The sequence below is a fragment of the Triturus cristatus genome, chromosome 4_2 (assembly GCF_964204655.1).
Source record: "Triturus cristatus chromosome 4_2, aTriCri1.1, whole genome shotgun sequence".
In the NCBI taxonomy this organism is placed as follows: Eukaryota; Metazoa; Chordata; class Amphibia; order Caudata; family Salamandridae; genus Triturus; species Triturus cristatus.
In genome coordinates, this window is record NC_140586.1 from 88,505,708 (window position 1) to 88,577,796 (window position 72,089).

Here is a 72,089-nt window from a genome sequence, read left to right on the forward strand (position 1 = left end):
TTTACCTGAGGTACAGTATTTGGGGCACAGAATTGAAAAGGGTAAAAGGAAGGTGTCTCCAGATCGCATTGATGCGATTTTGAGAATGCCAGTTCCCTCGACGCAGAGGGAAGTTAGAATGTTTTTGGGAATGGTGGGCTATTGCCGCCAGTGGATCCCAAACTTTTCCTTTGAAGCGAAGCCTTTGCAGCGGCTGACGCGAAAGGATGTAAGTGATCCGGTACCATGGGACGACGACTGTTTGAAATCATTTCTGAGGCTGAGAGAAGCCTTATGTAGCGCTCCTGCGTTGGGAATGCCGGATTATAACAAGGCATTTGCATTGTTCTGCTGCGAAAGAGAAGGTTGCGCATTAGCAGTGTTAACCCAGAATCATGGAGGTGTCCGTAGACCAGTTGCTTATTTCTCAGCTACTCTAGATCCAGTAGCTTCTGCGTTGCCCGGATGTCTCAGATCCGTTGCGGCAACAGGTGTCAGCATCGAGAGATGTGAGAGCATTGTGATGGGTCATCCACTTACTGTACATGTGCCACATTCTGTTGAATTGTTGATGACTAGGACTAAAACACAGCACCTCACGAATAATAGGCTGACTCGTTATGAGCAAGTTATTCTTGCAGCCGATAATGTGACATTGAAGAGGTGTGCTGTTTTAAATCCTGCTACACTGTTACCTGTTCTAAAAATAGATGATAATGAAGATTGTGAGGACCATGATTGTCTCGATGTGACTGAACTATGCACCAAACCGAGACCCGACATTGTCGATGAACCGCTCCCAGTGTCAGATGAGATTTTCTTTGTAGACGGTTCATGTTTAAGAGACAGTGTCGGTCGATTGAGAGCAGCGTTTGCTGTATGCACCATCACGGGTGTGGTTGAAGCCGCTTGTCTAGAAGGAGTACACTCCGCACAGGTGGCTGAGCTCATTGCTCTGACTCGTGCCTGTTTGGCAGCTGAGAAGATCCGTGTAACGATTTACACAGACAGCCAGTACGGGTTTGGTGTGGTTCATGATTTCGGACAGCTATGGTCCCAGAGAGGGTTTATGACGTCTTCAGGTTCTCCCATAAGAAATGGTGAACATGTGCGAAAACTGTTAAAAGCATTGCAAGGTCCTGACGAAATAGCCGTTGTTAAATGTGCAGCCCACACGAAGGGAAGCGACTTTGTCTCGTTGGGAAATAACTATGCAGACGAAGTAGCTCGATTTTGTGCAGAGCAGGGATGCAACTTTACTGAGATCCACATTGAGAAAACTGGGGAGGAGGTGGTGTACGGTCAGATGTTAGCAATGGCTGACACATGGGAGGAACTGAAGCAGCTTCAGGAAGGGGTCTCAGATCAGGAACGGGACAGCTGGATACGAGCTGGATGCGAGAAGGGAGATGTGGATATATGGGTTTCGAATGATGGACGAGCAGTGTTGCCGGAAAGTTTGTTGAATCCCATGGCGAGGTTGATACATGGTGCTGTACATCTTGGTAGGGATGCCATGATGAGAGTGTTTCGTCAGACTTGGTACAACCCGAAGTTTCGTGCAGTGGCTGAAACTGTGTGTCAGAGGTGTGTCACTTGCCAACAGATGAATGTAGGGAAAAGAACTGCTGTGACATTGAGCCACATAGGGAGGTCAGGGGGACCTTTCAATAGGATGCAGTTGGATTTTGTCGAAATGCCGAAGTGTAATGGGTTGAGGTACATATTAGTGATAGTATGTGTCTTTTCCAGGTGGGTGGAGGCATATCCTACACGCAGATGCGACACACTCACAGTAGCGAAACTATTATTGAGAGAACTCATTCCTAGGTACGGGTTCCCGACGTCCTTTGAATCGGACAGAGGAACTCATTTCCACAGCGAAGTTATGAAGTTGCTTTGTGCTGCTTTGAATATAGATCAGAAGTTACACTGTAGCTATAGACCAGAAGCTTCAGGGATAGTGGAGCAGGTGAATGGAACTCTAAAGGCTCGGATGGCGAAAGTGTGTTCGTCTACGTCTCTGAAATGGCCTGACGCATTACCTTTGGTCCTTATGAGCCTTCGAAGTGTGCCTGATAGAAGAACTGGGTTGTCACCCCATGAAATCCTCATGGGAAGAGCGATGCGTTTGCCTGCAATACCTGCCACTGCTCTGATAAATATCACTGATGATATGATCCTGGACTATTGTAAAGGCCTTGCTGACGTGGTCCGTTCTGTGTCTCAGCAGGTGCAGACAGCAACGGTTCCAGCTGCGAGTGACAGGTGCCACGACTTGGACCCAGGCGATTGGGTCCTAGTCCGAAAGCACGTGAGGAAGAGTTGTTTGGATGCTAGTTGGCGTGGCCCTTTCCAAGTAATCCTTGTTACGAACACTGCTGTCAAGTGCGGAGGGTTACCGAACTGGGTGCATGCTTCTCATACCCGCAGAGTTCCAGCACCCTTGGAAGATACAGCCCCTCTCGAGAACCAAGATCCCAGTGAGCCGACAGAATCGCCAGAGAGGGCCAGTCAAGCTGTAAGGGTTGCTGAAGCGGCTGATGGTGCACTGAATCGAGTTGGGGGAGGACGTGAAGGAAGCACTGACCCAGAAACCGGCGAAGGAGCGAGAGGTGCAGTGGGTAGTACAGAATCGAGTTCTGCCGGAGAAGAGGAAATCGGTGCACAGGGTATCGGAGAGAAGACTGGGGGTGCCACCGAAGCGGAAAGGGTTTGGCCCGCAAAGCAGAACCGGGTAAACCTGAGGTTGGCCCCAGACACCGACCTTGCACCAGTTTCGGAAGAACCGGAAGAAGAATCGGGAGACGAGGAAAATCCTCAAGGTGGTGTGAGAAGGTCCAAGAGAACTCGAGTGCCAAGTCGGAAGTACGCTTCCCCGGAGTGGGCATACCAAGTGACTGATGCCAGGGTTACCGAGCACGGGAAGGTTGAGGTCGATGACATTGGTCAACAGTGTCCCGCTCCAGAGGGTGGAAGTGTTGCTGAAAGTTCCGGGATTGGAGATCGAAGGGATTCTGACGATTCATATCCCAAGTCCGCCATTCCTGAGTGTCATTCGAGGTATGATCTTGGACAATTTGGAGTTCCCGACGTTCACGACTGTGCCAGATCCACAAGAACTGATTATTCTTAAGCTCGAAATATTGCAGGGAGTCCTGGAGCTGTTGGGACCGGCGCTTATGCTAGATTGATTTGAGAAAGGTTGTAAGCTAAGAAGAAGATTACCTAGAGCCGAGCGGAAGAAGAACAAATTTAGGGATTTTTCCGTTGTAGAACGAAGAAAGTTAGGGAGGGTTGCCTAAGTTCACGAAAGAGACATTAATGAGAAGGAGACTTATCCTTTCAGAGACTGCATTGGACATTGAGCATATTCCGAAGATGGCAGATCCTGTAAACCCACATCGTAGGGCTAAACTGATAATAGGCACATTGATCGGAGTTGTAGTAGTCACCATATTTGCGGTAGTGATCAGTTCCTACATGGTGGCTCACAGGCAAGAGGGGAAGGTTCGGGGAGCACCCACACCTATTACCCCAGGGCAGAGTGGTGTCAGTAATAGCGAACAGGAATTATCGGAGTTGAGAGATGTTCGCAGACTTCACATGGATTTGTCAAAGGGTGATTTTAAGCTTAACGCGTATGCAAGGTTGCTGTATGAGTATGTTGATGCGATGGATGTGAAGGATTGCTATGTGTGCATGCAGTTGCCTGCTTCAGTGGATGAGGGTATCAAGTATCATCATCTCCCATTGACTTATGGGATTTCTTGTAGCATATGGCTCAGTTTATTTTATGACAGGAGACAGTTCGAGTATTTCTTCTCAAATTTTGACACGGTACTTCCCGAGGTGCCAGCAATCAAGCATTTGAATAGATATGATCTGGATAAGAAAGAGGACAGACTCCTGAAATATTTTAGACCGACTGTGAAACTGGATACGGCACATGCTCACAGGAATAACCTGACATGTGCGTTATCAGAGATAGAGAAGAAATTCATAGACCAAGTAGAGGACAGGTATAGAAAGTTGACGGAGACACGACACACCGGAGATAGCCCAGTAGATTGGACGGACGAGGAGAGAGCTCACAGATCTAAGGGAAGTTATGGACCAATAGCATTGGATGAGGCACAGAGAGGGAATTTGTGTATTGCACGGCCTCAATCCAAGACGGAGAAGGTCGCAGTAGGACATAGCATTTGTTCTCAGACTTTTACAATGGAAGCTTATGCTAAGAATTTTATGCAAGGTCCAGTAGAAGTAATCCCGACAGTGTATTATGTTTGTGGGACGAATGCTTATGTCAGACTACCCGACAATTGGTATGGAGTATGCTATTTGGCTATCATATTCCCGAAGATTTATCACACAAGGGACTTGGAGTTGTTAGAGACGAAGCGACCGCCCAGGAAACGTAGGGCTACAAATGCCGGTGCAGTGATTGGGGACATATACGGAGCAATGATACCTAGTATGGGTGTGGTGTTGAATGATGTGAAGATCCGAAGGTTGGCGACTGTAGTTGATGAGTTGTCTATGAACACGGCGAGATCTTTGATATTGGTGGCTGGAGAGATGTTGTCGATCCGGAATATGGTTTTGCAGAATCGCCTTGCTTTAGATGTGTTGTTAGCAAAAGAAGGCGGAGTCTGCAAATTATTGAAAGTTCAGGAATGCTGCACGTATATTCCAGACAACTCGAAGGAGATAGGGAAGTACATAGACAACATAACGACTATTCACAAGGAGATTACGGATCTGACGGAGGTGAATGTGTGGGAGAAGATTGGATTAGGATTTGGAAGAGTGGGAACGTGGTTTGCGAATCTGGGAAGGGGATTTCTAGGTTCAGTGTTGAAACCAATCATTATTGCCGTGGTTTGTGTGATCTGTTTGTGGGGATGTGTGAAGGCATGGAAGTGGTATCAAGGAGGCAAGGTTGAAAGAGCTCTAAAGGCAAACGAGAGGAGGTTGGCAAGGCTCCAGGAGCAGCAATATGAGAGTCTTAAGAAACTGGAGGGAGTCCGACATGGAAATGTTATGACTAGCACGGTTTAAATCAGTTCTGAAGAAGGAAATGTAATGGTGTGATGACGGATGTCATCAAAGGGGGGAACTGATGTAGCGTTTAAAAGTTTGAGAATTGTAGGGGTGCGTTATATTCACTGTTAGTCGGCACCCGCATATAACCAAATGTGTACTCAGGGATTTCGTGTGCAATGTATTACAACTGTATAACCTATATCGATTTTAAGTAGAAGTGCTAGCTATGTACAAGCACATGGTAAACGTATTAGAGAAATGTATAGTGTTTAGCTACGGGAAATGCAATGTGGTGTTAGAAATGTGTACCCCAGACTTCGTGTCTGTAGTTTGTTTAGGTTGACCACACATGAAAGAAAGACGTAAATGTCAATACTGTGATTGAAACCTGCTTGTGTAACCGAAGTAGTGGCCAGAATTCGCATATATCGTTGAGGCGAAAGGCCTGGTATTTTCTTATGTTAGCCAAGGGCAATAGGCCAAAAAGGGATTTATTCCAGTAGAGGTTTTAGGCTGTAGTAAATTGCAACTTAAAAGATGTGAAGAATGTCTGCTTTGCATGATCTCACCCCAGGTGAAAGGACAGTTGCTCGTTAGTGAAGAAGCTCTTTGTTCGTAATTTGAATTATGTAGAGAAAGCCAGACATGGGAGTGTATTGGAATGTGCCAATCGTAACTCCTAGTGCGGATGGCGTCTGGGACTCAAGGCCAAGCGATGGACGATGGAACTGGACAGCGATCTGTGGAAAAGTACTGAAAGACGACCCCGGAAGGAGAGGAGGCGCAAAGGGCGTGTTCGGAGACTTGGGGTACTGTATTAGGGACAGCGCCCCGAGGGTGGAGGCAGAGCAGAGCGGGGCAGCCCAAAGCAGAGGACGGCTAGGCGAAGGCTAGAGGGGGCAACTTAGATCAAGCTCTCTAAGTGAAGACTTCTTATGAAGTTTCGCTCTGACACCTTTTATTCTGATGAGGGTCTCAAGGGATTGCTAAGTAGGGATGTCATCTAGTGCAGAGTAGGGACAGAGATGGTATGGTTCAGTGTCCCTAGTATCGACATTTGCTTGGTGGTTTTCTACCTCATGCTTTTAGAGATTGTACTTTTAGTTATTTTTAGCCGTATGCGGATTCTCCGTAGAGTAGCATTTGTTTTAGTGCCTATGTACTTGTTGTGCCTCGTGTTGAGGACTTTGTATCTCCAAATCTTTATGCTGATAATAAAAACCAGAGAGCCAAGAGATTAAGTTTCGAGTCCTTGATTATGGCAAATTGCAGACTGTAATTGTGATAACGGTAATTTTCCCTCCATGCTATTAGGCAAGTAAAAAGTTCCATCTGACCAGAGTGGGTTCCAGTAGATAATTGCGAGATACTAAAATAGGCCGGAGCACTTACCTGCTTTTTTCAAGCTGTTATTTGTTTTAATCAGTTGGTTTTGTTCCAATGGTTTTGTAGCAAATGATCTAATAATGCTTACAATGGCTGCATTAATACCATACAAGCACAATCCATGGAGCCGATGTCACCTGAGAAGTCCTATATTCCTGTCAGCAGGGCCGGACTGGCCGTAGCGGGCGTTTCCTCGGTGGGCCGCCATGATTTTTATAACCCGGGGCCAGCAATATCGGCCCCCTGTAACAAAATCGGCCGAAACCGGCCCTAACAAACAGCTCGGCCGCACTCCCCCCTCTCCCTCAGGGGAGCCGGCAGAGCAGTTTGCCAGGGCCGGTTTCGGATCCCAGTCCGGCCCTGCCTGTCAGGCATTTAAACCAATTTGAAGTGTTTGCTGAGCACCATCAGTGCCAAAAAGACAAGCAGCACTGACCATAGCAAGAAAGACCACTTACTCTCTTTTAAGGCAACTTCGCTCACACGTTTAACCCTTTCTGATCATAATATACTGTTTAACGAAGGTTTAGCATGACAACCGGCGGCATCATTGTGCAATATGTGCAGTGGGATTTCTTTTTTAATTTGTCCTTGGACCACTACAGTCTACTACAACCAAAGTGACTCAGTCCTACTGTTTGCTCCAGGGAGCAAGTTCACACCTCATTCACGCCTATCTAAATGCTAATTATTGGCTGGCCCAAGTGGGCGAGCAACATGCAGATTTAGCTTTCTGGGAGTTCAGTCAGGGCAATTGTAAAAATGCGTCCGTAATATTTTGAAAAAAAACAACTTCACACCTGAATTGGATTTTTAATAACTATCAACCTAGTTATTCAATTATTTTCTAGCTAGTCCCATTCCCGAGATACAGTAATAATATTTAACACTGCATCCCAGCGTTTTCCTGTAAAACAGCCCGCCTTGCTACAGTGAAAATAGCTTTGAGGTGCTAGCCACAACAAGGACATATTGAACATTAAACGTGAACACGTCCTACTCTTAAATACAATGCACCCTGCTTTATGGACAGTTAGGTCCACTTAGGTGTGACCTATCAAAATTTAAAGGGACAGTTTATGTTTGTCAAAAGGGGTTATCTTGACAGGCCAAATTTGCAGTTAAAATCTGCACAGCCAGGCTACCGGTGGCCGGACTGCAGTCATGTTTATATGTCACTGCAGTGGCACAATGGGTGATACAGAACACTTGTGTCATTTTACTTACAGGACATGAGTACACCTAGTATCATAATCTAGAGACATATAGGTAAGTTAAATATGCCAATCAGGTGTATACCAATTCTATCAAGTTGAAAGGAGGAGCACAAGTACTTTACCCGTGGATAGCAGGGGTAAAGTGCACACAGTTCTATAACCAGCAGAAATAGGGTTCAGCAAAAGGCAAAAAAATAATAACATCCCGGATGGCCCTGAAGAAAGGAAAGTTTTCCCACACAACTTATTTTCAGTAATATTGCATTACGCTTGTTACCCAAAATTCTTAAAATTCCGCTATGCTGTTCACAGCAAAAGCTTAGCAGTCGCTTGCATTCTGATTGTTTGGATTATTTTCATGTACACAAGCTGTTTGGTGCTTTTGTTTTCTCACATTTTTTGTGTGAAATGAGTCCTCTTGTCTAAAATGAACATGTGGGCACACGTTGTACTAAAATATAGCACCAAATGCCTGTTTTGCATTTTGCATAATTACTTGTAATTTTATTTCATATAATTTTCCACAAATTTGACATAATTAATCAAATGCAAATTATACTAATTTCACACACCCCTATTTATGTAACATACACATGAAACTCTCAGCAGAACTATAAGTTGCCCGTGGTATCGGAGGGACCGGATAGGCTGAGGATACTCAGATGGCAGCCATTAAACCATTCCATGTCAAAATAGGTTTCTAATCAGCCTCTTTCACTAAGAACAATAGAAGATCATTTAATAAAACCAAACACAGACACCACTGGCTTCCTTCTCTTTGATTGCCAGTCTTGACCCTCAACATCTAATAATGTAAAGATTTTACATTTAACCAACAACCAGGTGGAACGTCTCACAACCTGAAACTCTGCGCTTCACCTCAAACACCTCCCAACACTTTGTTGAAACAACCACAGACACCAACAACTACAAATTGCTCCATCTAAGCAAGGGGAGAAAACCCTACAAATAAAGATGGCTGCTAAAACACTGGTCCTATCGAGTCTGTAGTGTGGGTTGTTCACAGCTATAATTGTAAGGGCAGAAAACTGTTTGTTCCAGCGGTGGCCACGTAAAGCGCGATGAACGCCCATACACACAGTTTGTTGTCCTCCCTAAAAATTCATGCAAATCTAGTAATATAAAAAGCAAGAGTAACAGCCCTTTCATGCTGGGAAAGTGTGTGTTGCATCCTATGTTTCATGGAGACGCCGGGAAAAGGGTTTTCCACGCTGTAATGATTTTGCCTTGCCCAGCATCCAGAGCATTCTACTGCATGGTTCTGCCTGGATCCCATGGTACTGACACCATTCCTTTCAGATTTTATCATATTTATAGAGACATCCCCTGGCTATGTTGATTGGTCTTTCCAGACTCAAACCACCGTTGATCCCTCTCCTCCAACCCTCCAGGGGCAGAGGCTTTGTTTCTTTCCACACCTTGGCGATATCCCTTTTGGCTACTGTCACTCTGAGCCATAGCAGGGACCTATTGTATCTATTACATTCGACATAGGTAGTAATTTGTAGTGAGGCGAGTTTAGGTTATCTAGTGAGACTCCAGCCCCGTACTACCTCTCTTAGATATCCAAGGACCAATTCACAAATTCCAAACAATGTGCAAGAGATCTCCCCATTAGGATGAGCACTGGGGATACAGTTGTGAGGTGGTCACACACATTTTCCACAGTCTGTCTCTCATGTAATACACTCTGTGTAGGTACTTCAGCTGTATCGTCCAGAATTGTGATGCTATCCCAGGGCTTCATTGTCAGTGATGGAGCCTATGCCGCGTGCCCACACTTTCCACAAGATGTGGAAGGAATCCAATGTGTTAACTAAGAAATTTGTGGATGGCAGGGATTTTGTGGTCTGTCCGTGCCTCAAGAATGACATTTTTCTGCCAAGGGACTATAATGAGGATGCTCCGCTAATTCGGAAGTATAAGACGTGAGGTGTGCCGGAGTTGCAGGTATCTATAAAACTGGGTACAGTGAAGATCATACTCTTCCTATAAATCTGAGAAATAGGTAAGCGCTGTCCCCATCAGGAGGTAGCCCAATTAAGAAATGCCAATGACATCCCAGAGATTGAAGCCCTGCAACTTTGTGACCTTCCGGAGCCAGGCCCCACACCACGATAGTGTTTCCCGCATCAGGCGCAGAGTCCACCCCAGGACCCCAAGAGTCTCACGCCGAATTTGAAACAATTTTAATGGAAGGAGGAAGGGTTATGGGAGGAGGACCTCCATATAGCAGGTGCGAAATCTGTCTCCTGCATTGTTCATAGTTCAGAGACATGTGCGGGATCGTCAAGGTTATCGAACCACCACTCATTAAAGACAACTAGGTTGTAGGTTCTGCAGTGAGAGACAATGTCTGGTGTCTATCTCTCCCTCAAAGGTTGACCCACATATTTCTGGGGGGCCAAAGATTCCACAAGAACCTCCTCAGGAGAGCATTAAGTTGGGCAAAGAACACACGAGGGACATGGAACGGGAAATTCTGTAGCCGATACAGGAATGGTGTTAAAGCAACCATTTGAAAGATCGCCAGATGTTCTGGGAAAGACAGTGGGAACACAAATCATACCCCAGCATCAGGAGACAACTGCTCCAATTGTGGTTGCAGGTTACAATCCTGTGCCAGCAGTAGGTTCCTCGTCACATTTACTCCCAGGTACTTCAACCCCAAGTGGAGCGCCAGGATGCCCTCGGCCCATGTCAGTGACTGAGGAGGTGGGGGGGGGGGGGCACCAGTTGGGTATACAGAAGATTTGGACTCATTGATGTGGAGCCAAGAGAAGGACCCAAAGATTTGCACTGGAATCAGCTCAACCATAAAAATAAGTACATCATCCGCATAAAGTTCCACCCTATCTGAGACGCTGGGTTTCTATTTCAGCCCCTTCATTTGTGCATCGATCTTCAACCACTCCACCAAGGGTTCAACTGTGAGAGCAAAAAGTAAGGGAAACAGCAGACAGCAATATTGAATGCTTTGTGGAAATCAAACAGGAGCAGCACCTGGACACCCGGCAGTCGATCGAACAAAGCCAGAGCATTTTGAACTCGTCTGACATTGTGTCTGGTGGCCTGGATAGGCATGAAGCTGGGCTGATCTGGAGCCCACTACTTAACAGGCAGTACACCAAGGCTTTCTCCCAAATCTTCACCACAACATTGAGGCAAGAGGCCTGTATGTAGAGCATTGAACCAGGGGTTGGCCTGGTTTGGTAATTACAATTATATCCCCTGAATGCAGGTCAGGCAGAAGCATACCCCTCACAATAGCCAAAAGAAGACCTGCAGAAGAGGCATCCCCAGCTGCGACCAGTAGGCTTTGTACAATCCTACTAGGAACCTACTGGGGCCTATCGCTCACCAAATCGGTTCCTTGGAGGAACAGAAAATCCAGCACAATCCGCTGGGCTGCCTTCAAAATGCCCCCACTCTTCACTTTGCCCAACAGACTATTTACGTTCCATGTCAAGATCCTCAACTTGGTTGTCCCACCCCGCTCAACCATCAGGCAGGCTGCCGAGGCAAATGGTGGGGTCTCAAGCGGTCTTGTGTGTTGAAATTATGGAGTGTGCACTAATAGATCGGCACAATGCAGACAATATGCACGAAAATCAAACATAACTCACCCTCCCACCACCCCATACTTCTAGAACATGAAATATATTTTGTGGAATGAACTAGGGACGATTGCTAACTGGTCAAATGAACCCCAATCCCATCCTCTTGTACCAACACCCCCAAATATAATCCTATATTCCATCCCCCCAAAAAATATTGTCGCCAAGGAGCATGCCCCATCTAATGGGACATCCCATGCCATAAATGCAGTATATAATATTTAAAAAAAAAAGAGGGTCACACATGGCAATGATCATGGCCGCAGGCATTCACATAAGGGTATAGGACAGAAATACTAAGTTCAGTAGGTCACGGTCCTTCCCTGTCTGAGGTTGGGCAGTGTTGTTCAGAGTTACTGCAGAAGGATCTTCCGAGTGATGTCTATGTCTACTCTCTTTGGCGCTGTGCAACAGGAATTTCCAGGTGAAAGGGGCCCTCACCCTCCAGGGCGAGCGTCTACTTTCAAAGCTGGGACGTTCCTCCACCCAGTCCCAAGCGCTTTCAGGAGTGCCAAAGAAGAGGGTCTTGTCTCCAAAGAAGATCTTTGACAGGCCAGGAAAGACAGCACATACTTGATGTGCATGGTTCTCATTTTCGGCTTCACCTCAAAGAAAGAGTGGCATTGTTGCTGTACCTTCAGAGTGTAGTCAGAAAAGACCATGACACGTGAGGAGCCACACAAGAGTGTGTGAACATAACGGGAGGCTCTCAGGATAGCATCTTTATCTGAAAAGTTGAAGAAGTGGGCAATAATGGGTGGTGGTTGTGGCTCAGGAGGGGCGGCAGGAATCCATAAGTTTGTTCAACCAGGAAACACACACAGACTTCCTTGGCTGGGACTCACAACTTCAGCTGTTTGATGGACTGTGTAGGAGCCTTCCCCGCTCACCCTTCATGTATGCCCACCATATGGATGTTGTGCCTGGAGCGACCCTTGGTGTCTTCAGCTCTGGTTTCCAAATGCTGCACCATCTCTTGGTGGCTGGAGGCTTTAGTTTGAAAGCCACTGATAGTGTCCTCAGGTTTGAGACACATTCCACTGTGTTCCGCAGATCCTGGTAGAGCAAAAACTGATCTTGGCTAAGTTCTCCGATCTAACCCTCCAAAGATGAACATGAGTCCTGGATTCTTGTCAAATCAATGCAGTAGGGTTTGCAGGAAGTTCTCCATGATGCAATATGGCCCCTGCTAGATCTTTGCCCTGGGCTTGGGTCGGCTTTGTGAATTTATCGATCCGTCCCTGGGTGGGCAGGAATGTTGGTTTATTTTTCCCCATTGGCATTCTTAGGAGGGTTCCTGGTGTTATCTAGAGCCAGCCAAGGGGTGAGAAACAGCACACCCTTAATGAGAAAGGTGCTCAACACACAGTCCAAGGTGTACAAGGTTTCAAGGGAGAGCACGGAGGTGGGCCTGTGCCCCAAGCGTCAGCGAGATGAAACTCGACATGTCTTCAGGATGGGCGGGCGCGAAGGGAAGGTGTCTAATTTTGATTGGGGGTAAGTTCCACATGCAAATGTCTGGTTTATTTGGATACCTGACCTCTACCCTGTGTAGATAATGTTAGGTGTCTTAAGATGACAGCGTTACCCCAAATGAGCTGCTGGCGGACTCGTCTGCTTTGTGTCTCACAGCGATACCCACCCAGCTTTGCCGCAGCACGCGGGCTCTGCGCCTGCTTGATGGGATGGGGGGGGGGGGGGGGGGGGAAGTACCACACTGGGCCGCGGGTCTCCCAGCACAAGCCACTGGGCCTGCTGGGGTCCTCCGCTGCAGACACTGATTCTTCAGTGAGGACCCCTCTCCAGGCAGTACAATCACCCCATCGCTCCTGCCAGCACAAGGGCACCCTCAGCGTGCACCATGGTCCTTACAACTCCACACCGGACTCCCTTCAGCCACAGTCCCCATGGGGTGACGAGGCATGTCGAAACGGGCCAGGCCCAGAGAATTGTAGGAGAAGGTGCCAGGGCACAATCGTACTTGGTTCCCGGCATGGGTCCCACGTAGACACCCAGCTTAAGATCTAGCTGGTGGGAGTAGGATCTTTGGTATTCCCCACTACCCTTGTTGGCGGCTGGTGAGTGTAGGCTGGCAGGCCTCGCTCACTTTCTCAGGCTTCGAACGGCCACTGACCAGGTCACAGTATGTTACCCCAACCAAGGGGTTCAGCGCCAACTCCAGCAGACAAAAGGGCACTTAAGGAGATGTCTTCCGTGCCCGCATTAGTAACGGATGACAGTAGGGAAGGCGGCAGAGCTCGGGAAAATGGGCCCGCCATCTTCGGTGGCTTGCCCATGCCCCCGAAGAGTCCTGTTTTGAGAGACAATGTTGCAGATCTCTCAAGTTTCCTTGATCCATCCCCGAGTAGCTAATCCAGTCCAGGATCTTTGCTTTGCAGCCTGTGACTTGCCTTATCGAGTCCCGCCTCCCAACTTTTTGAAACCAGGAAATATACCTCATTCTTTTCGAAAAAGAGAGCCAGAGAGCTGAAATACTGGTAAAAATCATTATTATAAACCCTCCCCCCACTGAGTAATCATTCAAGTTATAACAGCAAAGCTTCACTATTCCCTAACATGAATATGAACCTTCCCACTGGGCCTACTTTCCTCCAATCTGACAACACTAAACAATCTGTGGTGTTAGCTGTTCATTAAGATCACCATTGGCTTGGGTGAGGTCAACACTCTTCCCAGAAGGGCATGGTTCCATAATATGATTTACAGTAGACCAACAGCATGGCTGACCAGGTAATGAGCATGTGTCAGATGTGCATCTTAATGGACACAAGGAACGAATGTCCGCAGGGTATATAATAACATTTGTTATTGACAGTACTTTGAGGCTGTAATCCCTGGTCTGAAAATTATAAAAGCTATGTTATTTGTAGTTCTCATTAGTAATATTATTGAATGCCATTATTCTTTTTAACTAGAATTTGCTAATATTAATAATATTATTGCAGCTTATATTATCACATTTGAGTTACTATTTTTGTAATATTATTACCATATTAAATTTTTTATAATTGCTAACCTCATTTTTATTATTAGAAAAATGCACACTTAATATTATTAACATATTACCATAATCATATTACCAGAAATAATATTCTGTTTAATGAACAATAATAGCAATAACATTATTAGTGGTGCTGGTAATGTATTTTTAGCATTTTAATTCTGCAGAATCATGCCTCTTGCTCCCTCTGCTGACCCTGAACAGTACATAAAGGCAATAATGCTCTTCAGCACATCCTGACAGATGCCCTGAGCAGGAACGCTCCCCGATGCCTCCCTGGAGTCTTCTGTGCGGTTGATCTTTGTTGGACCTTTCTGCTGCTTTTGACACTAACGATCGATGAGTGCCTACAGGTGATTGCAGAAGAGTGGCAGGTGTTTACTGTACTTGTCCACAAAGGATTCTTTTAATCTCTTAGAGATGCGGCTGGAGAGGGGGCATTAACTGACCGGCGCCAGTACTCCTCAGGGTCGGCTTCGGCAAGATCCCACGCGGCAGAGTGAGATCCCCGTCAGGGTGTAACAGACCAATCAATCTGTGGAGCGATAGGGCTACATCACGCACAATGTTGGGGGTGACCGTCAGTTGGCCATTTTTCTAAGAGTGAGTCAGTGCGGTTCTGCTCTTTAAGTGACTTCTGAAAATTGCTGAGTCTTTCAGCCACCGGTCCCTGTACGAGCTAGAAAGCCTATTTGTGGGGTGAAGGGAGACAAAAGGCATAATAATGAATCGTTTTGTCCCTTAGATTTTGTCGAAACTGTGCTGGTGGGCCTTAAAAATAGGCCAGCATCCCAAACCTGGAAGCCAGGCCCACCAGCCTAGCCAAACCTGCCTTCCCAGATCATGCTGACTAGCACTGTAGGGTCATCGCAACAGGTACTGCTTGGAACTCTTGAAGGTGAGCACATATAGACGATTTATGGAGGTACATGCAACGAGAGCCATTGTTCAAAATGTGATAGGATTTAAAGACCACTTTACATGGATGATTTTTGGGACAACATTAGAGGGAAGAGGTTCCTTTTAAAGCACATTGGACAAGTTGGATGTGGTACCAAGACCTCTTCTCAAGAACGCTTGAGAATTGTCAATCATTGGAACTGGGGGAATATTAGAGGCAATTGGTGCAATGTAAAGCTCATACTGCTAGTAGGATTGGTCAGAATCTGAGGAGATTTAAAGACCAATTTCAGGTTTTTTTATCCATGCCGCTTGATGCAATGGAGCCAAGCAACACACCGCCCGAAGCAATACAAGGGTTGCATGAACTGGTTTCCACTTCCTCGACATTAAACTAAAAACAATATTATCTGGAATGTGGGTCCAGTCCCTCCACTCCAATGATCCAAGATGGAGGATCTCCTTGCATACAAGCTTGTAAGTCATCTGGCACGATAGCTCATTGGTTTTACTACTTCGTACAGAAATCTGTAAAGATAGTCCAGTGGGATAAGAACACGCAGGAACAATCCAATTACAACCTGCAAGCACAAGCATACACGGGGGCCTAGCTGTCAACAGTGCAGCAGCACTGTGGCCAGGAGTGTGAGGGCCCACTGCACTACTGTACTACAGAATAGCATGGCTATGAATATAGTGATACTCTAATATCGAGGGATAAAATATCGAAAGCTAAGTTCATATAGAAATAGTATAGATTTACTAGTCCTGACTCCACCTCTATGAACCTTGAAGATATAAACATTGTCAAAGTACATATATGCAGAATAAGGGCTGAAAAAATCTATCCTTACTTATCTTTCAATATTCTGTCCATGATATTTGGCGCCATCGATAGTCCTACCTCGATAATCTGGGTCACACAACTGGACTACAATCATTGGTGTCTTTATTCATTTAACTGGGGACACAGGAGTCATTGTGCTTGCTTTTATTAGGGCCTGTGGGTCTCTAGCTAGGCCCCTTCTATAAATCCCAGTAGGGGTCTCTTAGAGTCAATGTACCCATTACAGAGATATATGTGCAACCTGTGGCTTTCAAATTCTAATCCAGAGGGATCTGATTCCACTTGCTTCCTTCAGAGGACAATTAAAAGAGTTCCAATGAGATGAATATTAATAGCATATGTTATTTAAGCAATAGAGACAGTTCGGTTAATATGTACTTGCTTTTGTTTTTTCTGTGATTCTGCAAAGCTGCCTTCTCTTTCAAGCTTCTATTGTCAATTAGAACATTGGAACGTTGAGCAGTCCATTGAAGACAATGGAGTGATCCGGGCTTTTAATGGCTGGTAGAAGCCCAGAGCTTCAACATTCCTCTGTTAGTTCACAGGTGTTGTTGTTCAACCCCCTTGGGCTCCATGAGGCCCCTCAAGGGGCAGAATGTTCTAATAGCTTTAGAGCCCTTCGTGGCGGGCTCTACACGGGCGTAAAAGCTTTTGGCTCGGGCCTTTAACACGGGAGCAGGCCTTTAATGAGCGGTACTGCCTTCTACAGTGGGCTCTAAGGATACAATACAAACTTTGTCAACCCCAGAAGTGCTGGAAATTGTCAAGCTTGAATACTGAAAGGGCAATGACACCAGCCACAAATCATCTGCCATACTAAATGCAATTGATAGTGTCACTGACTTACTGTTGAGTAAAAAATACATAGGAAAAGTTTTAGCAATTTGCACCCAACTTTCAATTCCCCAAAAATTGTATGCCTCTAAGATTCATCCTCAAAGGCTTAATACAGATTGGCAAAGGAGGGCTAGTTATACAAGTGACCCAAAAGTTGCATTTTCAATACAAATTCCCATACTTTTTTTGTTGTTCTCTACTAGACCAAAAATAGTTAAACTCAGGTCCATTTCCTTTTTGGGTGTAAATGCACCGTGATCCTTCTGAAAAAAAAATGCAAATACAATTTATGGAGCTCATACCCATTGACTTCTATATCCAGTTCACAAACCTAAATTTTAATAGGAAATCAGAACTTGATTGGCAGAGAACGGGGTGACCAATTGTGCTTTTGCAACCACTTCTTAGTTCTCCAATTGCTGTGAAAAAAAAAAAAGAATCGGTGGAACAATTTGGGAACAGGGTGGGTCCCTCACACAGAGAGGACTGAGATAATCCACAGTGGGCTGGAAATTTACATTTTTTCCCAGTCAAGAATGCCTATATTTGAACACAGTCTGCAATCTCAACTTGAGGTTCACAAACCAAAATGCACATATTTCTTTGCAGCCAGACTTGGGATATAGTGGACCTGCGATTCCTCTTTTCTTTACCCCTAACCCTCAACCTAACACTGAATTGGACCAAAATGTGTTGTCTACAGAGCTTGGTTCCAGTGCCAATTGGTGCTAAATGGCCACACTTTTTGTCAAGTGCCCACAGATATTGGCAGCAAGCTACATTCAGGTGCCAGTGAGTGCATTGGTAATATGAACAGGGTGTGGCTTTCAGACACAAACTCTGCTCAGAGCAGTGCTTAATTTGTAAAATAATAAGTGCCAGGGCCCTCCCAGGAGCCCACTGCAGCTTTTCCACCCATCACTGCCAAAACAACTGCTTACCATTTCTCTCGCCTGGAAGTGCGACAGTTCAGATTATTCCAGGTCCCCAAAGCAAAGTTGAAGGAATGACTGGGTAGGCAGATATTAGTCATTTTTAATTTATATTGTATCGATAAACAACCATTGCTCTACCCATCTCTAAATTAGATGAGCAGTGCCACCATGCGGCAGACTGTCCTAAGTGCGATGTTGACAATTAAGTGCTGGTGCTGAGCACTGGAAACCACCAACTCAAATTAGGCACTGGCTCAGAGTCATCAGAGCATGACAGACTGCCATTCCCAACAGACTATGGGCAGAGGGATGAGGTACAGGGTTCGACCACTGGTTACATCATGTGCCTAGAGCCTGCACTGCATGGCAGAAGACCATGCCTTATGCTCTCTGGGTGCAGGAGGAGCTGGACTGGTGTGGGGGAAATGAGCACAACCCAAAGCCCCGCCCAATGGATTTTGAGAACAAGGGCAGTGGGCAAAGGTGGGGATCCAAGAACCACACTCTTTAGACAGAGTGTGCAGTGCTTGCATACCAAACCGGTCAGGGGTTCAGACGGATGGAGTTGTAGCTGAGCCCACAACATCTGCAGAGCGGACAGGGCACGGTTAAATGCATCTGCCATCCACTGTTACTGGTGCAACCTCTTAAGATATTTTCCTGGACTACCAGCTGAGAGGTCCATGTGAGAAGGCCGTGCCAACATCCCCCCGTGGCACCAGCAACATCCCCCCGTGGCACCGGCAACATCCCCCCGTGGCACCGGTCCTGTTCAAGACTTTGAACACTATTTCTTTTAATTTGTTGTTATACTGAATGGGGTTTCAACTATTTTCTGTGCTTCTATTATTTTGTTTTTTCAGTGGACTAGCATACTTCAAGGGGAGTTTAGGTGCAGCACTCAGAGAATGTGCTGGTGGCAGCCAAAGCAAGGGTACAGTGAGCTGTTGCAAAAGAGGTTTTTAGCATTGGGCTTACGTGCATCTTTTACTGGGCACGAAGGAAAGCCATGCCCTTTGGTGGTTTTGGAAGGAAGATGATAATTGCAGGGTCTGCCCTAAGGCCAGGTCCTGCATCCAGCAATCACTGGTGACTACCAGCCAATCACGATGCTGCATGAGCAGCGTCGTGATTGGTCTGAGTGGCCTGTTTTGCCGCTCAGGCAGTACCTGGAAGGCTGGGCATGTTCTCCACTGGGCTGTGCAACACATGGAGAATATGCAAAGGGTGCATGACTGTTTGGCCGGCCCCAGAGGACCGGCCAAGCAGTCATGCGCACTTGGGGAGTGCAAACCACTCCTGCTCCCTCTGACGGTGGGGAGTCCAGCCCTGCAGTTAACATGGCTTTGAGAGCCACAGGAAAAGAAAACGCTAATAACTTTTTTATTATCATTTTCTTTTGCACTCCTCAACAAGCAGTGGGGCAACGCTCCTCCGCCTTAGCAGAGGAGCCGCCACTGGTATCAAGAGGGGTCATGAGAGGAGGCAAGAGAGAGAGCTGAATGAGTAAGAGGGTGCCTACAGAAGAAAGCAGAAGAGGTGCCATTTCTCACTTAAATCGCACTTTCTGGGAGTGACAAGGAGTGACGCATACGTTAACATCCTACCGTGAGCTGTCGCGGCTTTCAGAGACATAATTCTGCTTTTCTGTGAAGCTCCACAGAACCTGCCAGATTTCTCAGTCTACGTTATTCACCCCAGAGAGATGCAGGCCTGGTGCAACCCGGGCTCCCTGAACTCATTGAAAGGCCGCCTCATTCTCAACAGGAACCTCGAGGTAAAGTGTGAACTGAGGAAATATCTGACTAGGGTATTGATGGAAGACACAGAAAACACCAGCAACAAAAAACACTTTAAAACTGGTAGAATTTGTATAGAGGCTCTAAACTGAGGGGAAGTGACCTCAACTGAGCCCGCCTTTTGTGGGCTGTAGGAGGTCTAACACAGAGGGCGGAGCCAATGGAATTAGGACCAAATTATGCTGCAGGGTTCATTAAATTATGCAGTTAGAAATATATACTTATGTTGAGTTTTGCAGCACATTTTTTGATAGGGTTACTTCATTATGTTGTCATTTTTATATGGGATAACACTGTCTGGGCAAAGGGTCCCTTGACGAATACCTATCGTTTAACACCCAAATACAGCATTAAGTAACAGAAAGGTTACCAGGCAACCTTTTCAAAGGGCCTTCCAGTGTGAGGCAACATGTGTTCCTTTGTTTTTAGTGATTTTAGATCTACTTGAGCAAGAAACAAATAGTTAAACTCTGCAGATTATACAGTAGATGATGGATTATGTGGAAAGTGCATCAAATCCATAATTATGCAGAAAACACCACAGCTGCAAAATCGCATAATTCCAATGGCCCTGACTGAGGGTGAATACAACAATGAAGCCGTCATATAGATTCCATATGGAAACTGATGTCGTGTGCAATGGGGGCGGGGTCACTGAGCATGGGCGCAGGGTCAAATTTGTGGCTAAAAAACTAAATATTTTGTAACTTATTTGGTCTTTCAGATTCAGGTAATTACATATATATTAATGCACAGGTTAAATGAAAAATAAATACAAGTTAACTTTATCAGTGGGTAATGCTCTAACGTACAACCTCAATTAATGCACTGCAGAGGTCAAAATAATTCTGGTTGGTGCAGTGGAGGTATAGTGACTGGTGTTTTTTTAGTGCTACAAGGTCCCAGCCTCAGACAGAAAGCACTGTGAATGTGCAAGTCATCCTTTTAAACTTGCTTTACACACAGTATAAGATAGGCTGCTACAAAATGCGCAAAAAGGTTTAAGATCAAAAATGTGCATCAAAAACAGATTAGTAATGTGACTGTAGATAGTACAGTTTTCTTCTAACTGTCCCTTAGAAACACACAATTCACAGGTCAGCTGGGAATACCCTTGCAATATCACTTAAACATAATGAATCTGTGGCATCAGGAAGCTTTAAATAATTCCAAAAATTAAAGACAATACCGGCTTCTAAGCAACCTTTACATTTGCAGATTAACAGAATGCGCACATTTACATTTCTTTCAGTCAGGCAGACACCCCGGCAAAAAAGCTTGTTTCTTGCTTAGCTCTCGGTCCCTCCTTAGTCTTCACTGCACCGGAGACTCTCCCTCACACTTGACCTGAAGCATTTGTACTGTCGGAATTAACCATCCAGGGACGATTGTCTTTTCACAAGTATTGGCAAAGCCAATAGGTCTTGGCAATGCCCAAGCTATCGGCCTTGTCAATGTGAATGTCTTTTAGCCACGTTGTGTAGCAGCACATCTGCTGTCCAGCATGGCTGAAAGTTACTGAAAGCCCAGGATCACAGGATGTTGAGCTGACCCAGAGTCTCTTCACCCCACCCCCGTTGAGTTTATTGCCCTGCCCCTTCTAACACAAAAAAGCACTGACATGGCTTGCACTGCCAGCATCATAGCCCTTTTTTAAATGACTTTCAGTCATGCTGAGCAGCAGATGTACTGCTAGACAACATGGCTGAAATGTATTCACATTGACAAGGCCAATAGCTCTTGCATTGCCGAGATCTATTGGCTTTGCTAATGCTTTTTCGATGTTGACGGGGTCTTGTTGAGCAAATGTGAAAGTGATAGTGAGAAACAGTTGAGAAGCTTTGAAGTGAAGCGAGGATGTGGTGTAACGGCCAGGATGCCAACGGGGGAACTGGCGAACCAGGTTCCAATCTCGGGGTCAGCTGAACAATTTGTGATAATGGGCAAATCACCTACACTTCCCCTTGCCTACAACAATTAATGTGCCATTGTGTAATGTAACTGGTGAGCACTTAAAGGACTCCAATATCATTGGCTGGTGTTCGCACTACGGCAAGATGCAGGACAGAACAAGTACTCCAATACCATTGGATTGTGCAAAAAAAAAAAAAAAAACGCATCGACGAGGGAGGTAGTGGGGGGGAAAGGCCAAACAGGGAAGTAGGAGGGGATGGGGAGATGAGCAAGCAATGACAGGAAGAAAAAAAAAAAAAAAACATACATTGAAGCAGGATCAGCAACAAAAATGAATGCGTCTTTGTGTAATGTAAGTGGTGAGCACTTAAAAAGTGCTCCAATGCCATTGACTTGTGTTTGCGCTATGGCAAGACGAATGACGTAGTGAGCGCTTCAATACCATAAGATTGTGCAAAAAAAAAATAGACAAGTGCTCTTCGTGTTTTAAACAATTTTTCAGAAATGCATTTCTTTATGCACACGTGCATGCATTTTAGTGGTGTGTGTACAAGGGTGACAGTTTGAAAACACAAGTTCTCCTATGGAGTGCTTGAAAACAAAGAAAATCATAGTTCTGCAAACCGGGAGCAGTGTAAAGAGACATGTACTTGGTCCATGCGCTATGGGAGGGCCAAACACAAGACCAGGGCATGACGCCTGCACGCCATAACAAATGGCATCAAAGAAACTTAGAGTGACGCTGAAGTTTACCAATGGTAGGAGATGGGCTGTCTGTAAGCCCACAGATAGAACAACACAGCTCTTCGAGACATCAAATGCACGGTCTAGCCGAAACCTAAAAAGTAGGGGAACTGGTTTTTTTTTGGTTTTTTTTAAATTAAAAAAGTATGCACACATGTCCCTCAGATCCCACCCACTTCAACCTCTGCGTTCAGCTATATATTTTTCTCTATACTGTCACCGTACTCAGAGATATTTGGTCTCTCCAAGGGTTTGGGTCTCCAATTTAAGCTAAACTTTTTTCACACTGTAGAATATTTGAATACCAGCAACAACAGTGAACTGCCTTCAAAGAGTGCAAACCGATGCCTCTTCTCTTAGGCAGAGAGAGTAGAGACCACCACAGATGTTACGCCATTGGTTGCCTACCAAATGACTGGTTCATAGGTCATCCGTGGTCGATCACCATGTCACCTCTCAAATTTGACAGTGTGCATACCAACCAGACACTTAAGGTCAGCTTTCCCGAGGAGGACTCCTCTTTGACTAGACAAGGATAAAACATTTTAGGGAAAAATTGTACTCATGCAAACCTTCTCCCTGTGAAATGTGCACCTCTAGCCCTTTGCCTCAAAACCAACTTCCAAAGGCTGGAACATGTATTTGGTCCATAAGGTCTTTGGATCAGTACAGAGTTACTTTTTCTGAAAGCAGTGACCAACTGAGAGCTTGTGCTGTAATTGGTGATGACTTTTCCCTGTAATTCCATATCGCCCTCATTAAGTGCTTTGAAGCGGCCTTGTTGCAGCATTTAACTATGTAAACAATAAAATCTAATAATCATAAAAAATAATAAAGGGGCTATATTCCTCGATCAAGATGTATATGCGCTGTAATATGTAGGACATGCATTCTTTTTATACTCAATTCTTTTTGTTCAAGTTTTTTAGTCGGCACAGACCAATACAGTCAGCACGGAGACATGATGAGCACTCACAAGGACGAGCAGAGTGGCACTTAAAGCAATACCTGGGCACTCAAACAGGTCTTAAATGTGTGATATAATGCTCAAGAAAAGTCACAAGCTCGAGATCAGTTCTTTTTAAGACATGTTTCTTTGAGCCCTTTGGCTGATTATTGTTCAAGAGTCCTTGAGACTTGCCACATTCACTACATGTATTCCAGGGCTTTTAAAAACTCTGCTGATGACTAGAATTAACTCCAATGCTGAGACAGGACGCAGTAAGATGTGGGAAGTATGTGTCAAGAGCACTGAAAAAGATACGGCAACATTAGATATTTATGCTAAATGTTTGTGTGTGCACAACTGTCTTTGCTGGACCACTCCCACAGTTAATTCTTTTGTGGTGTGATGTCAGCATGTGTTTGGTGGATGTAGGTGATTGATGCTTGCATCTGTCCTAAGACTTCCAAAGTTAGACAAATTGAGTGCTGTTGTAGGTGGATGTGTACATATGTGTTTATATGAATGTGTGGTTGGTGTGTGCACTGTACAACTCCTAGATGTAGTCCTTTATGAGGGGTGATATGAATGACAGGCTTGTACAGTGCTCAGCTGCCCCAATGAAAGGTGTCCCCATGCTAGACTAGGTGCTGGTCGCAGAAGGGTTAGGTAGAGTGGGAAAAGAAAGGATTTAAGAAAATTCTGAAAGAAACAATGGTTATGCTGACCACACGATAAAGGAACGAGCTGGTTCCAGGCCTTAGCTATGACCACTAAAAATAGCATGACCAGTTGAACGTAAATATTTGAATCGGAGTGCAGTGAGGACAGCTGTGTTTGTAGAGCAAAGAACCCACGAAGAGGTATTCGAAATGGTGGAGCATGGCCGTACAGGTTTATGGCAAAGGTAAAGGGACTTTAAAAGGTGGTCCTTGTAAACAGGCAGCCAATGAAGTGCCTTCAAATAGGATGAGATCTGCACGGCACGGTTCAGGCCAAGTGTCAGCCAAGCTGATGCGGTCTGTATTTGTAGGAGTCTGAATACCAACACCCAAGAAAATTCGCGACAGAGGGAGTGGGAGTATTTTAGACGTGAATAGATTTGCTTGTCATTCTGATTTCTGGTAGTTGGCAGGAAGATAAGGAAGTGCCTTGCAAATAACACATGAAAGAATGAAGCATGTAGCAATCAGCCTGCTAGTGTGAGCTGAAAAGGATCATCGGTGGTCCAAGAGGATGCTCAAATTGTAAGAAGAGATTGGAAACGGTGGAGAGCCGAGTTCTGATGAGCACCACGAGGGGGTCCTAGGAGAGGACATACCAAATAAAAGAATCTTGCTTTTGTCTGAGTTTAGACTTAGTGAATTCGGCATCCAAAAGTATAAGGCAGTCATACATTCAAAGAACAGAAATCTAGTCTCTTCTGGTCCAGAAGGTGTTCGGGGAGTTTTGGCCTGTGTTGGATCTAAATAACTCAATCGCTGGATTGCTATAATTCCATTCAAGATGTTGTCATTGCAGCAACTCGTCCCTCTGATCGCCCCGGGAGATTTTATGGCAAACATCAACCATCAGGATGCTTATTTGTATGCCTCTATTCACCTGAATCAACGGTTTCTGAAGTTTGTGGTGGGTCCAGCGCATTTTCAGTTCCAGGTGTTTTCCTCCAAGCTGAGATTGGCTCCTCATGTTTTTGCACAGGCATTGGCTCCTTTGATCGTTGTTCTCCCTCTTCAGGGGATTTCCATCTTTCTCTACCTCGACGACAGCCTGGTCAAGGAGGCGCCTCTTCTCCTGACATCTTCTCATGTGCTGAAAGTGCTGGATCTTCTGTCATCTCATGAGTTTTTGATAAATGACAAAAAGTCGCAGTGGAGACTGGCTCAGAATCACATTTTTATTGGGGCCAGGTTCCGGATATCTCTGGGCATGGTCACTCTGCCAGGCTCCAGGGTGGTCAAGATTCACCCTCATCTGTGGGACCTGTTGTCCACACTGTTTCAAGTGATCTCACTCTGGATGAGGATGCGGGGGGGGGGGGGGCAGATGGCACCCCAATATCCTTACGAGATTAATTCTGAGTCAGTGGGTTCCCAATGTGCAGGATATGTCTTGAATTCTTCCAGCTACAATGGTGATTAGGCAGGAGCTGGAATGGTGGTAAGTTCCCTCAAACTTCTTCCGGTGTGCCTTTGACCACTCCTGTTCAGGTGGTTATCACAATGGGTGCCAGTGAAAGTGGTTTGGGGGCATGGTTAGGGGCTCTTCAGGTCAGAGGCTTATGGGATGTCAACCAAAGTTGTCGGTCCTCCAATTAGACATAACTGGAAGTGATTTGGCTAGCCCTTCAACACTTTTCTCCCCTGATTGGGGGCAAGGACGTTGTTGTCATCCAGACAGACAATACCACTTCCAACTCCTATGTCACGAGAGCTCGGTCAGTGTCAAAGATTGTGGATCAGATTTTTCCGAGACCTCAGCCACATGTGGGTTCTCTCTGGGCCATTTATATTCATGGAGTTCCCAAATCTCAGGCTGATCACCTGAGCAGGGAGATTCTGTCCTCTCCGGAATTTTGTCTCTCTGTCCTGGTATTTGCCAGGATGTGTCAGGTGTCGGGATGCCCCAGGGTGGATCTGTTTGCAAGTGGTTGCAATGCCCTTCTACCCCAGTTTTCTTGAAGGGGAAGGAAGGAGTTGACTTTCGGAGTGGATGCCGCGACATGTCCTTGGCCATCCAGCCTGATGTTTTCTTTCCCTCCGTTTCCTTTAATCCAGAAGTTTCTGGTTCAGGTACAGAGGGAGAGGGCTCAGGTAATTCTGGTGGCTCTGGCATGGCTGTGCTCCGTCTGGTTCCTTCTTCTGATGGCGATGAAAAGGAGTCAGGAGTAACAATTTTCCTTGGTTCCTTCCCCTCTGAGTTTTCCGTTTCTCCAGGTCAAGTCTCTGATGAGAATCAAGCTGACGGCTTGAAGTGAACGGGGGATTGATCTTTCAGGGTCTTTCTGACTCAGTATCTTATTCTATTCAGGCTTCCAGGAGGTTGCTCACCAGGTCTTCGTATACTAAGCACTAGAAGACTTTCAGCAATGGTGTGTTGAGGAGCAGCTACTTCCCCTCTATTGTCTCTGCCTTAAGTTTTATAGTTTCTTCAGGATTGGTTTCCTTTAGGCCTCACTCTGGCCACTCTTAGAGTTCATTAGGTAGCCATTAGAGCATTTTGGTCTCCTTGGAGTGGTTTGGCTGATGATCAGGGGCTGGTTTCCCGACTTTTTAAGGGATTCTTGAATTTGTATTCTACCCCACAGATAGAGTGCCCTTCCTGGGACCTGCCTTTGGTGCTTCAGGCCTTAAAATATCTTCAATTTGAATCTCTGTCCTCTGTGGATCTTAGTCTTCTGACTCTGAAGGTGTTTTTCTTGGTGGCCATCACTTCCGCTTGCCGCTAGAGGGAGTTGGGTTCACTTTCTTGTCTCACTTCTTTTTTCAGGTGTTCGATGACAGAATTGTCCTTTGGTTGGGTCTGTGGTTTCTTCCTAAAGTGAGGTCCATGTGCTATCTGCGGCAGGAGTCTATTCTTCCCATATTTTATGCGGACCATCAGTCCCCTGAGGAAGAGAATCTTCACTCCCTTGATGTTAGATGGGTAGTTTTGATCTACCTGGAAAGGGTAGAAGGAGTTCAGAGTGTATTTCTCCATGTTTGTGAATTTTGGTCCCACTCGTAAAAGTGGAAAACCTTCTACTCAGACTGTAAGAAGGTGAATCAGATCTTGGATTCTTTTTGCATTCAAGCAGTTTGGTACGCCTTCTCCGCTGGGCATCCAGGGGAGATCTACTTGAGGCATGTCAGCCTCCATGACAGAACTTCAGGGGCATCTATGCAAGACATTTGTTGGGTGGCCACTTGGTCGGTTCTGTCTACTGTTGTTATCCACCACTGTGTAGTGCATGGTCAGGAGGTGCCTGATCTTTTGGGTTACAAAGTGTTGGCATCTGGGATGTAACAGTTGTTTTTTCTATCGGAATAAAGTTTGGTCTCTGCATAATGATTTCATTTGTTCTGGTCCAGTTGTTGGCTTGGGTAGTACATCTCATAGTGCGAGGGACGAGAAGGCAATGCTTCGATTACTTACCGGTAATTGCATTACTCGGAGTTCTTCTCTTGCCGTGATGAATTCCACCATCCCTCCCACCCTGTAGACCAGTCTAAATGTATATTAGCATGGGCTTGGTATGAACAGGAAGTAAGGAGGGGACATTTTTAGCGTTAGAAGGTTGTGAAGGGAGGCACAAGGACCTCATATTTGTAATTCATCACGGCGAGAGAAGGACTCAGCATAATGTAATTAGTAATCGAAGCATTTCTATCTGTGCATCTCTCAAGCCATCTGCCTGACCAAGCTTCCTTTTAACCAGGGCTTTAAGTGGGCCGGGTCCTGCTAGTGCTCAGCAGTGGCAGCTCTAAACACCAGGTGCTGAGATGGGTCTCTATGGGACTCTCCATTTTTGTCCACATCCTCAGGGTGGAAAACAAAATGTTAACTCTGCAGCAGTACCACTCTTTGCTGCCTTTGATGTAATGTCAAAGAGATGTGTAATAGTTTTTTCAGTCTCAATTTCAGAACTGAAGCATTTTCAATGTTTTATACAAGGAAGCCATAGTTGTTGCTTATTTAGCTTATGCAATTAAAAACCATTGACAAAGCCAGTAGTCCTGGTTTGTTGTAGGTATAATGTTACTTGTTGTATTACTGATCTGGGTGCACTGACAGAAGCAGTAAAATACCAGTCGGGCAACACACTATGCCAAGCACCGCTTGTAGTACACTATGCCAAGCACAGATTTTTTGCTTACGTGTTTTTAAGCCAATACCTTAATTACATCGGCCACGACTCTTTGAGAGACCCTCCAGTTTTTTCATCCTACTTAAAGCCCTGCTTATAACCATCTGTGCAACTACGTAACCCTCTGTCTACAGATCCATCTGTCTACCCACTGATATAGACAGTATATCTTTGTCTATCTATGCAATTACTCATGTATCGCTGTACCTGTTTATTCACATATCTGTGGGTTCTTCCATCTGTCTGTCCTATCTATCTGTTCTATCTATTTTTGTGTACATATGCCTTTCCATGTATATGTGTAGCAATCTACTGATGTATCTATCTATCCATTCATCCATCTTTCCATCCATGTCTGTCTCACTCTATGTACTCTGCATAATATATATATATATATATATATATATATATATATATATATATATATATATATATACCCATCCGCCTGTCTTTCTCTCCGTCCACTGCTCTGTGTCTGAGGCAGTTTGAGTGGCAGCTTATGACCACACTCGCCACTGGATGCAGTCTGAAGCGGCGCCTGCAGCCGGCCTAAGAGCCCCTTCATCCCTTGCGGCGAAACACTGGTTTTGACACCTTTCTCTCCTTGCTAAAGTGGTTCTTTGTCTGTAATTATGAGAGTGAGCGGCGGCACTAAACATTTGCACATATGTACCGTTTAAGCACTAAACGCTGCCATCCATCATGGCCGCCCCGCGTGAAGCTGCGGGAAGCACTTGCGCAGAAAAGAGAGCGACGTGGAAGGAATAAGCCAGAAAGAAGAGGAAATTAAAAGAAAGAGGGGGAAATGAAAAGAAAGAGGGGGTGTTAAGATACAATGCAGGGCTGGACGGGCCGTATGGGATACAGGGAAACTCCCGGGATACACTGTGGAGTAAAGGGCCTGCTTAGGGGTGAATCAACAGAGGGTTAATTAGATCTCTAGTCTGACAACCAGTACTGTGAGAAAGGACATCGTTTACTTGCATATACAATTTGTCAAGCAAATCTTTCTTGAGAGGGTTGGACCACTGCTTAATTTGAGCCAGAGCCTGCAAGTGGGCCCTTATTTTTGGGACGGCACTTATTTTTCGTTAGCAGATTTTGACTTAGAGCCAAAGAGGGAAAACACACGAGGATGAAAGGAGGAAAACAAAGATGGGGAAAACTGTGTGAAAGGGAGAAAGCAGGAATCTGCAAGAGGGTGATCAACGGGTTGGAGTGTCTGGTGGTGGCTTAAAGAGGCATGAGGTGGATTCAAGACTACGCAGCCTTGGTACTCAACAGTTGAGAGCCGGCTGTGGGCTTCTGAGCAATAAATTGGGCCCGGCACTTATTCTTTTACAAATCAAGCTTTGGGTTGGACTCACTTGCTCTCCTCACTCTGTACAATATGTGAGTGAGGTGAATGCATTATCATGGCTGCTTTTAGCTCAGTCAATCCCAGTGAGTTGCCAATCTGTACCAATGCAACACTCTCCATATCGATGATCTACTCCGGCGGGGTGGTACTATTGGCCACCCAGAGGAAGATGAGGTTTGACGGCAGCAAGTTTTTACAGGGGGAAAGTGACGACAACACGAGGGCCGATTATGCCAGATTTCCACGATACCCATGTGACTTAACCTACGTACCTAAATGGGAATTGTTCACGTTGTCAGTGGATATTCTGAATATCTGGCATGGCTCCAGCAACTCTCCAGAAGTTAGAGGTATATATTGAGCACTGCATCTTGCAACTGCTCGTCTCCTGGCCCACAAATTACATCACCTGAACATTTAGTCAGATTATAGAAACTTTAACCTTTGGGAAAAAAAATGAAAGCAGGGCAAATCCATGTACGCCATTCTTGCTTGTGGTTTGTGTAATGCGTAACAAACCGTTAACCATGGAGCAAATTGATTTTTTTACACTGTTTTTGCTGTGTTTGTGTAATAAGAAATGGAGAAAAGAAAGTTTCTCTGCTTTTCATAGGTGAAATATAAGACTACGTTTGATGCAAAATCAGTGATTTTTAAAAAAAAATTTAACTTAGTTTTATTGAGTTTCTCGAAAAAATAAAAAATAACGAAAACAGAAACATGTGGTGCAAAAGATAGGATACAAGTTAACGGGAATGCGATTTCCTTATATACAGGCGGTGTCATGATTTGTTTAATTTTATATTACATACGTGGGAATATATTGTACACAACCGGTTTCATTTTGCATCACATATGTACCCACACATAGTGCAAAATCAGTTTGCTCCATTTTGTTTATAGCAATGCACGAGTGGACTAGGCTGTCTTTGTTAAAGTGTCTACTAAGCATGTGATATGATTTGTAAGAATACAAGTGTTATATGTGTTTATCAATTGTTCCAAAACCAATTTCGCTTCTGCAGTGGGGCCTGCTTCACATCAACGTCAGACAGCTCCATTCCCGACATGACTGATTATATTTAGATATGTGTATTTTATTATGTATTAAACAGATTTAAAAAAAATATATATGTTCAATGTTGTTATCTCTTTTCACTTGTGGTAGCCTTGAAAAAGTTCATAGGCACAGAGAAGCCTGAGCGAAACAGGTGTCCAGCTCACAGACATGCACGCTTAAACAAAACATGTGTCAGTTGAACATAGTCTGAATTCATACTGTTGGAGCCAGGGTGCCTTCATAGAGAAGCGCCTAATAAACATAATGTGTCTGATTTCAAGAGACTAAATAACTTGTCATTCAACAATTCTAAAAGCCGATTGTACATAGAGATAAAGTGCCTCAAAGATCCTGATTAAGTCGGGAGGAACGGAAATCTCGTGTGGAATCCCGCTCCATCTGATCACGAGTGAGCGGAGGTTCCTGCTGCTGGATTTACCAGGTGCAGTAACACAGGCTCGATTTGAACGGAAATCTCGTGTGGAACCCCGCTCCATCTGATCACGTGTGAGCTGAGGTTCCTGCTGCTGGATTTTCCAGGTGCAGTAACACAGGCCCGATTTGGCTGGCTGGTAATTCCAGTCAATTAAAGCGTGAGGCTTTGGCCACAACACCAGCCAATTCTCATCCCCAGTGCCAGCCTACCTTTTTCTCTGGCATCCTCACCCCTGCCAGAAGGATCCTTCACTCTACTGCCCTCCCTCTGCCTCTCTCCAAACATGGCCTCCACAGAAGTCCTCGCAAAATTTTTCCATTTGCTTAAAGCAGGTCTTAAATCTATCCATGCAATCTCTCAGAATAGAGAATAATGCAAGGTATTCCACATGGCAATTCCATGTCCACACAGTTATTCCTCATTCCGAGGGCTATAACTTGTAATAACAGAATTCCATTCTGAGATTGTAAAGTACTCCGGACACGGTAATATGAAGAAAGTACTTTATTTCCAAGAAATACCACCACCGATAAACAAAGCAGCTGTACAGCAGTAGATCAGGCCAGCAACTGTCAAAGTGCAGACCAGCATTCTAATGAAGAACGGCAAATGCACACTTGACAGGTGCACCATTATCCGTAACAATCTGAGTGGGGAGACCCTCCTCAGTTAAAATGGTGTATAAAAACAATAAAACAGCGTCAGTGTCAATCTTATCAATAACCTTGATGGTAGGCCACCTAGAAAAAATGTCAATAGCAGAAATAATGTGTGAATTAGATTCATTACCAATGGGACCCATAATATCAACAGCAGTGGTTTCCCAAGGACCACTGGGAATAAAAGGAGTAGACATGTTGGGTCACAGAGTTAAGGGATGTGTCGGCATTGGCACGTCACATAATTTCTAAAAATACGTTCGACAAAAATATCTAAACCAGGCCACCAGAAACCATTCTTGACAGTCTGCTTAGTTTTCACAATGCCACAATGTCCCTCATGACATAACTTGACAATAGAGTCTCTAAACTTGAAATGAGGTACAGCTTTATCACCTCTCCAAAAAATACCATCATAAGAAGAAAGTTAATTGCGCACTTCGCAAAAACATCTTATATCAGAACTTAAGAGACGTTTGCAAGGCCAACCATTGTTGATAAAAGACAAAACCCTTTGCACAACAGAATCTTCAGAATACTCTTCCAACCAAACCTCCTTACGGATAAAAGGAATGCCTTCATCATGAACAAAGGCAATATGGAAATCATCCCAAACATTGGAAACCAATTCTTTAATTTCCAAAGGCATCCTAGACAAAAAAACAGCAAAAACATTATTTTTACCAGGAACAAACAAATTTGGTAGACAAAATCTTGAAGACGCAAAGACATTCTGGCAATGCATGCGGATGCTTTGATCATGCCATCAATGGTAAGAAGATTGACTAAAGGCTTGTGGTCACTTCTAATATGGCACTGTTTACCCCAGATAAAGGCTCTAAAATGTTCCAACTCCCAAACAACGGCTAAGGTTTCCCTTTCAATGACGGAAAACTTTTCCTCTGCAGATGTAAGAGACCTTGAAGCATACGCAATGATGGCCTCACCGCCATCAACCGGTTTCTGGGATAAAACAGCACCCAAGCCCTTAGAAGTGGCATCAGTGGTAAGTACACTTAGGAGATTGGGATCAAAACCTGATAGGGTAGTGGCCTCAGCAATAGCAGATTTAACATCCATGAACTCTCTCTCACATTCAGAACACCACAAGAATTTTGAATAATTTTTTAGAAGTTGTCTAATTTGAAACACCCTGCAAGAATTTTTTAAAATATATTCAGCATAAAATTCAGTGAGTCCTAGAAAAGAACGAACATCATCCTTGCTCTTAGAAGGTGGTGTGGTAACTTATCGCCAAATTTGTAAAGTACTCCGGACATGTGATATGAAGAAAGTACTTTATTTCCAAGAAAAAACACCTCCCATAAACAAAACAGTAGATCAGGCCAGCAACTGTCAAAGTGCAGACCAGCATTCTAAAGAAGAACGCAGAATACACACTTGACAGGTGCACGAGCCAAGGAACATTGAAACCCCCAACACTACAGAGATACAAGCCAGTTGCAGTAATTCAGGACACCTGGGCTTTCCTGAAGGAACTCATATTTGGGCTCTTAAATGACTGTGGCACGATTTATATGTTAGTGGTAAGCATACTCCGTCGCAATAGTGAAGGAGTATTCTTACGGCTAACATAATGGTCAGCCCACCAAATTAAGATGTGGGTGGACCCTTGGTTTAATCACAGTGGGGACTACTCCATCTCTGCCGTGATTAAACCCCTCCGACGGCCCCGTGGAGCAAGGGCCATCGGAGGCAGACCTCTAATTTCACCCCGCTAATTTAGATGGGCAGAATTAGAGGTCAGTTTTCACTGTTTGTCACTGCCAAGAAAACCCTGGTAGTAAGGGGCAGTGAAAACTGCTAAATGTCACCCCCCTTGCCATGGGAGAGGACTTCCACGGCAAAGGGAGCATTTTCTTTTTTTTCTGCTTCGAGATTTTCTTTTTCAAAAGAAAAAAGAAAACAGTTTTGTACAAGGCTCTGTCAGGTTGATAGAACCCTGCACTAAACTGCAAATAGCATTGACAGGAACTAACATGGCGGCAATTCCTGGCAATGGTTTAAGAAATACCTGCCTGCTTTGCAGACATATCTAAATCTGGTGGATGGTACCTCCACCAGGGTGAGTGAGTATTTAACTCCCTTGCGGTGTTGGAGAAACTGGCAGTCCGCCAAACTATCAATCTGGCCCTTGGTGCTTATTCAACCAATACATTGGCAGTTATAGCTTCACCCCCTGGCCACTGAGCATAAGAAAATCCTATACATCCTTCCTTGCATTTGCCCCCAAAAAATAGAAATCGCTTGATTTGTTTACCAAAAGATGCCCAGTTCATCCTACCCAAGTATTAGGATTAAGTTTGAACTTTTGTAATTTAATGCAGCAGCGGTTTCTTTCCAAGGACGTCAGAGCTCTGCCCCCTTTACATTTAAAGTAAAAATGTTGCAACCATAACAATGCTAAATCTGATTTCATTTAAAAAAACATGCACACTTGTAAGTTGCTAGTACTGGGCACTGTCTGCCACACTCCCTGCGTTGTTTGTTACTGTGATTGAAAATAACACACCCATGACTCGCGTTGCTTGCCTTGCTCCCCCTGGGCGGGTCCAAAGTCTAAGTATGTGTGGGCTGACAGATTCACACATCCCTGAGGCCTGTGAGGTCATCAGCTCGGCAAAGACTGAGCATCAAGGCCCAGTCTCTACCCCCATTGACGTAACCGTAAAGTTAGCCTCGGGCGCCTTAGATGCAAGCCCGGTAGCTCAAAGCCTCCACGTCAATCAGGTAGTGGAGAGCATTGTCACTTCAACCTTTCCCAACTTGAAGGAAGTGATGCCTTTAGGGTTACCCGGGTCACTCACGACCACCTCTCAGCCTTCCATACAAATGAAGAGTCGGTCAGACAGTGGAGAATACAAACAAATATATTTATTCAGATACACTCAAGTGGAGCCCAGTCTACCCAGTCTCTTAGAATTGCTGCAGAGGGACGGACATCAGCATACATGAGGATACATTATGTACAATTCAGAATCAATGAAGGCACGCCCCCAAAGGAATTTTCCAGGCAGATGCAGCTACACAAAGAAGTACAGAAGGATAGGTTTCAATCCTGAGGCTGTGCACACACTATCTCCTGCTCAAGGTCGGTCCATCCGTGCCCATTGCTAGACTAGTGGGAGAAGACCTCTATCTAGTGGGAAAGGTATGCACTAATAAGAACAGTGTATTCATAGAGTAAAAGCAAGGCCCACCCTTGGAGAAATAAAACTTACCAAAGCTGCTTTTCATGAAGAGAGATTAGTTTCGATCATGGTTCAAAATGACAGCCAAACATAAAATGATACAGTGAATGCTAACTTACGTAGAGCAATACATAACACAGCGAAAACATTTTTTAGTCTAACAAACTCGTCAGAGTGGGGTGGGACAGAACCTGCAGGCAGGCAGGAAGGCAAGAAATCGAGTCTGCGCAGACTCGACTTGTGGCGAGATAGACTGCTTCCCAGTGTGAGTTGGAGCTGGATTCCATTTTAGCTCCAGTGTGCATCGAGAGTGTTTAGACACATGATTTACTGTAGTCTGTAGACAGTGCCAGCAGTGTCCTTGCTGACAGCCCTGTAGGGTTGTGTGGTGACTTCGACTCGTCGACTTCGTGTGTGTATGTTAGGAGTTGGCAGAGTAGCGTTAAAAAAAAAAAGTGACAGCTGCAGGGCAGAGACCCATTTTGTTTTGTTGTAATTGGGCCAGTTTCAGGCTAGAGTCTACGGTTTGGTCCTGCAGGGACAGAGCGGAGTCAGAGCGCAGAGAGCAGCTGCACTGACGGTAGGGTTGGTGTAATACAGCCCAGTCTGAGACTGCAGGGAGATGTGCCCAGACCAGGAGGCTAACACACAGGGCGGCCTGGTCTGTTTAACTGCTGATGCGCGGACATGAGAGAAGGCTGCGTGACTCATCTGGGCCCAGCTACCCTGGGTATGAAGAGCCCTGGCTATGTTTATCCTGTCATTATGGGCAGATGCCAGCGACTGCAAAGTGCGCTGCACATTGATGCTGTACATGAAAAGACTACACCATGCCCTTGTTGGCTCAGTGCCTTTTCATCTGAGTGAACCGCGTCGCACCTGCTCCTGCTAACTCACTTAGCATAGGAGCCAAGGCCGAGCATAGCTGCAAAGACTGGAGACTGCCTTAGTACGACCGCCTCCAAAGCGGGGGAGTGCAGAGAGCGGTGCTTCACACAGGGGGCCATCCTCAGCTGCTTCTGACAGTGCCTGTGCCACGACAGTGTAAAGCGCCTTACAGAGTGACACTATCTAGCTAAGGTCCTTACTGAGGATGTGAGGCTAGTCCCAGTTCATCAGCAATGAGAAGGGTGTTGTAGAAAATCATTTTTAACCTGCTGGAATCTTGGGGGAAAAACAGAAAAGGCCTTTGGTTACTCTCTTCCATACTGATCGAGAACATGATTTAAAGTTGTCGGGTATTGTTGGATGCCCTGTATGAAATGTTTAGCCAGTTCTGGATGTTGGTTACAAAAAGTTTTTTTTTTAAATCAAGATTGACTGAAACTCTATTCGGTCATGGGATGGAAAGTTTACACTCTGAAATGACATTTGACTTGCTAAGTCTGAGTCCAATAGAATTAATGTTGTTTAGTAAAACTGGAGATCTTGTTAGAGAGATGTCCAGCAGGGGATAGTTCCAGCTTGGTCCCTGAAGGGGACATGATGGATGGGTCCATGATGGAAGAGGCCCACTGTTACGAATAGCTCTGGTGATGATGAAGAGCTCAGCTCGGACACCAGAATAGTGATGGATGGGGGCAGTGCTGAGGACACAGTGTGGAGATGCAAATAGTACCTCCGGGGAATGCAGCCCTGCCAAGTACCACGCACCAGGCATTTCAGTGAGGTTGTCTGCATCACTGCACTGAAGTGTGAGGTCACGCAAAATAGCGCCTCCTCAGAGCTAAGTAATCATGCACCAATACTGCCTGATTGAAACAAAAGCTGGTGTGGTCTAGAGTGGCAGTGCGCATGCCCTGCTTCCGGCAGGCTTGGGGGCGAGTCTGCAGCTATAAGCTGCTACAATGTAACAGATTCAACCGACACGCACTGCAGCATTATTAATAACTATAGGTTCACGACGCTGCCGCATGAGTAGTGATGGGCAGCTGCAGTTTGAATAAACTAGTGGCAAGCTACAGGGAGTGGCAATGTTAGTTTGTTCACACCTTGAGTGAGTTTTGCTGCTGTTATTTTATTATCTCAATCAAACACGCAAGGGACCTGACCGGCGGATCAGCTGAACCCTGCATGGACTGCTGCGGCCTCTGGATCTGTTCCTCAGCAGCCCAGCAGCACACCAGCCCCACCTGAGCAGCGGCTGCTAGGCCACACAATCATGCTAGGGCCGGTGTTTGCTGCAGCGGGAGACGTTGCAGCGAGGTGCGGCCCGTACAATTGTTGCTCCTTGAGTCACCTCACAAGGTAAGTTGTGCCTCAGTGAGGTATCTCTTTTCTTCAAAATGTACTTTACATTTTATTAATAGCGCTAGCGCCCCACCAGGGCGACTGGTCCAATTACTTTCAGCGCCAGCGAAATTAATTCAGCACAGCTCATGTAGTCAGTGTCTGTGTAGTAACTGTGACAGCCCAGAACTTCTAAACAGTAACGTGTGCAGGGACCTCTCCGTTCATATGCACAGTGTGCGGGCTCTGCATTCACAATACAATACGTTATGCTAGTTGTTTCATAACTTGTTGCAGAGGTCTACTTGGGAATTGTTTAGCAGTGGAGAGGTGTGGCTCACTGGTTAGAGGCGGCAGACCCGTAAGCAGAGAATCGGCCAGGGACCAGGGTTCAATTCCTGACGCGGCAGGGTCGTGGACCAGGGTCAAAAAACGGACTCGATAATTCTCGCCTCGGTACCTACTCTAACCGGGAACACGCTCGGCAACTCTGGGCATTAAGCTTGCCTCATCTCTACAACGGCCCCCCACAGACGCCGGGGATGCCTGGTTTCACCTTGGAGATACCCAGAAAGGGACAATCTCACAGGGATAGCCAGGAGGGGTTCCCAGCGGTCTATAGCGCTGGGACACTTCCGAGTAGCTGTGCGCTGAATAAATTAAAAATAACATAACATAAGCAAATTTAAACCCTAACCCCTTCCATTTGATGATCCTACCTGCAAACTGATTGTAGTTTCTTTCTATGGTTCCAAGCTTCTCAAAGGGTGAGGTGGAGGATTACAATTTCATATCGAATGCTGCACTGTCATACTAAAGATTAACAAACAGTAATGTTGTGTTATATATCTTATTCCGATAGCGCTTATGGTGCCTTATGGCTCACTCGTTGTACTTAAAGTCAATTAAATATTAATGGAAATGGTGCGGCAGAGCCTTATAGGTGTGTTATTTTGGACAGCGGTCTCCTTCACACATGCTCTGCTTCGGATCTCCACGACTGCGTTTGTCGAAACGATTACATTTTATTTTGCACGGGTTGTTTCTATAGCGCATTATGGCGTCTTGAGGTCGCCTAAAAGCGCTAGAGAGTTCCGGAGTTCGTTTTCACGTTACACCCACGGGAGTCTGCACGTGCCCTACTCTCCACATTCCGCCTAAGCAGCATATTGTTCGTAAGACCCGAGCGCTTCTGTTTTTATAAATGCCAAAAACCTTTTCTGAAAATCTGCATAAAAACAGAAAAGGGAGAAATGGACCCTTTAAATTAAAAACATTAAAAAAAAAAAAAAAAAAAAACACACTTGGACAAGTTACAGGTCACATGTAATGGTTCTTAAACTAATTTCTTAGTTACCATAATTGATCATCTATGTGCAATTCCTATCTCCATGGAGTTTTAAAAGATAAGCCTGTTGTTTGCCTGAGATATGAAATGGCTTCTCTCGGATCCCCTTCCTGTAACCATCTTCTTAGAAAGGGGCAGTAGGTTAGTGACTTTGCAATTCAGGGGTTTTGCAGCAGCTTGAAAGTCTTTCCAAAGCTTATTATTGTTTTAGAGGTTATATATTTTTTCCATGGAGTTAAGTGCTTGGTTTTATCAGGGGGGAAAAAAAGGTCTCTGAGAACTGCAGTCACGCAGTCTGTCTCCGGTTAGTGCCCCTCATTTTCTGGTGCTTTGCTGCAGTTTTAAGATCTTCGAGTTTCTTGTTGCTCAAATGATTGTCATTTCTGATTTATCTGTTTCCCTCGTCTTCATTGCTTGATTTTGCTCGTGAGAAAGTGTCACTCAGTCATTGAAATGTCACTCATAATTACACTGACATTATGAAAATGTCACACATAGCAATCTGAAACCATGGCAGCTATGGGGATGTTACACTCCAACGGAGTGCCGGCTCCTAGTACCACCAATAGTCAGAGCCACACTGAATATAAGGTGCACAGCCCTTTATGACTGGAATACTGTACGTGAGAGTGGAGCGATAGCTCTGCTGTCTGAGGCCTCCTTGAGCTATGAGAAGTGCTGATTCATACTTGAATATGCAAAATCTGTGTAATGTAATCTGAAAGATACGTTTGAGGCTTGATTCTGTGAGACGGTTGTATAAGGAAAACTCTGCTGTCTTAAGTTGTTATTAACCCGTTGACCGCGGCGCAAATTCCACCGTGGTGCGGGCAATTTAATCAGTGGGCGGGGTTTGGACTCCCCCCCCTCGGCCGTCCTCCGCACACGCCCACCGTCACGTGGGACGGCCCGGTAGGGGTCCGTCCGCAGCACCAAAAGGGTTAATATGTCCAAGCTAGGGATTGTATGAATGGCAAAACAGATTATTATTATTGTTTTCACAGAAAACTGAATTTTGGAAAATTTACAAACTGTTCTATATGTCTGGGAAATTTTTTATACATTTTGGAAATTTTCTAAAGAACCCATAGATTTTCCCTGAATTTCGAGAGAGAGCAAGAGCCTGCAAAAGCTTCAGAAATAAGGGTGGATGGATGTTGGTCGAAGAGAAGGGCCTCTGTAGGAGCTAGGAACATAGGCTACCAACACACTGGCAATTACGGAGGTACTAATTTACTGTAATGCCAGCTCGAGTTGCAGATGGTCTGAGGTGTGTGCACTTGCATAGGGAGTTTTGAGGGAATGATGTATGCCCATAACCTTTCCCCCTTGAAGATTCTCTTCTACCCACTATTAGTGAACGTGCCAAGCATTTGTGTGCACTTGGGGGCAGACAGACTCATATGGGTTGTGAGAAATGGCGTAAGAGGGTGAAAACCCGTGTTTTAAATAGAAGTATAGGTACTCACTATTTAGAGTACTTGTTTCCTGCTGAGATGTGCTGGTACTGTCCCATTAAAGGTATCACAACAGTGCTGTAAAGTGCAGGTACTCTCACTTTCAAATGAAAGAAGTGCAGGCACTCCGTACCGGAGAATATCTGCCCATTTAAAGCCCTCGTGGAAACACTCTTGGCTCAAAACATATAGACTGACAAGATTTGTATGAGGGGCAGATATCTTGACATGACGGGGCTGAGAGGACATATGTGTGAGAGTGAGACTGATGCCCTACATATTTCAACACGCAGGCTTTCTAAGCATTCAGGAATGTTCAAGATAAATAAATGCAGTGAGAGAAATTTGAAGTAGTCTATTTGGGTATTTTTGGCCGCACGAGAGACTGTTTCTGTAGATATGTGTAACCCTTAGGCGTAGATCTCATGTGTGAGGCTTAAATCTACTCGATCTGTTTAACCAAAGGCATAGCTCTGCTCTGTGAGTTGCGACTCTGTATGATCTGTATAGCCAGAAGTTTGCTTTCTATGGTTTGAACTTGTAAGATCTGTGTATCCCGAGTGATAGTTCTGCTGTCAGAGGCATGGCTATGTGAGATTTGGGTGATGCAAAAAATGCTTCTCTTTGTGTTTTTTGCAAGTAAGATCTGTGCAACATATGGGGTAGGTCTGCCCTCTGAGGCATAAGCATGCACCATCTGTGTCTCCCTAGGATAGCTCAGCTATTTGAGACACCAGCCTGTAAGACCTTTGTAGATCTGCTCTTCAAGGCAAGATATTAGATGATCTCTGTAACTAGAGGTATAATTCTGCATAGCATGTCCTGATGCAGAAAAGGTAGTCTAATCTGAGGGATAGATCAACTGTAAGAAGCCCGAGACTAAAATCTCTGTAAACCAAGGGTTATACGAAAGTCAATATCTTAAGTATGTAATATATACAAAGGTCTTTTCTGATGCTGGATCCCCAAGTGGGTAAAGTATCTAACTTCCTTGAAGGATAGCTCCACTTTTGAAAGTATGACCTAGCAAGATAAATCTAATCAGAGGGACAGTTGCTCCATTGTACACATATTGCGGTCAAGTCTAGGGAAAAATGTATTCACACTAAATGAGACATCTGGTATGGGAATGCCCATGCATAGTTTAGCTGACTCAAAGCTATGAGAGCTGAACAGTAGCATGCAGTTCCCATTAATATACACTGCTCTAGCTTTTTCCAAGCTGCCTGGTTCTGGTATCATTCATAGATCTTGTTTGAATACAATCAGATCTGATCATGTTAAAACTAACACGTGAGCCCCTGTGATGAAGTATGTATGGCCCTGGTTTGTTTCATAGAGGGTGTGTGTACCCAGTTATATGCTGAATCAGTTCTCAATAAAATAGCCTGTTCTGCATTCATTCTAGTTCATGATTTTGGTGTTTATCATATACTGCGTTTGGCTTTTAAGCATATAGAGCCTTTGGGTATCAGTGTCAATTCTCTTGAACAGTGTCTTCGATCTCATCAACTCATTCTGTCCAGGTACTGATAATACATTATGTTCACATGCAAGTAACATTAAAAAATTCAACTTATTGTCCCATTTTTGTATGATTCGTACAAGAAATGTCGACTGTGCTCCTGAAAAATGCTGGGCCCGTCTTTCCGCCAGGATACCTACCTTGGGCACCCCCATCCGCTCTTCATTATTCCCTCCAAGGGCCTGTACAGCTTGACAACTGTTGAGCCTGCTGACAGCGAGCACTTCCACACCCACGCACCCTGCAGCCTCTAGCCACCTAGCTGCAAGCACCGCCTAGGGTACCCCGTGGGACCACTGTTCTGCTTATCACAAGGAAAAGGATGCCTTACACTCTCCCAAACTGACCTACCAATCATGGCCTCACCCACCACAGGCCAGCATAGTTAACCCATTATCTGGACCCCACCCCCCCAAAAACGGTCACGTCAATGAGGTCGATGAATTTACCACGCCACACAATTCTCAAGAAAGATCACATTGCCAATTTTGGATAAGTGAACATCATCACACATGAAGAAACCTTTCCCTTTGATGCAGCCATGCGGGATGACTTGCAACCTCAGTGATCTGAAAAGCTTATCCACCTTATTATCAATCCGCTTGACGGAGTGATTGAGGGCCGTGACCGACTCACCTCCTCTCCATTGCAACCTTGGGATGATGCGAGACCATGCTATAACTGCCTGAGGAAGCCTATTTGCCAAACAGCCAATCTTAGTAATCAACAGCTCATAGAGCTCCCTCCTACCACTGTGCACCAGATCATTGCCACCAAGATGCACTAACAGAATCCCAGGAGGCGGATACCTCCTGAGCAACCAAGCGTCAACTGCAGGCCTCCAATGTGCGAAACGCAGCCCTCCTTGCCCGTGAAAGAGAAAGACAGAGGTAGCCCGCCTGGAGGGCTCGGTCAGTGAAATTACCTGCCAATTAAATGCGTTTAGCACGCCGCACATAAGAATGGCCAATTACCCACACATCTGTCATTTCTGCCATCTTTGCGTGCACAGGGGTCGCACCGAAATCCAGCCGCTGCCTCACATTCCACTTGCATCCACATGAAAGAAAATAGTGGAGAGAAGGCGAACGGTGATCAGACGGCAACCCTTTAGCATGTGCAGCCTCACATAACGCTTGTAACAATCAGAGGACCATCTGCTGATCCTCTGCACTGCTGGGCCAGAGAGACCCATTGCCGCGGTGGCTGCTCCAATTCTAAACGAGTGAGAACTGAATTCCACAGCTCCAAATCCAGCTGCCCTCACGGCCAATCCTAGCACCTTCACCCTCATGGCCAGTCCTGTACACTCAATTATGCATTTATAGCGATTACTACTGAATCGCTATTTAGGAAAAGAAAAGTCTGAATTTCGTACATCTGGCCCACTGTTCTAAGGATGGGTAGTGGTATCCCTTAGCCACAAGGAGAGGGCTCCCCAGAGCACCTCTGTGGCCTGGAGGCCTGTATGCATGATGCGTGTCAGCTGTTCGTTTCGTGGATGGACTGTATGTCTGTAGCTTGCCTCATGATGCACTATGTTGGAGAACTTGGTACTTTCAGGGTACGGCCACCCTGGTGAGCCCTTCACCTGGAAAGACATCCCCAGAACAAGGGCCGAGGAGCACAGGTAACAGGCAGATTGACTGCATAACCAATTAGCAGTGCTTAATTTGAGCCAGTGGTCTCCAGTGCTTGGCGCCAGCACTTAATTGCCTGCATTGGCACGTAATTGCCAGAACCTGCATTTATATCAGTTGCCACATGGTGGCACTGTTTGTGCAATTTAAAGGTGAGCAGAAAACAGTTGTTTGCTAATTCAATATACATTAAAAATAAGGCTTCCTGTTTTCCGTTTTTACTGATTTTTACAGATCAATACAGACAGAAAAACATTTATTTTCCTGTCTGTATTTATTTTTTAAATGTGGGTAAAAACGGAAATTGGGTTGTTTTTGAGTGATTCTAAATGATATCAGTCATGACTGCCAGACCAATAGCAGTGCAGATTGACAGGCAAGGGGATTTCAAAAAAAGGATATTTAAAAAAAAGAGCCTTAAACAGCAGTAGATTTGCGCAACCTTGATACTAAAATGTGCATGTTTTCTTATAAGTGCATATTTTAGCATCTGAGTGTTTATATATATCATTGAAACTTGTTAGGCGTTCAGGCACGACTGTATGTTCACCGTTTAAATAAATGCAGAAATATACACATTTCAGCTTAATTTTTTCACAAAACCTTAAATAAATATGGATAAATACTGGTAAAATTAGCCAAAAATATGGATAAATACAGACGGAAAGGACTAAAATATAAATACCATAAAACCGTGAGCCCTAATTAAAAACAACTAATAGGTGTCACCCAAGCCAATCTTAATGCTTTAACCGCCTCGAACAGTCTGACGAGGTGCCTGGCACTTATATTTATTTAACAAAATAAGCACTGCCAACTAGCCAGCCTGCCAACTTTGAAAATAATTTTCCTGTGCTAGAGGGAACAAGGCCTTGAAGCGGTGGGGCTTTGAGCCCATCATCACCAGGCCAGCCACGGAGAGAGCAGAGCAGGACCGCACCTCTCCCAAAAGCAAATAAGAAAGGCTTCTACATCTCTCTTCAGTGTCTAGGAAGATTGTGAAACCTCTAATGGATCATAGCAGCTCACATCCTCTAAACATGAGCTGGAAACCCACTCTTGGCAGAAGTTTCTCGCTCACTGTGAGCTCATTATATAAAAAAACTACGAGTAAATCAAAAGCAGATATATATATATATATATATATATATATATATATATATATAGATATAGATAGATAGATATATTTTTTATCTATATATTACATTTCCTTTAAAAATGGTGGTAATGTTTGCAGCAAAAAGCACAACATTTTGTAGCCTGTGTGGCAATGCAGAATAGAGTCCAACAATCACCACAGTGCCTGGGGGTGGAGTACTTGGTGATACAAACGACACAGATCCGTGGAAAACAGTGAGACATCCTTCTTGGCTGTCAAGAACCTGTAAGTAAAGAGCAGAGGCAGACAGCAGGGCGCTCAGCTGTACCAGAGTGAGGCCAGGGGCCAATCAGACAGGAATACAAATGGCGCGGTGGTGTTTCCGTCCACAACGCCAGCTATCCACTGATACTTTCCCAACAGGCAGGCTTCTCTGAATCAGGGCGGCATAGCGGCAGCTGGCACGGGTAAGCGCGGTGTGGCGGGCAGGGCTAGGTGGGAGGGGGCGGTAAGTTGAGAGGCGATGGAATAGGTGAAACTAAATAAATAAAGTATTCCGTCATCTGTCGACTCCCCCACCCGCCCCACCGCGCTTACCTGCACCGGCTGCGACTGGTGTGGCAAGATGTGTTGTGTGGCAGCATTTGTATAGCGCTTACCACCCATATGTGGGGCACTGAAGTACTCACCCACACAGATAACAAGCTACACCATGTAGGGTGTGTCGTTGGAAGGGGTTGTTTTCAGCCCTTGTGGGAAGTGTTTTCATGTTGGGTGTGAGGACTACTCGGATACGGTTACAGAGGCAGCATCTGGCGGTGTGATTTGGGAGGGTATGTGAGAGAGATGTGCAAATTATGACTGGAATAAGGAATAAAACACATAGTCGGCTACACAGCAACATCCTGGCCATAGGGCAGTAGGATGCTTCCTGTGTGCACACAAAAAGTGATGACTGATCAGAGAAGGCCCAGTGATCCGTACGGCGACCTGCACCAGGAGGAGAGGGTGCGAATGAGCAACATGAAGCAAAAGGGCAGAGACTGGAATTGGAGGCATCAGCAGTAAAAATCAACTATCTTTAAAGGAAAGGATACAGCGTACAGCTGAACAAATGCACCCTATGAAGGAGGTAGGAAGCAAGCGAAAGAGCAATCAAGGCTGGCACCCTGAGCAAACTATACACCATCTTGAAAAGGCCGAGATTTGCACTACTCCTGCTAGGCCAAAGGAAGACAACATTTTGAGCCAGAGTTCTTGCCCAAATTGAACTCAAGCTCCCAATAGAAGACAAGCAGCAGGTGGCGGGGGGGGGGGGGCAGTGGTAGGTAGCTGTGATGTCAGGACAAGAGTGAATCCCCTGGTTACCATTCTGTCCTCATCCCTCTATGCAAGCCCAATACTTTTCTTAGATCCAGAAACCCTTGCTTTTTATACGAGATAAAATCCCCCGGACCTTCGAGCATTTCCTCCAAGGCCACTTACACGTTCATGATTAGTAGCAAAGGACATTTCCAGGTTAAAAAGTGACAGTGTGGCGAAAGGAGACTTCCTCTGCTTTCATTGGTTTAACTAAGATAGCTGCGTTACTCAGACTTGGCAGTTCTTTTGTTCATCCATATCCCAGTAACTCTGACCCATGAGCCTTGTAGAAAAAAATACACCTTTTAACATTGGTCTCCACAAGTTAATGGAAAAACAGTCCTGGAGGCAGCTAAAAGGAGATACAAGTCTGCCTTTTCTGTCACATGAGACTCAAAAACCAGATTATTCTATAAATGCCAATGCCAGCGGTGTGGATACTCCGTTGCATCCACTTTGCAAAGCCAACTCCATTGTATGTGTTTTGCATGTTTAGTTACATTGCTTTCACTAGATGCACTGCACAAGCACTTTTCACTTTGCACCTATGTAGCAACCCCAGTCAGTAAAAAAATGTGAATTATTACAAACAAAAATTGCTTTGAATATAACAAACTGTAGATAGAACCATGTGTGATGTTGTTCTTTCACGTATTTTTTTTGAATTTCTCTTCCAGTCCTTTTCTTTCTAAATAGATTGATACCTTATTGATATAGTTGCTAATCAACTGTATATTCAGTGTTGTCTTTGTTTCAACAGGACCAGTTGTTTTTATATTCTGTAAAAGGAGGCCGGCCTTATCCCATACAGTCCAGGGGGATGCCTGAACCAACAATCCACTTAGTCCCCTGTCTGCTGGCTCTGCTCTCCTAATTCCCCTGTGAGCCCTCAGAGTGCCAGGACCTTCCTTGGGACTAGGGTTTTGACACTTAACCCTTTCTGTGCTCAGGACGGCTCCCGGCCGTCATGAGTCACGGTAGTGGTGTGCTCATGACGGCCGGGAGCCGTCCGACCGTTGCCGCTCTCCCACGCGCAGCAAATTCCCCACCTGTGCGGGCGAATTAAACAGTGGGCGGAGTTCGGACGGCTCCCGGCCGTCATGAGCACACGCCCACCGTGATTCATGACGGCCGGGAGCCGTCCTGAGTACCTGGGCGCCACGCCCAGCCCCGCCCCCTCGCACCGCGGCAGAATTTGCCGCGCGTGGAAGGGGTTAAACCTTTTGACCCCACAAGACGACCTGCTAACAGCCAGCTCACACACTTCTGTTCTCGGAGGCAGAGAGTAGTACCCAACATACAGCAAGATCACCCTTACCGGCTCCTGTGGGCACGGCCATGGGGACTATCCTCAGAGAGATTAGGTCCATAGTAGCCACACTCACCACCATGGATCCTAAAATGTTGACTCTGGATACCTTTACCTTTCTTCCCACAGCCAATGAGGGAGCTGCAGTGGGGAAGGGGTGGTGGAGACTATTCACTTCCCTGGGAGCTTCTTTAGGTAGACAAACGCATCCGGCTCCAAAGAGGAGCCCTCCACGGGGTGTTGAAGTAATAATAGAAGCTCGTTTCTAATAACCCGAATATTTGAAAACCCTTTTGAGGGAAAACAAAATGACAGACATACAATTTGGAAGAAAGCAGCAAAGACCCTTCCCCATCCAACAATAGTTAAAAGATCATCTTGATTTACTAAAACAAAAAGTTTAAATTACTCAGCCGCATCCCACCCCATTGTTACCTTGCCCACCATACCACCTTAATTTGGACCCAGCCATATGCAAATCAGTCTTGCCCCTTGTTGGACTTGGCCCTTCTGGCAGGTTCACCCCTGAACTTTTTTGATTTTTACTGGTGACTTGGTGTGGTGATTTGTTTGGTTTTCTGCGCACTTTCCCTGTGTCCCAGGGTAAAGTGCGTGCGTGCTCTGAGTGCATGAGGTGAGATAGGCCTGCCCTCCCATAGGAATGCATGGGGAATGTATGTGTCCCTAGTAGTTCCTGATGCGTGGGGTGTGCAGGCCCGAGTTTGGTATGTGCGGACTCGTGGGAGTGAATGCTGCGCGATGATGTGTGCGGCGTGCATGTACCTAGTGTGGAAGTGCCACTTCTGGAAGTGGGCACTTCGGTGTGCAGTGTGTCTGTCGCGTGACTGGCTGGTCGTGTCATGTGACGGGCTAGGGATTCCCCAGTGTCAGGATGAGTCACCCAGTGGTGAATGGGGAGATCAGCAGCTAGATGGGTGGGAGGAGTCCACCTGGGTCCTGAATAGGACAGGGTTTTCCAAACACAATGCTGGCCCCGCCCCCTGTGGTGCGACTGACGACCCTAGCCCTTCCAGTGAATAGAGTGAGGGGCTGAGCACATCAAGGGTGCTCCCCAACCAGCTGCGACTGGTTTTCCCCCTCACCCTGAACCCAGAACAAAGGGTTTGCCTGTATAAAAATGGGGCTGTGTCCCCACAGAAACTGTTCTCTGCCAGGATCTTACCTGAGGGGGGCTGCTGCTGCTGCTGGACCAGAGGACCGCCACTTGGATTACCTCCCTGCCTGGAGGCCCAGTGAGCTGGCTCTGGGTCCAGCCTTGCCCCCCTGCCTTTTGAAGGACTTTATTGCTGGACTTTGGGCTTATTCTCCCCAGAGCGTCTGGGAGCTTTTATTGGCCTTTAGCGCTGAGAGCGCTTCTACTTTTTATCCTTAGCGCTAGGAGCGCTTTAATTCTACAAACCGGTGCCCACCCGGCGTTTGCCCCGTCTATACAGATCCTGAAATCCCCTGGCAGGTGCCCACCCTGCCAGGGACCTTGCTGTGCTCGTTGGCGGGTGCCCACCCCGCTTATTTGTTTATTTTACGGCGGGTGCCCACCCCGCCGTACATCCACTGTAACGAGGGAGCCTACCCCTCTTGTGACGGGAAAAATCACCGCTGCAGCCCGGTCCGGGCTCAAACAGGAAGTCAGGCAGCGCTGACTAGGACGTGGGCGGAGCCTGACATAAAAGCAGGAAGCGGACGGGAGCCTACCCCGTGCTCCTGCACAGAGGAAGAAGATCGGGAAAGCAGGACGGCGGCAGCGGCTCCTCGCGCAGGGCTCCCGCGTGTGGAGGGAACCCTGCAGGTCACCAAGACGAGGAGGAAGCGCCGCCGGAGTCCCGGTGAGTGGGGCTCTGTGTTGAGGTGGTGGGGGGAGTGTCGGGGCACAGCTTCGGTGCCCGCCCCGTACCGCGTTCAGAGCACTGCGGGGGCAGTGCTCATTTCTCTTTTTCGCTGCCCCGCCTGACAGTGGGCAGCGGTGTGGGGGACCGAGGAGGTTCCTAAGGGCGCGTGTGCGCTCCAACGAGGGCCGCATTTGTTTGCTCACGAGCCCCGTGAGGCTCCCACGACTTGGGCAGCAATTGTCTTTAGAGCGCGAGGCGCTCCAATTTGGGATTGCTTAATCCAAGAGTCCAGAGAGGCTCCAAACATACGGGGGCATTCCTTTGCGGTTAAGAGCGGCCCCGGAAGGCAGCGGGCCGTTCCAACGTTGCCTCCCGCCCACAGTTGTACCAGAGCCCACGAGGCTCCCACGTCAGTGCCTGATATCTGCCTGAGTCCCCCGAGCGGGACTCCAACGTTGAGGGCACATTGTTCTTGAGCCACGAAGGCTCTAGGGGGCATTTTTGTGTGGCTAAGAGCCCAGGAGAGGCGCCACGTGAGTGCTGCATATTTGTGTGGAAGGGCACAGTGGTGCCCACACTCATTTCTCCAGCTGCCCAGCACTTAGTGGGCAGCTGCAACGTTTAGGTTGTGGCCCTCTGCGTTTTGGACTACGCCTCCTGCGCAGTCTTCCCCTGACTTTGCTGGACACAGGGTGTCCTAGCCCCGACAAGGCCAGTTGGCCTAGGGACTGCCACAGTGGTGGCTGATGTGAGTTTTGGCGCCATTGTACCTGTTCTGCACCTCTGAATGTGTTTTTGCGTCATGTGCTTTGCTTTACACCTCTGAATGTTATGCATCATGTGTTTATGTGCTTAGACCCCTACAGGTATAGTGATACTTAGGTGGTTGTTTTCTCCCTAGTACAGGTGGTGCTAGTGAGGTCCTGATTCCCTGCGCAATACTGTCCTAAGGTGGTTAGGGTTGCGTAGGTGGTACTTTCTGGTTACCAGTAGTTACTGGTTGTGTGCTACATATGTTATTTTGTACTACAGTATTATTCCTATTTCTAAAAAGTGCAACTTCCTGACAGTGGTCCAAGTGGCCCTGTCCCCTGTATATATAATCCCTTGTAAATTCTGCCCGTGCCTGTTGGCACATTGTAAAGTGTGTGTTTTTATCTAATGTGTTGTGTATAATACAAAGGTTATTTTTATATAATACCTTGTGTGGAGTTTCCTTTGTGGTGGGCCTTGGGTGTTGTTGCTGGGTGCGCGCGCAAACGCTTTACACATCGCCTCAGGGATAAGCCTGTCTGCTCGTGCCAAGCTACCAAGGGGGTGAGCAGGGGTTATCTTTGTCGTGTAACTCCCCAGCCCTGACTAGAGTGGTGGTTTCTGTCTGGCTTTGGCGCAAGCCTCAGCCAACCAGAAATCCCATTTCTAACACCCCTGGTCTATAGGAACAGTCAAGCCCGCACTGCCAGGCCATGTACTCCCTGAACTGGTAAGCAAGCAACCCAGGTCCGGTTTCACCCTAATTAGGGCTCATCATTGGCTGATTCCAAACATTACTTCAGTGAAACTGTGGTGAGACAAGCCCCTTGACTTAAGAGCCAAGTATGGTGCCATCAGAACAGAACAGTGAATTTTTCTAAGTGTAAAGTAAAGAAGCTGGCACAGAGTTAAAGAGTCTGGTAACAAAGAAGGTAAACCTGCAACTTTGTTTACAGCATCTAGGAGCTCCTGAAGGATTAGTAGCAAAATTAATACCAGAACATCCCCAGTAAAGTCTCCTTTTAAACTGGACCCTCTGCTCAACTAGAAGCCAGTAGGAAACTTGAGTGCTCCGTGTTGGCAACCTCAGCGGTGAGGCCAAGTTTCGAATGTGTATAGTGCCCTGACACACATTATACCTGCTGTTCAAATTTGGGGTGTGCATCTAGGAACATCTTCTGTTTTTTTGCAAACCCCAGTTCTTTAAATGGAAATATAAAAGTGTTAGTGCTCGCTGTCCAGAGTACTTGTTTGCTCCTGAGAAGTGCTGGTACTTTCACAATAAATATTTTGCAATAGTGCCGAGAAGTGCAGGTACTCTCTATTTCAAATTAAACAAGTGACGGTACTCAGTACTGGACGGTGCCCACCCATTTAAAGCACTGGTAGAACCTCAGACCGCAGTGCTCCCACTCCAGCACCTTTCGCCATTAGAAAATAAAGCAAGCATTGGCATAGCCAATAGGTCTCGCCTTTGGGACCTTATAAGTGTTTGGCCATGCAACAGTTGCATAACTAAATACTTATAAGGTCCCAAAAGCGAGACCTATTGGCTATGCCAAGCGGCCGTGACAGTAATCGCGGAAAGGCGTGGCGCGCGTCCCCGCGCACATGCACTGTAGCTCTAGGCTGGCCTGGTAGCACTTTTTGGAGCCCTCTCAAAAAGTCTCGCCAGACCAGTGCATGCGCTGGGTCAGGCGAGACCTAAAAAACACACCTACAGCCATTCTGGTTTACGGCCCTCACCGACAAGAAAAAGGAAGACGCGCCAACCCGCCCGCGTGGATGAGACACGTCACCCCTCCGCTTCCCATCGCTTTGTCTAATTAAACTCCTTGCATGTCACGAGCAGCCCCTTAAGCGCAGGCAGCCAGCATCAAATCAGAAGGCAGCAAACTGGAAGTACAGGCTAATTAAATTCCCCTGCCAAACATTGGAGCGATTAAGAAAAGCACGTTGCGGCACTCTTGCAATAATACCATATCTTCCACAAAAGCTTCATGTGACACCTCCGACGATGTTTCTGGAGACAGGCTTATTAAGTTAAGCGCAGTGTCTTTGGCGTCAATGCAGTCTTTTTGACCTGAATGAAACAGCATGCAAATTGCACCAGGAATCTTCTGCTGCCTATGATGTACCTGTTCTTTAAGTGTGCCGAAGGGAGCTTGCATAGCTGCTGCCCTTTCTCTAGCAGGATGGGGGGGGGGGGTGTGTGTGTGTGTGTGTGTGTGTGTGTGTGTGTGTGTGTGTGTGTGTCAGAGAGAGTGCGTGTGTGTGTGTGTGTGTGTGTCAGAGAGAGCGAGTGCGTGTGTGTGTGTGTGAGGGGGTGGAAGTGTGAGAGTGTGTGTGTGTGAGAGTGTGTGTATGAGTATGTGTGTGTGAGTATGTGCGAGCGAGTGAGTGTGAGCGAGTGAGTGTGAGTGAGTGAGAGTGTGTGTGTCCCAAGCTGTGAGGACCAAATCGGTCCTCATAGCATGGGTAAACCCTGACAGAACCAGACAAACACTATCTTTGTGAGGACCGGTGCGTTAGGAGGACCAGTGCCTGTAGTGCGTTTAGGTACTTTTGAGCGAGTGCGTTGAAAAACTAATAGTGCAGTTATCTTTGCCTTGATCCGCTTTATATCCTACCCTACTATCCAAGCGCGCGTGGAGTTAGAATAGTAAATGCACACTTGTGTGTGTTGCGTGCCTGTGTGAAAGGGAGGGAGTGGCAGCAGTTGCAATGCTGCTGGCTGAGCTACACCTGTTCTGGGGTTGCGGGGGGGGGTATGTATGCAACACGAGCTTGCACTTTTGCCACTCATGTACAGACTTTATGGAGTGTGTGAGGGTGGGATGGCACAGCTGCTGTCTCTGCTGTACCTGTTTCACGTGTGAAGAGAAGGCTTGCACAGCCGCAGTATATGCTCTACCTGTTGTGCGTGTTTGTGTGTGTGTGTGTGTGTGTGTGGGCACTTGCACTGCTGCTGCCCAGGATATTCCTGTTCTCAGGATGTGAGGGTAGGCTTGTACTGCTGTTTTCAGTGCTGTCCCTGTCCCGTGTGTGAGGAGAGAGCTTACGCTGCTGCTGCCAAGGATATGTCTGCTTGTTTATGAGGGTGAAAGACTTGCACTGTTGCTGTCCATGCTGTAAGAGTGTGTGGGGGAGAGGTGAGCTTGCACTGTTGCTACCATGGATGGTATTGTCCTGTGTGTGCAAGAGAGCTTGTACCACTGCTGTCAGAGCTCTACTGATTTTCTTAGTGTGATGTGTGGGACTTGCACGGCTGCTGCCCAGGATGTGCCTCTCCTTTATGCGAAGGGAGCTTGCACTGTTGCTGTCTGTGCTCTATCTGTACTATGTGGGAAGAGCGTGCACTGCAGCTGCCCAGGATGTAAATGTGTGCAGGGGGGGGGGGGGGGAAGGTTGCACTGCAGCTGCCCAGGATGCTCCTGTTCGGCGTGTGTACAGTGGAGCTAGCACTGCTGCTGCCTGTGCTCGACCAGTTCTCTGTGTGTGAGGGGGGAGACATTCACTGCTGTTGTCCAGCATGTACCTTTTCTGTGGGCAAAGGGAACTTGTACTGCAGCGGTGTATGCTCCACTCGCTTCATATATGTGGGGAGACTCAGACTGCACTGCTGCTGAAAGAGAGGGTGTGTGTGTATATATATATATATATATATATATATATATATATATATATATATTACCTACTGGCGGTCGCCAGTAGGTAGATATAGTTAGGACCTATTTTCCATAGGAAATCCGCAACATTCTATTTGGAATAACGTTGGCGCCGATTGACGAATCTTCGCGAAATTTTCCAAACTTTTGGCCAGCTCCGGTCCGCTCCTATCCTGGAAATTTCACGATGATTCGTCAAGCGGGGGCCGAGAAAAAAGGGGTGTCCCAAAACGTGTTTTCCCTATGCATTTTCCCATAGGACCTGTTGACGCAGCTACAGCCCGAACTGCTGAACGGAATTACACCAAATTTAGCAAAGAGGTAGTCCTCAGTTCAGACTCGTACCTTTTGCTTAAATGGTGTAAATCCGTTCAGTAATTCCTGAGAAAATGAGGGTAAAAAAGTTAGTGATATCTATGGCCTCGGAGGATCCGCGCACCCTCCCCGCACCCAGCGCGAACCCTGCCGTGCATGAGCTGTATTCTAATTGGCTGTTAACACTCCAGATCAGGAAGTGTTGGCAGCCATCTTGTGCCTCGGTAGAACCGAGGCACAAGAAACCTGAAACACAACGGCGAAAAATGTGACAAGGGGGCAGGGTAGAAACACCCTGACCCCCTAGGCCTGCTCAGGGCCAAAAAAAGAATAAAAAAAAAACAAAAAAAAACAACAGCGCGAATTTCGGCCGAATATAAAAAATTCAGCGCAGGCTCCCGCGCTGAATATTCTACTTTGCCCCCGGGGGCCAAATCCCGGGGGCATAATTTACAAAAAAGTGTGGGGGGGTCCCAATCCCCCCCACACTGCCCCGGGAACCACCAACCCCGGGGCTTTATTTCAATGTATGCGGGGGGCTCATGGCCCCTCCGCAGCCCTGGGGACCGCCACCCCCGGGGTTGGTTTAAAAAAAAAAAAAAAAAACCCTGTGTGTGGGGGGGGGGGGGGGGGGGGGGACCTCGAGCCCCCCCCCCACACGCCCGGGGACCGCCACCTCTCCGGGGCACTAAATATTTAAAATAGTGGGTCCATTACGGACCCTCAAGCCCCGGGGACCACCACGCCCCAGGGCTTTAAATTAACTTGGAGGGGGGCCGCGCGCCCCCCCCCCCCTGGAGCCAATGATGGCCCTGGGGACCGCCACCCCCCAGGGCCGGCTCCTGCAGTGTCCCGGGGTGCCCGCCCCCGGGACACTGCTGTTTGCAATGGCAGGGCAGGAGCCTCGCGGCTCCCACCCTGCCATTGCAAACTGCTTTGCTTCATGGCAGGGAAACCTGCTCTCGCTTCAATGAAGCAAAGCAGATTGTTTTTCCACATGGGGAGCAGCATGTTAGCTGCTCCCCATGTGGAAAAGCAATGCCGGCTCCCGCAGGAGGTGGGGAGCCGGCGGGGTTGTGGGGGGATTGGGACCCCCCCACGGTCCCCAACGAGGTGGCCAGGCCCCGGGGGATGGGGTCCCCGGGGCCAGTAGCGGCCCGGGAGGGGGGCCACACGGCCCCCCTCCTAAAAATAAAAGATAAATAAAAAAAACGGCCCGAGGGATGGGGTACCCGGGGGATGGGGTCCCCGGGGTCAAAATGGGCCACAGGAGGGGGCAAGGCAGCCCCCCTCCAAAAAACTAAAATGAAGAAAAAAAAAAAAAGGGCCATGCCCCGGGGGATGGAGTCCCCGGGGCAAAAAATAAAAAAGAAATTGGGGGCAAGCCCTGGGGGATGGGGTCCCTAGGGCCAAAAACTTAGAAAAAGAGGGGGGGGGGGGCTACACAGCCCCCCTTCTAAAAAAAGGGAAAAAAAAAAAAAAAGGGATCGGGCCAGAGGCCACGCCCCCTCTTTCCACCACTCTGCAAACGCGCCCTCTGGCGCGTTTGCAGACGGGGATCTAATTTCCCTTGAATACTGGGGGTCCCTGGGGGCCAACTAGCCCACCAGGAACCTCCAGTATGCACCAGGAGGCTGCGTTGCAGAAAGGTGTAATGAGGCCACGCCCCTTTTTACACCTCTCTGCAAGGCAGCTCCGTGGCGCTTACTGGAGGTACCTGGTGGGCTAGTTGGCAGCCAGGGGACCTCCTTCACATATATTAACACACACACACACACACACACACACACACACACACACACACATACACATACATATCCAAAATACACCAAATAAGTACGCTCTCAGTGACAACCGCACTCCGCAACTTTAAAGTATCCACAAGGTGTTTATTTCACCACAACGCGTTTCGGCTTGCAACGAAGCCTTGATCACGTGAAATGTGCACAAATAATGAACAACATACAAGTCATATGTCATATCAACAACACAAATGAAGGACAATAGTAAGATCAGCTATTTTGGCAGACTTCTTAGAATAGGCAAAAAGTTGAATAATGCACTGCCCTATTGCAATGATCATGTATTTATACACGGTCACAAGGGTTCACCATGCCCCCATATATTAGCTCCAAATTCCGAAACATATGTCAGTACCGTAAATGTTGTTCGTTATTTGTGCACATTTCACGTGATCAAGGCTTCGTTGCAAGCCGAAACGCGTTGTGGTGAAATAAACACCTTGTAGATACTTTAAAGTTGCGGAGTGCGTTTGTCACTGAGAGCGCACTTATATATATATATATATCAAAAGTTCCAATTCCTACTACTTCCACTCCACGGCGGCGAAGAAGGAAACTCAGCCCCCGCTGGACTTCAGGTAGGATATTTATTGCAACTCACAACCCACGCACGACGCGTTTCGGGCCTCAGGAGCCCTTGATCACATCATATATACACACACACACACACACACATATATATATATATATATATATATATATAGGGAGCAAGGCTTTCGTACACTCTTAAATGCGTAGGGTGCTCTTTCAATGATTTGCTGAGATGAATTATAATATTGTGCAATACACCACGATTTTTCAGCAACCACTGAGTGTGCGTATTGCTCGTCTCAACCAAGCCCGGAGCCATACCATTTCCATGTTCAGGGTGCCTCGCCAGTCCACGCACAAATGCAGCGAGGAATCTTGGGGCAACAAGGTCAAAGGAGATGCGGGGGTATATAGATATATCTATATCAAATAGTCATGGCCAACCCCAGGCCTAAAAAATTGATAAAAGCAGGGAGGCGGGGCAATGGACACGCTGAGGTGGGTTGGGGGACAGCATGAACCACTCAGCAAGGTAACAGCGAACAGCCACTGCATGTCATCAAAAAAGTGTTTATTTATGTATTTTATAATAGAAAAATGAAGATTAATGGAGAGGGCAAGGGGAGCAACATGGAAGAGAGCAAGGAAGGACGTGCTTCCATGGAATGCTACAAAACAAAGAAAGAGCACAGGGGCATGGTACAGGGATTGACAGATGTGTCAGAAATGTTGACACATCTGTCGGTGCAAAAGTCACGCATTGCTGGAGTCGTGTCACAAGCACGACGTAACTCCAGCAATGCATGGGGAGGCTGATTCCTAATACAAGGTGTCGCTCCATACACCTGCTCCAAGCAGGCGTAAGGAGTAGAAGGCATAGGAGTGGTCCAGTGAAATCTTGTAGATTTGACTGCATCACTTCGATGACGCTTTTCAGCATCAGAACGCCCAACCTGCATACATTATGCCTAACGCAGGTATAATATGGTGCAGGGCTTTACAAGGTGATCCATTTCCCTAGTTGCGTCACGTTGTAAATGGGCCGCAACATGGCGCATTCTTAATGAGGACGCTGCGTCACAAAAAGTGACGCAATGGCGGCACAAAAGTGTTGCAAGGGGCATGTCAATCTGCCCCACAGTTCCCTAATATCAGCAGTGGAGTTACACAAGACATGAAATCAGAACGCAGTAAATGTGAAATGCTCCAGAGGTGAACAACAACAAAAAAACAAGCATTTGCAATGCAATAGGTCTCGCATTTACGAGAGTTTGAGCTATTGCCATTGTAAATGACAATGCCTTTTATTTATGTTTTGGTTTTTAAAACATAAAATAAAAGGCATTGTCATTTACAATGCCAATAGCTTCCTCGCGTAAATGCGAGACCTGTTGCATTTTCAATGCTTGTTAGATGAGCTTCAAAGACTTTTGAATGGAAGCATTAAAAGAAAACCTCTCATAACTGTACCAACAAATAGGTCCTTTTTCTCACCAGGCACATGGCATGCATGATTAGAAGCTGTGTAGAAATAGCGCTTCGCGGTACTGTGGTAAACACTAATGTACTGGAATCTTTATTTGAATCCCTTTCGGAGCAGTCAGTAAAAGTGGCAAATATAATTGAAAAATTGAGCAGTTAACATGCACCTTTTGGTTTCACTTTTCCAAAATTATCCTACATAAAATCCTACTGAGCAATGTGCTGGGGGTTACTCACTTGGTGCACATGGGGTCTAAGCTTATACTTTTTGACAGGGCTGTTTTAAATAACCAGTCCGGCCCTGGACGTGTTCCAGAGTCGAGTCGATGACAAAGAAGTGGTCCAAATGCTACGTTCAGAAGGGGGAGGGTGTGGCTTAACAGCCAGTGCAGCCGACTTGGGCGCTGAGAGATCCAGGTTTAAGTCTCGTCGTGTGCTCAACATCCTGTGATTCTGGGCAAATCACTTCCCCCTGCCTACGGACAGCGGCTACAGACCCTCACGGGTTATTAGCGGCGCTATACAAATCCAAGTATTATATTATAGTATGACTATTAAGAAGAGAAAGAGGCAGCCAAAAGACGAGGATCAAATGTAGAGCAAAATGGAAAAAGTGGCCTAGAAGGAGACTAGATAAGAGGGGGGGAGGAGTGGCCCGAACGCTACTCTTAAAAGCTGATGAAACACAACTAGTAGAAACGGACAAAGTATTGAGGAACTATATGCAGCCGGTACCGACGGGAATCTCTGTACGCAATTACGAGTTTGCAGACCAAGAATTACTTGGCATAATTCTGCATGGAGAGCTGCATGTTAAAAGCTACAGATCAAATTTTTAATGAAACTGCACTACAGCAACAGCACCGGCCCTGATATAATATTAATGGCCGCCGAGCAGCACGGTAGCAGCAGAAAGCCTTTTAGGCTCTTACGCAACATGTTGCTAAATTAATTATTTGCAGGGAAAGGATCCCATACCCCCGGCAGCCTCTGAGGGATCAGTGAGAGCCGGACTGCGGAGGCGTTCATTAGCGACCCTCAAATGTCAGACACCGGGAGGAAAGAAGAGGTCTGACAGGGAAGGAGAGACAGCGACAGAGATCTGGAAGGGAGGGGGCGCGAGAAAGACAGGGACAGCGAGGTACAATGATGGAAGAGGTGGCGACGTGAGAAAGGGAGCGGACACGAAGAGGGGAGAGGGCGCGAGGTAGACGGGGACCACAGGTTAGAGATAGGAAATGATGGAAGGCTCGTGAGAGAGAGCAGGATAGAATGGGGAGAGCGGGAGAGACAAAGAGCAGTAAATTCAGACATAAGCGAAGAGAGAGAGAGAGCAGTAAATACAGACATAAGCGAAGAGAGAGAGAGCAGTAAATACAGACATAAGCGAAAGGGAATGGGGTCGTAAGAGAGACAGAGGACTAGGAAAAGGAGGGGAGCCAGGTAGAGAACAAATGCGTATTACGAAGAAAACAAGACAAGCCCGGCTTCTAAAGTGGTCCGGACGCGAGCGAGCGCCCGCCGCGCGACAGTGAAAGCAAATTTGTCACAGCGAGACGCAGCAGAGCATGCGTGCGTGCTTGGCGGGGGGAGCGCATTCCAGGCAGGGGAGCGGACCCTTTGAAGTACGATGCCGAGGGTGCCAGTGGGCTGAAGCGCTTCCCCAAACGGATTGCATGGCGGCACGATGCACGTGATTGTGCGCGTGCTCGCCATGCAATCCACTTTTGGGAGCACTTTGAAATGCCCCTCTTACTAGAGTCTTGCATAGCGATTGCGTAAACGCAATAGCTAGGCGAGACCTAATCAGGGAGTAATGCTATCGCATAAGAAGGCAGGAAACCGACAGACAAAAAGACATCCAATCAAATGCGAAGGGCCATGCCAAAACCTACTACACGTATATTATTTAAATGTCTTTTAGACAATAGCTGTTCAATAACACACAGCTAAAGAGATGTGTAGGCGAGACCTAATAAAATCCTCTTAGTGACTGGAGCAGTCACGACGGCTGATAAGGGAGCACAGAGTGTTCATTTGCGGCTAGCCCAGCTCTCTTATCTCTATTGCTGCTGACCGGTTCCCAAGCACCTCTGATACCGTCACCGGAAAAAAGGAAATTAAGCTTTTTCTTGAACCTTGGGGAGCGCGCAACGGTCTTATCTCTAGCCTTTGTGTCAATCGTGGATAACCACTCTCGGGGCTCCCCTTCGTTTTTAGCACCTGATGCACTCTGGCGATATGTACCAGTGCGACTTTGTTGCTTTGGGGAGGCTGCCTTACGGCTCCACCGGAAGTGGTCACAAGTGGGTTTCAGGTTGCAGCAAATAGCCTTAAAGTTGTGCTCAGTAGCGGCCGGAAGGTTGACAGTGGCAAATAAAATAGTAATTAATACACTTACCGGCATCGCACCCCTCTCCTCTGCAGGCACAGGGTCCCAGAGTGCACTGCCGCCAATCCTGACGCTGCTTTCATGCTGCTGAATGTCATGTCAGGATTGGCCTGAACGCCGAAGATTTGCACTTCCAGCTAGACTGGGAGCCAGTGCCTGCTCTCTCCAACCCGCAATGCAGCTTGAGTTGGAGAGAGCTTCACTGCACATGATGGTTTTGCCAGACCGTCATGCGTACTGAATAGCAGTGCAACCACTCCTGCACCAGCCTGGCATTACCCTAGCCCTGCCCCAAGCCTTGCCTCAGAGAAAAGCTGGGCCAAGGAGAGAAAACAGCGCTTACTTCACTGGGCCCAGGCCTGGAAAAGGAAATAACTACACACTCACCATATGGGCGCACCTGGCAGCAGAGAAAAGAAGACACAGTGAATAGGTAGAAAGTTCAAGAGACAAGTCAACGTTTGGCAGATAGCAGCTAACAATTGGAGTCCAGCTGAACCTGTGCATTATTTTAAACTTTGACCTAGAACGTCCTTTCCTTTCTCCACTAGTTTTCAGCTGGAACAGACACTCTCAAAAAAGTTTGCAATAGTAGTTAAACTTTGTGGGAGAACTGAATCCATTTAATCACTGCCAGGATGCTTTTCCCATGTGTCCCTGTCCATGTTTTGGCCTCTGAAAGGACAGAGCGCCACTGCTCTGGTTCTACCACCAAACTCCACTGCAGGCAGAGCATCCCAAACTCTTTCATAAAGTCTGGTCACAGAGAAAGGTGAGGCATTGAGAGAGTACAGCGGTAGGGAAGAGAACCAAGGAGGCTAGCGGTAGGGAAGAGAACCAAGGAGGCTAGCGCCAATGTGGAGGGAGTCCGCTCACAGAGGACCGTAAGGAAACACACAACGTGAGGCGCAACAAACCACTAGCAAGTAAGCTCCGCCTTCATAGCGCCGGCCACAAGCCACTCTGGTGGGGCCCAACGGTCGCTCACACACAGACAGTGCACCTGACACCACTAGTAATCAGGGACAAGGCTACATAAGACCCAGCCGCAGAAGGGTAAGGCCTCAGCAACTTCCTCAGTATGAGGTTTGACTTGCTAAGACTGCCTCTGTTGACCATACCTGCTTGTGCTTTCCTGCCTTCATTGCTTAGGTATATAGAGTTTGCACTGGCCTTGTTCCAGTTTCTACCCTATTCTCCTTCCTCCACTCAGAAAGCTCCCTTGATTCTTGTTGCTCCCTGCCTTGTGCCCCATCCCTGACCCTCCTAATGTGGCTCATTCCACTCCCAGTCCAGTGATTCTGTCCTTGGAGAATTTTCTCTGATTAACACCACCCACTTGCACGGGTGTCAGTGTCCTATCATTTTCCAGAGAGATTATCCCCAGTGCCCTAAGGTTGCTCCTGAGGATATAAATTTCCAGCGATGGTGCACTCTGGATCTGGAAGTTCTCATAGAAAGTTTGGGAGTGGGTAAATTATCAATAACATAGAATCACACTCTACCATGAAGGCATTTGACCAATATTTCCACTTGTCTTGTTTTAGCTCCCTTGTTGTCACTCTTCTATGCTTTCGTACCAATGGGGGTCTTCTTGCTTTCAGTCTAATATACTCATGAGCAGTGGTCCCGTAAACTGTCCCTGTTCAGATCCACTCCTGAGGATACATCTGTCTCCAGCTACCAGATCCGAACGCCATGACTTGACCCAATTACTTGGGGAAACCATTCACTCGCCTTTAACATAGTAAGACATTTGATCAGCTTTATCAACTCAAAGTTGATCATCTTCCCTTATGTAGTATGCAGGGATGAAGGGAATAACTTTATGCATTTCACCAGGTTCTCCCATCCTACACTTCAGAGCAGGAAATGGGAGCTGTTGAGATAGGTCACATGGTTTACATCGGTAGATGGGCGAATTGTGCCCTAGATGTAATAGCTCCTGTGGGTAGTGACAAGCGCACTCCTTACTACAGACCACCTATCTCACTGGCTTATTAGGGACACCCTCAAACTTCCAAGAAGCTGTACAGTAATTAAGCCAATATGAATGGCTGCCTGGCGACCAATCAGATTGGCTTGAACAGAAGAGTTAATCCTTTATATTACATGATGGAGTCAGATAGATTTAAAATGGCATGCGTCTTTCCTGAAGAAAGCTTATGGCACAAGAAGGCCACAGGCATCACATGCGGTGCCCAGAGAGAAAAAGATGGAAAATGTCACCATGCAATTTTAAGGGTGAAACTACTCTAGTGAAGCCCTGGGAGTCTTCAGCAGGTTCTACGGTTTCATACTCCAATGAACTTTATCGGCCAGCATGGGCATATGGGCTTGCACAACAAGTAAGTGAAAATGATGCAGAGCAGTTTGTGGCTGATTCTTCAGTGGTACTGGTGCCTTTCAGGTGTATTGGTACAATTGGGAGACAGCACTTACCCCTGCCGTTGTGATTGGACTGTAAGTAAAGACAGGGATGCAGTTGATACATGACACATCCTACATGATTAGTTGCATAATGGTGGATGCCAGTCGGCCTGTAAACTGTATATGCTAGAAGAGCTGTATATCCTATCAGTATATAATGACTGCTGTTTAAGTTGAATGGAATTTTAATAAATGCATGCAGTTTTCAGAGAGCATTGGATGGAGGTTTTTATCCTTGAAGGGATGCCGACTGTGGTACTATTGCTACGCGGCATCAATGTATCAAGTAACAATACCTGTCCTGTTGGTGGCCTTGTGTGAATTATTTTGTTCACCGAAACATTGACTTGCGCAAACGGATAGCACAACTGTTACATATTTTATTATAATATTCCACTATAAATTGTATCATTTGTATTGGGTATTTTTTCTTGTTTTAGGACAGTCGTATTTGTTTTTTTTTTTGTTAAATGTGGCAGTTTGAGGGTTTGTCATTGTGTGCTTTTTAAACTGCTTTATTGGTTTTTAACAGTGCTGGTTCGTGGTTACCTCAACAGATAATGCACCAAGAGCATAATCAAATTGCATCATAAGAAGGTAGAAACAGGTCTAAATAAAAAATATCAAGCCATGTATGCAGTAGTTCTGTCCCGCGTCTTGGATGGTGAAGGTTGAAGGCGTATTCCAATGCCCCGGGAGGTGCTGAGGGCTCACCAGGACGCCGATCATAAAGAGAACGGGCCACTATGGGGCTCTTTTAACTCGGAGAGCAGTCTACCCCCTTCGTGGGCTATCAGGTGGCGATGGAGGCTCTTCTCTGTGTAAAGCCACTGCCTTTGCCCTCGCACATAGCATTAGCGCCTGACACCGGACATCACATGAGGACCATTGGGTTCTTCCATTGCATGGTTATTGGTCTTTTTGGCGAGGATGAGGGCCAGGTTTGGAGAGTGGCAGGCTGTTCTATATTTCTTGGGCCATTTAAAGTTTCCCACTGCCCCCTTTCCCAGGAGCATATGTCTGAGTCCTGCAGCCTGGACACGGCACCCGTCACACAAGTCTGCGGCTCCAGTAAAGTCATTTGTGTTGTTGTTTCTTATCAACATGCTACTCTCCTCATGGATTTCATTGAAAATACAGATGTATGAATTGTAAATAAAATTGATATATTTAAAAAAAATATTTTTTGTCCCAATTGGAGAATTGTTTTATACGATGAGATGGTTTTTCATTTTAGAATACTGCCATTAATTCACAATATACTTTGATTATAAGCGACACCTCAGGCATCATTTTGTAGTGCTCGGTATTTACCCATGGTCGGGGGGGGGGGGCCATATACAGATTGCTCGGTCTGTCGTCTATGGTACTGAATGAGACAGCCACAACATACCGCAACTTGCATACACAAGCAGTCAGAGTTGTGCAAAGTTACAAAGCCTTTCCTCTGCGAACTTAGTGACGTTTTCGTCAAAATTTGTTTTACATTTCAAGAAAATAATTTGTAAAAATAGTTTTTGGGGAAAACATGCAAAAAACACTTTAATAGAAAATTATCTTGCACAAAATAGCAATTTGGAAATAAAATCAACTAAAGAGCAAGAATTCTCAACTGCAAGCAAAGTTTTGTAAAGTTTATAAACTTTGCAGACGCACTATACATTTCACCCACACTCTACAAGAAGTAATAAAAACGTACTCTTAAGTTTCTGTATTGGAAAAAATTCAAAAAATTGTATACCATATAAAAGATGTCCTGGGGCCAGGACGCAAGCTGCGTACAGACCTGCGCTACGAGCAGTACTTCACCCAACCTCTCCCTCTACCATCCAGGCTCTCAACTTTGTTCTCCAAGACCCAGTAATAACTAGTTTTCACTACTGACCTTTCCGCCAACAATCTTATAACTCCTTCCAGTCGGGAGTCTGCACCCTACACTCAACTGAAATTTTACTCTCTCGTGTTGCAAACTTTACTTTCTCTGCTCACCACACTTACCTCTCTTCTGTCCTCATTCTTCTTAACATGTGCAGCATTTGACAATGTAGTATTCCCTACATTACTTTACTCTCTCAGCACTTTTAGTATTGAGGACTCCGGCGTACAAATCAGTTTCTCCTATTAAATCACTCTTTCTCAATGTAGGGCAACTCCAAGAGATCTCCACTGACCTCTCTACAAGTTGTCTGACCCTGGAGGGTCCGCATTCCTCTGATTTTATTGTCTTCATTAACCACCAACCCTTGGCAAAATCATCTCTTGTGGTTTCTCCTCACACCTTTTCGACGGTGACAAACATAGATGTCTCTTTCCTAAACTCAACCCCTGTCGCCGTCCAGAGTGCTTCGGTGGTAATCAACACTGGACGGCCCTCAGGGCTCTCAGGATGACCTTCTCCAAATCCGATTCCTTCCTTCTCTGCACACCTCTCCACCTAGAAGATCATCTTCTGGACATCTTTACTTTTTACTCATAAGCTAGAAATCATGGTGTAATTTTCAGCATTTCAAGGTGTAAGGAATAGTTTGGTAAGGCTATCAAGGGAGTATAGTAACTAATACTAAAAGTGTGAGGGATAAGCCCTCTCTCATTTTTCACCCAGCCAAGTCACTCATTTAATCACTAGTAGTTAGTAAATTGGATTATTGCACCAGCTTGCTTGATGGCCGCCCTCAATAGTCGTTCTCTCCACTGGACAAGGGTCTTAACTTTGCCACCAGAACATTATTCCACCTTTCCATGTGCACACACCTCAAACACCCTTCATCCCCTGCTCCATTTTGTCAGTGCTGGGACGGGAGGCTCACAGCTAAAAACATGGCCCTCTAAAAGTTGTTGAACCTTTTATACAAGCCAAACAATTGCACCTCTCCGAGCTACCATGCCAACATTCGAACTTGTAACACCTGCACCAGGAACTTTCATCAACCAGAACTTGCAAGCGATGCCCACACCACCCTCTGTGCAGTGCCTGGATTCCCATCTCTGTACCTTCTAGGCCAACATCACTGTAATTCACTGCTTCCTGAGAACCCAGCCTGTGCCTCACTCAGTGAATTCAAAACTACTCTGAAGCCAATGCTCAGCCAATCAACAAGAAAAATTAGCTACTGAGGCAGATTGCACCCAGTAAGCAGCCCTGCCAAGTTTCCCAGGTCCAAGTGTGACATGTTGCCGCAGTACAAATCCTCCACCAGGGCTCTATTTAAGTTATCCACAGCCGCTGCCTGTTAAGCTGTGTCACAACATTGTGCTCCTGTGCGCAGTTTCTGTTGAAACGGTCATGCTACTCCTGGTAAATAAACCAACAGTGCTCTTTGAACCCAAAACGTATTAGTGGTGCATTACTATAGGGCGATAAGAAATTAATGTGGACGCTACTGCTCAAAAAATGTCAGACTCTAAGGGCAGGGTCCCTTCCTCTAAGCCACCCCTGGACAGTACAGCCAATCACCTACAGCCCAAACAAACTGAGGATAGATCACTTTTACAATGAGGCACAAAGCGACTCAAGCGCTTTGTTGAATGAGTCTGGTGAAGCTTAGTAGCAACTGCCCCACAATTCCACCCAGAGGCGCAACTAGAGGCAAATTTCGGGGGGGGGGGGGCTAAGGAAAAATTTCGGGGGGGGCTGAACTTTAAGCAATAGGCAGAGTGGAGCTGCAGGGGCTCTTAGAAGGGGTGAAACAACAGTAAGGCCTCATTAACATGCAAATGGTCTTTTAAAGACCTGTGAAGTGCTCAGGTGCGGCTGTGTGCGCGCCCGGGAAGCTGTCTCTTCCCGAGCTGCCACCCACACACGACGGGGGACGGGGGGGGGGGGGGGGCTGAAGCCCTGCGAGTCCAATGGGTGTTGCGCGCCTGACCACCACATCAGTGCCTAACTTGTAAAGGAATAAGCGCCAGTGCTTAAAGCTCTGCTTCAGCGATGCATTTAAAAATCGTTGCACAGAATGCCAAGGCTGCGCCATGCTGAATTCACCACAGGCCTCTTTAACCCACTACCAGGCACCGCTGCCCTTCATCTCACAAATGCCATGTCCTGCTTTCTCCCTTCATGCCCGTTTTTCCGTCTTTCTCTTGCTCCTCCATTCCCGCTTCTGTGGTTTTGCTGTCCGACTCGCAGCCAAGAGCTGATGAGGGAAAATAAGTGTCGGTCCGCAAAAATGAGTGCGGGGGGAGGGGGGGGGGCACCAGCAGCTCAAATTAAGCACCTCCAGCACCCCATCTTTCACAGCTCATCCGAGAACCATTTTCTTCCTGTACTTTCTCCATTTCCGCCTATGCTCATCATCATAGACATAGATCCCTCCCTTGGTGCTTTCAGCGCCCCCTCCTGCCATGTTGTATACCTTTGCTTTGTAGCCAGTCTGTATTGTATTGTAATTGCACAAGGTTTAGCACCCCTATCGGGCACTCTGCCCCAGAACCCCGGATTCGCTCTATAAAGCTCATATACATTAATGAGTCTCTTGAATTCTAACAGTGTCTTTAAAGTAAACGTTAAAGTAAAATCAGGGTCGGACTGGCCGTACCGGGCATCGGGCGTTTCTCGGGGAAGCTGGGGGCCAGTTTTGTAGTGGTGGGGGCGGTTTTGTTACTGGGGGCCGGAGATCTGGAGATAGGCAGTCCTTCAGGGGATGGTCCGAGAATATTGCCAGGGCTGCTTTGGGTTAAGTCAAATGAATTAGTTCGGGTCCCTCAGTGACACCTTTGGCAACGACAGGTTGTATCCAGATGAATAAAAGATACAATTGTATGCATTAGGTTGAAATCGAGAGTGAAGAGGGTGTACGGAGTTCCACCACTATTTTTAGAAAGGGGACTCCGTTCCCCTTAGGAGGCAGGGAGGTGTTACCCTGTGCTCCAGCACTGCAGCGGTTTCCATTTGTAAACACTAAGCACGTAACCGGGCCTATGGATGCTTGTAATCCTCCATCCCACTCGCAGCATCCTCTTTATTTGTGGGAATGGCCTAGTAGGGGGTTATGTTTCAATCTCTTATCTGAGCACACAATAGAACCTGACACCATTAATCCCTGCATTATTAAACAAACTGCAAATGTGAAGCACTTTTGTGCTTAAGAGCTAGATAAAGAACAGCATCCGGAAACTAACAGGCATTAACAGCAAGTTTAATGTTTAAAAGATACACCCAGCACATTTTGCTTACTCAGTAAAAGCAGTCTTAAAACATAATTTACAAGTTCCGCATGACTGATTAAAAATATTGTCACGTGCAGCCATTTCCCAGCTCAGTAACACCTTTGATATGTGGAAGGAATACGTGTGATTTATAGAGAGTAAAACAAAAACAAGCATTGGCATAGCCAATAGGTCTCGTCTTTGGGACCTTATAAGTGTTTTGCCAGAGTTATTGGATTTGCCAATGGGTTTAAGCTATGTTGTAGAGCAGTGCAGCTGCTGTACAGCATTTTGAAAAGTTATAATAAAGTGTTAAGCATTTTTGTTACCTTATATATAAGCAAGAGAACATTATGTACAAATGAACAACCCTAGTAAAAAAAGAATTAACATATACAATTTCTTCTAGTTTGTCTGTCCTGGTGCTGAGGTGATGCCGTGCTGATGCTCCAGTGTGCTTGTACAGAGGTGGTGCTGATTGATGCCGAGTTGGTGCTGAGTGATGCCGAGTTGATGCTGTGCTGGTGTTGTACTAATGCCCAAGTGGTGCTGCACTGGTGCATAGGTGGTGCTGCGCTGATGCTGAGTTCATGCTGTGCTGATACGGAGGTGGTGCTGTGGTGGTGTTGAGCGATGCTGACGAGATTCTGCGCTGCTGCTGAGTGATGCTGTGGTGGTGCTACGCTGATGCTGAGGTGGTGGTGCACTGGTAGTGAGGTGGTGCTGTGCTGGTAGTGAGGTGGTGCTGCGCTGGTGCTTAGGTCATGCGGAGTTAAACGGACGTAGTGCTAAGGTGGTGGTGTGCTTGTGCGGAGGTGGTTCTGTGCTGGTGCAAACGTGGAGCTGCGCTGGTGCTGAGAGCTTGCATTCCATAGGGGCAGCACAAAGCGGCCCTTGTGTGAGTAATACAAGAGTTCTTCCCACAACTGAGGAAAAGGCAGACGACTCTACACTACACTGTGTGTGAAACAAAAACAACCTAAATCAACATCTGGCTCTACCGTGCAGAGCTGCGGCGCCTCACAAGGAGCAGACTAGATTTAGCTTAACTTTCTGAGCTTGAACCAAGTCGGTGAAGACAGCTGCGGGCCTTTGAGAGTTACACGTACACACGCCCGCGGGCCTCCAAGTGCGTACATGGTCTTCACATTATTTTATACTTTGTGCTCAGCTGGGCGCACCATGGCACACAGAGCAGTGACCAGTTGTCAGTGTTGCGTGATTACTCTGGGCCCCGAGAAATGCTGATCAAATACAACCCATGAGTTCGTGTGTATTGCTGGGGGGAGCTGCCAACTCTACAGTGGAGGCCTATAAGCCACATTTACAGTATCTCGTTTCTCGCCATTTATATAGCGCCCAGCGGGCCTCTGGTGTGGTATTGCGGTGCTTTATGTATCTCTAGTAGGAAAAGCAGGCACCAACATACAGGGGGTTCTCGGAAAACATTAAACTCCATCTTATCAAAATCCAGTCATGCACTGGCACTTTATTCATACTTCTAGGGAGGCCTCCCCGTAGCATACATGATGTATGAGTGCCCCCCCCCCCCGAACCCACCCTTTAACAGGATAATAGAAAACGGAGTTTGATGGAAGGAGAGCCTCTTATTGAGGCGCACAGATAAAGTGCTGGGATCTATACTTGTATTGGTTCTTGGTGTTAATGCACACAGAGGAAATACGTTTGACACGTGTTAACTTTATAAAAACAACCTCTCTACATTTTAAAGATGTAAAGAAATGCACAACGCATGAGTTAAATAAAAATGCCAGGACACAAAATTGGGGTGCACTGGAAAGGATCCTGCCAACACGAACTGACAGATGACCAGTACTAAACCCTCCACTAGCAGCCCCCCCCCACAGGTGTACTTTATCCATCCAAGCATCACTTCCAAGGCCCAGCAACCGGCTACAAAGGACAAGAAGACGGGCAACCCCGGACAGGCTCACTGAAGCAGACTGCGCGGATAAGATCTTCTCGGAGAACAATAAACTATATTTATTAGTTGTTGGGGTCGGGCGGTCTGAGTCGGAGACCGGGCAGCTGCACGGGAGCCATGGACACTGCAGGGCTGACAGGTCTCCAGCCGGGCCACACTCACGGGAGAGACTATCCTGATCACTTCATCGAGATAACGCCTGACTGGCGAGGGCAGGGGCCAGCCTCCGGCATTCCAAGTCAACCGAAGGCCTTCTGGGAGCTATACACAGTATCCACTTCAACTGAACCGAGCACCGCGTGACAGTGGTTGGTAAAAGGTAACGAACCCCATGACATGAAGACGGTGCCTCAATCTGGCATCGCTAGATAACGCCATCAGTAAGAGCAGGCAAAGAATACCGGGACTTTTTAGGAACATTATATTTTACACGCTGCAAGTTAAATAGCCTCTATGCGCTTGTTCACAACCGTGTTAGTACCACGACACATGCATCTTGCATAAGAGCACGACCAGAAACAAACTGAAGTATTTTTAGAAGACAAGACCTAAAACCAAGCTGATCTGCAAGTGTCCGGTAACCAAACGCACCCAGTGCGCCACTCCTCCGCAAGCACCCTAACCAAGAGGATAAAGTGCCACAGAATTAAGATACTGGTGAATTCAGCACATTCTGTGCTTGCGCACACCTCTGATGCAAGGTATGCGCCCCTGACAGAATGTGATCGCCAAAGGAAAACAGGAACAAACAAGTAAAATATGTGGGTGATTGCGGTGTCCTCGCCTAAAATGATGGAATCCCAGCATGACAAATTAGCCTCTCATTCTTTGAAGGTCGATCGAAGTCGCACTGCTGAATTCGAGGACATCGACACATCCCATCACGGACTGTGTATACAAATAACGCACGCCATTGTCCCGCGAGTGCTGGGAGGGGGCAGAGGGGTGTTGCCTAATAAAGTTAATAACCAAGCGCGGCAGCTAAAGTTAGCGGACCGCACTACAAAATAAAACGTATGCGAATTTGAAAGCGGCCCGCACAGCACAACAATTAAATTAAAAAACAAGCACAGTCTTGTGTAGGAGCCAGGCTTGCGGGCGTTTGTGTAGGGGGGGGGCAATAAACAAAGCCTGAGGAGCAGTGAGGGGCGGCGAAAAGCTATAGCCAAAAAAAAGTGCTCTAGTGGCTAATTAAGACACACTGTCTCCCGCCGCTAGTAAAAGATGCAATCCCGGTGGGCAGGACCAAAAGCGGACAGGGTGGTAACCAGGAGGGACTAAAAAGCCTCCTGGACAATCATAACACCCAGTTTTGCATAATTGGTGACGCAAAATGACGCGCACCAATGGAAAACACGGGCGGAGCAGAAAGCAAGCTTCTGGAAACGTATTGATTCTAAGAAGCCCTCGCATGGCAAGTGCAGCGCATGCGCGCTGTTAACGCCAGGCGAGACCTAAAAATGTTCTTTCATATTTGGGATTGTGTTAATTTGCGGTTTCTGTAAATTATCCCTTGATCTTTTAAGTAACGATTATTCAAAGGCAATGACATCACTACTTGTGACGTCATTTCCTGTGTCATTTGTGAACGGTACACATGCTTAGAAGGAACATGCTGGCCATCTTGGAAAGGTAAAACAATTATACACTTTATTCAAAGACAAATAGCCACATTAGAAGCAATGGCAATGCAGGATGTGGCGCACTGCATATGAAAGGAGCAGCACACAAGTGGCCAAGCGGTATTGTCTGGTGAGCTGCCGGGCAATCAAAGAAAATAAAGGAAACAAATGAAAGGGGATCTACAAAACTAGAAGATTGTACAAAATGGAGAATTAAAGGACTGGCTCACAAACTCTGGTACTGAAGCATGTTCAATTTCAGGTGTATGTGCACATGTGATCAGACAATATTCCGTCGCTCACAGGGCAGTAGTGCCAATGCATGATGTGGGCTGACACACTGCCCCATGCTAGATGCTGTCATGGGTAGAAACAAATGTGAATTACTCTGCAACACATCAGTGACAGAAGAGAACCCACTCAAAACCAATTGGTGTAGGTAAACGAATGTATGCATTTTTATTAAATATTTAGATCACATGCCTTGAACATAATGTAACAATCCGCCTACAAAGGCCATAGCATATCTTTTCACTATAAATAAGTCAGCCCAACAGCCTTTGCTATAACTTTTCATAATAAACAGGTCAAACCTACAACATCTCGCATAACTTGTTCAAATAAACCAGTCAAGCTGACAGCCTCTATCGTCGGCTTGTCTCCATAACCAACTACATATAGCATAACATTTCCCAGGATTACAAATATGTTAAAAATTACAGATGGCAAATTAATATACAACCCTTCCTAAGTGGGCCTAACAAGGATACTCACAGCACAAATCTTCAACCCCAGGGTCCCCAAAAGAGGGTAACCACCACCAAAACCTTTGCCAACAGCAGTAATCTGTAAGATTCCATGAAATAAAATATTAATGAATAGACTTTACCAAAGATTATTAACAGCCCACCCTTAAACACCTGTTCGCTTTAACAGGTGCTTTTCACAATAAGTCAGGCCCACGGCCTTTGTCAATCATTTTCCTAATAAACAGATCAGACACACGATTTTTGACATAACCTTTGCCTTTAAACTAATGAGGCCTATATACTTTATCATTGGCTTTTAACCCAAACCAACTCAAGCCTACTGACTTTGGCATAAGCATCCCCAATTGCAACCCTCAGGCACACAGTTGGAAAATTTCAAATAGATACAAAGTTAAAGTTGTCGAATCAATGTACCATCCCTTTCAAGTGGTTCTAGAAAGAGGTATCACAGTGCACTTCTTCTGCCACAGGGTTCATCAGAAGGGGTAACCAGTACCAAAATCCTTGGCAATTACAGTAATCTATGAGTCAATGTAACAAAATACATTTTCTATTGGCTTTAGCACTTCGTAATAACAATCCACTATAAAGGCCTACTTGCTTTAACTTATGTTTTTCACAATAAATAATTCTGA